The 72,089-nt window shown below is 34.0% G+C and overlaps 1 protein-coding gene and 1 non-coding gene across 2 annotated transcripts; one reads left to right on the forward strand and one right to left on the reverse strand.

The window, feature by feature from the left end:
* Nucleotides 1–22,683: 22,683 nt before the first annotated feature.
* LOC142343061 (ras-like protein family member 10B) lies at nt 22,684–46,740 on the reverse strand. The gene is made up of 4 exons (XM_075394749.1): nt 46,614–46,740; nt 39,260–39,469; nt 27,625–27,795; nt 22,684–23,059 (listed from the first exon to the last, which is right to left on the reverse strand). Exons 1-4 carry the CDS (start codon nt 46,730–46,732, stop codon nt 22,684–22,686), a joined length of 876 nt encoding a protein of 291 aa, XP_075250864.1. The 5' UTR covers nt 46,733–46,740.
* Nucleotides 46,741–57,834: 11,094 nt separating this feature from the next.
* Nucleotides 57,835–57,906, forward strand: Trnam-cau (transfer RNA methionine (anticodon CAU)). The gene has a single exon. It is a non-coding gene; the product is annotated as a tRNA-Met (tRNA).
* Nucleotides 57,907–72,089: the final 14,183 nt, after the last annotated feature.

Consider the following 72,089-nt stretch of genomic DNA (forward strand, 5'->3'; position numbering starts at 1 on the left):
TGTTGTATGTTATCTTCGATTTCTATGTTCCGGCTAATGAATGGTGTATCTATTTGAGTTGGAGGGCTTGGTTTTCCTCAGTTATGGAACCAATAGTCTGCTCGTATGTTCCATAGATCTTCATAATCTGATTCGGTGATATTTATAATATTCGTTAAGTAAGTATTATTTATTTCGTGTTTAGTTCGATCTTGTAGGTTTTTGATGTCTTTTGCACGAAGTTTAATTGGTCCTATACCGTATTCAAGGTATGCTAGTAATAGGAATAGAAATATAAAGGTGAAAAGTATTACGTTATTATTACTAGTTGAACCGACATGTGTACGTTAGTCCTGTGTGTCGGTTATGAAACGATGCAAAACCAAGTGTTTGTTGTGTATATCTATCAAATTTGTATATAAATTCAGTGCAAATAAATGGCGGAGGTGTTGTACGAGTGGTAATTGATGGGGTTGCTGCGTGAAAGGGGTGATTAAAAATGGTGTTATATCTAATTGTTGATTGAAAATGTAATTCTAAACTTGGTGTTGATAGTACGTTAATTGCGTTTGGTCTCTGTCGTGTAGTGAGGTTTAGAGTATGTTCAAGTCTTTCTCTTGCCCCATTAGTAAATGTGTCTCCCAAACTTGTTGGTCCGTATAGAACTGGTGCTGGTGTATATGATGTGTGATCTAATAAAAATCTTTGCGTATGTTCACGAGTTCTGCTTCTCGTTGGTAGCTTTTGGTTATGTATTGCTGGTAGTAATGGTCCTCGTAGTCCTGTATAATTTTCAGGTAGTCTTATTTTCGGTTCAAAGTTAATACTGGATATAATAGGTGAATGTTCTGATACTAACGATGATTCTATTTGGGAGTATGTATTGGATACGTTTTCTTTTAAAGATGTGTTTTGTGTTGAGAGGGTTAGGCTTGATCTTGGTGTTCTTTGTGAGCTCGAAATTGATTCTCGTGATGATGCCGACCAAAATGAGCTTTGGGGTGCGATTGCTTGATGTTGTCTAAGTTGTTGTTGTACAAAGTTAAAATCTTGTACTTGTTGTCTTGTTGGCTGAAAAAAGGGATTCGCTCTAAGTTCTGTTGATGTGGGAGTGGCTATTGATGATTCGCTAGGTAATTCTGGTGAAGCAATACTAAAATTTTGTAATGTTGGTGTACTTTTTCTGCTAGATGGTTCTGAACGTCTGTTGCTTAATGGTCTTATTTCATTATCGTCTATTTCAATATCTGCTGTACGATATGGGGTTAAAAGTGCTTGGTTTGGATACGAAAACGAAGATGTTCTTCTTGCTTTTTACTAGAGTTCTCCTGGGTGGGACGCTTTCGCGTCTAACTGTGTATAGATTCTCTGTTCCTATTTCATATTCTTCTGGTGATGTGGGTATATTAGTTAAATCAGTGACTTCGTTGTCGTGCGGGCGTTCAATAGTATTATGATTATTGTTCGACGCAATTGTGTAAATTAAGCGCCCCTGTCAGGCGTACCTGGCGGTTTATTTTGATGTCTATTATTTGTAGCGAAATAATTATTTATTAATGGATTATTATTTCTTGGTATTATTCTATTCTGTCGAATATTGTGTTGTGTTATTTGTGAATGTGATTGTAGGTTCAATTGTGTTGTATTATGTTTTGATGTGTTGTTATATAATGCAACTGTGTTGTTTCGTGTAAATGCGAGTGTGGAGGGATTGTTTTGGTAATTTGGGTCTTGAGTATATTGTGCGTTTAATGCGGTTGGTGGTGATAGAATAAGTAATGAAGTTATGGTTTGTATAGGTTGGCTTGTCTGTGTACATAGATTAGAAATCCAAACTTCGTGATTTTCGCGTTTGTTTATTTGGTATATTAGAACATTTCCATAATACTGTGTATTTTCTGGAAAAGCGACTTGTAAGTAAAAGTTATGGGCTCTTAAAGTATAGTAAATAGCTTCTTCAACGCTTCTGTCGGGATCAATTTTGATTAGTGTTGTTATGGTCCAAATATAGATTTTAATAAGTTATAGCACATTAATACAAAGAAGTATATTATAAACGCTGTTTTTAGAAATTGGAAGATTTCCAGTTCGATGTCTTTCAGAAATGTTTTGCAAAAATGATTTGTGTCTTCCTCGTTTATGCCTTGTCCTTCTGACATTTAATAGATTGGTATAGTTGCATGTATTACTCTATTTCTTCGAGGGGCGGTACGGATAATTTCAAATGCTAGGTATATCGAAATAGCTACTATACAAGGTGTTGTGAGTATTGTGATTAGACTAATTATATTGTAGAATATTATAACGGTATCAATTTTGGCGGTTTGAGGTGAATATTTCGTTATTGTTTTCAGAGACTATTACAAATGGTGTTTTGAATTTAGAAATGTCAATACACTTTTCGTATTTGTCGTCTGAGATTCTCGTAATCTATCATAGACTGTAACGTGATTGGTTTTGTCAGTAGGTGATAAACGTAGTGTTCTCCCCAGTGAAGATCTACTAAGGTATTATTATTTTTGATTGCTGTGCACGCTATAAGGTATTTTTTGTGGTATGTTCTACAATTAAGCAAATGTGATGTATCGTTATTATAATGAATATGACAATGTGCGTGTACGATTAATTGTTTGTATTTGTCTCTGTTATTAGGACATTCAACTACAATTGCTACTTCAGATTTTTGCTTTTTGTCCATCTATATCGTACATATCTAGTTCTAGTGTGTCCGTTTTTGTCTTTCGTTTGAAATCTCAATGTAATATTGATTATTTTAGTTTTTTTAGCTATTCTGAAATTTGTGTCTATAATTACTTTTCCTGACTTTTGGTCTCGTTACGCGTATTCGCATAAAGGTATTTTGACAATTAATGTGTTAACAGTTTATATTGAAAGTAAGATTTAGTTGGATATTTTTTGCACTTCTACTATTTCGTTAGCAATCTGTAGTGTTTGTTCGTAAATGGGTACTAGTTCTGGGTGTTCTCTGTACAAACTAGATTGTAGATTAATATAGATATAGGTGTATCCGGCGATATTAGTATTTATATTTGTATCAGTTACAAAATGTTTATGATAATAAACATACGGGTTTTGTATGTCTATTGTTGGGTTGATATCTATTTTTGTATTTTTGAAATATGTTTTCTTAATACAAGACAAGGTGGAATTTCTAAATGTTGGAATCGATATGATGTAAGTGTCAAGATAATCTAGAAATCTGAATATTATTCTAAATCAGAAAACTATTACAATTGCGGTGAGTATAAATGTCTAAGTAGTTAGTGTACCATGCAAACTATTACAACTATCACAATTTTGTGTACTCACTTGGCAAAGGTGATTATCAAATGAAGAAGGTGATTTGAAATTTGTGGAAGCGGATACTGAATTGGAGAGGAGTAGAGGAAGTGTGTTTGAGATTACTCCGTTCAACTGGATAAGAACCGGTTGGAATATATTCGTCGATTGGTTGATATTTATTGATTGCAATTGGAATCAGAGTAATATCTGATAAGCGATTGATCAGGTGTTAAATAATTGAAAGGATTACCTGTATCCAAGATTGATTCTGATTTTGTGAAAATATTAAGAGGAATTTGCTTACTGAGCTCTTTTAAGAGTTCTTGTTTGATTGAAGAAATAGAGATTGAATGTTTTGTTTCTGGTTTGATGAGAATGTTGGACTTGGCTTAAATTATTAAGCTTTGTTGATTCGAGATCTAGTTTGAAATTGGATTTATTCCAAGATTGAGATTGAACTGATAGTGAAAGTCAACTGACTAGCAAGAGGCAGAATCGAGGTTGTGATGTCAATTCTATATCGAATTGGGTCTATTTTCTATAATTCCCAATTAGCGTTTTGTTTGAGTTTTAGAATCCTTTAAAGCGTGTCTGCCATTCATCAATAGTGGCCATTAGAAAGGTGTTTTAATGAGCAAGGTGTTTCCATTGGGTTCTGAACAACTCTAATTGAATCTGAACAACAGGAAGTGGTTTCAATTGGCTTCATTGAGTGGCAGTTGCGATCTCTAAACTTGTTCTACTCTGTTGAACACAGTCTTTCCGTCTTTATTCAGTGATTAAGTATTGTTTAACAATGTCGATTTGCCTGCTTTAAGAGTTTTTGAGGCTTTCCAAAGCCGTATAAGTGTGTTACTTTGTCGGACTGAATACTTTAATTGCGTCCGTACAAGTGTTTGAAATTCTTAAGTATTTGAAAGCATTTTCTTTTAATTATTATATTTGGGTCTTCCATCTATTTTCAAGTGTTTTAATTGAATCCTTAAGGGATTTCTGCATGATTTTTCCTTTCTGAGATAGGAAAAATTGAAATTTGTTGGTAATTTTTGAATCTCTCGAGTCCTTAGGTGTAGACTTGGTGTTATTTTTCAAGTGCTAAAATTGGTTATATCGTACTTCAGTGTTCTTATACGAAGATCGTGAATACGTATTAATGTACTGTTTAATGTAGTAGGCGTTTCTGGGAGTCTGAGTTTGTGATCCGTTAAAGGATTGAAGTGTTCGTATAATGGATTTAAATGTTGAAGGGTGTTTGATTGACGTTTGCTAATTTCATATCTGATTTATCTATTTTCGTTCATTCGGACGATCCGTGTCATTTAGCAGAATATTGTGTGATTTAAGGTTATGAATGTCGTGATACAGGTGTTTAGTGTATAGGTCGTAAATGTAGTGTAGAATTAGAAAATGACATAGTGTCGAATATGTTGTACGCGCGGTGTGTGCGGGTAATTGTGTGTATGTATTGTGTAGACTGAATCGTTAAACATAGTGGTTATTAATTTAAACACTTGTTATGAATATCGTAGTGGCACGAGTGAACGGAAGAGTTCACTAAACAGATCGTTGAATAGACAGATTAATAGCTGTCAAATATGAATGTTTCAAATGTGACTAGAGGCGAATATCAATGTGACAAGATGCTGTCAAATATGAATTTCAATGTGGCTAGAAGTGATTAGATATGTGAATTATAACATAATTGTGTAACTAGAGATGACTAGAGGTGATTTGATGTGTGTGTTATCACATAATTGTGTTTATTAAAAAAATTTATTTTGTATTTTTTTCAGGTGATTGAGAATGGACTTTCGTGTATGTTTTTTGAAGTTGCTGGTGAAGTTATTTATCTTGTTCGTTATGTTGGGGTGTATGGTGTGGGAGTATTTTATGGCGGGAGTAGTGGATGGATTGGTAATATCATCAATATTGTCAATATTATGTAGTTGTCGGAATAGATAATATTTCCTTTAATATTGAATTATTCTTTTTGTTATGGTGCTATAATTATTGGTGCTACTTTTAGGTCCGTTACTTTAGTTCAGTTATTAGTTATTAGTTTCAATTTAGTTTCGTTAGTTAGTTTACCTTTCCTTAGTTTACATTCCTTTAGTTACTTCGATTCTTTTAGTTGTTACATTCGTTTAGTTTAGATTACATTCGCTTAGATTATAATCGTTCAGGTATTTAGTCTAGATTAGTTTAGGATTATTTTAGGATATTAGTTTAGTTTAGGATTTTTGTAGATTAGTAGAATTAGGTTACTTCATTTTATTACGATTATTTAGATTTCAGTTAGTTAGTGAGGTAGTAGTTATTTAGTTATAGTGTAGATAGTTAATTTAAGTAGTTAATTCAATTACTCGTGTTGTAGTTCGTGTTATTTAGTTAGTTGTAGTTTTATTGAATATTCGTTTATAGTAGTCGGTTAGTTTACAGTTACAGTTACTTATTGTAGTTTATTTGTTTACTTTATAGTTAGCAATGTAGGTTTAGTTAGTTCTGTGTTTTAAAAGTTTAGCTAGTTTATTTAGTTTAGTTAATTTAGTTAATTAACCGTTAGTTATGTAGATAGTTAGCAGAATTTTATTAGAACACTTTAGTGTAGGTTAGTTGCGTGTGTCTAACTGATGTTCCCGGATGGTTGTGCATCAGACGGTGCCGATGTATGGTGCCGGTGCCGGTGCCGTGTATTATATCCGTGCCGGCCGATGTTTATCTCGGTGCCGTCACTGTAATTAAGTCATTGCAGGTATTTGTGTATGTCTCGCTGAGGTACCCTGCTGATTGTACATTATTAGTACACTATTATGCATTTTATGCACTTCAAATTATTGGTTTGGGTTTGAGATGTCCTTCGTATACGTGACTTTTTAAAGCGACTAACGATTATATTAATTGTTTTTACCAATTGATTAGTTTGATTAGTTTGATTAATAATTTAGAGTAGATTATAATAGGATTTTTTATTTGATTTTTTATTTGTTCGTGTTTAGCTTTTGTTTATTAATTGAGTTTATTAGTTTATTTATTAGTTTAGTTATTGTGTCATTTATACTTGTAGTTATTATTCGTTAGTTACTTATCAATTATTTGTTCGTAGATTAGTTATTCATTTTGTTGTGTTAGATTAATTTTTCATTTTGTTTATTAGTTATTAGTTCTTGATTATTAGTTGTTTGTTTATTGACGTTTATTATTGCGTGCCTGATGATGCGGCTGGTGAGAAGTGACTGACACTGGTGGTGAATGGTGCCATTGGTGTTGAAGTGACTGACACTGGTGGTGAAGTGACTTCTGTGAATGGTGTTTACAATAGACGATGTTTACAGATGATGTTTACAATTGATGGTGGTTGGTGTATGAGCAGATGGTGTATCTGCAGATGGTGTAGAGTATAGTTACATTTTTGGTTCTGATTCACAATTGACGATAAAAGGTGAAACATGTTTTACGAACATTTGAAAACACTTTGTGAACTTCATATTTAAACGTTTTGAGCTTTCTTAATTTATTGATTTATTTCCTTGTTTTAGTGTATTTGTAGTGTGTAGTATTATATTATTTTGAATTAAATTCCTTTAATTCGTTTTTAAATGACTGAGTTATAGAATGGAGTGATGTTAGTAGAAGTGATGAAAGAGCATATTTATGAAGGTTGGGGTGTGTATGTGGTATTAGGAGAAAGCATGAAATGATGGAAGGAGGAATTGAAAGAAAGGGGGTGAAAGGAGAAGTGTTTAAACGAAAGGTGGAGAAAGTGATTTTCATAATCTTGTTGTAGATTATTTATTAGTTGACCATGATTAGTTAGTTGAGTGTTAAACACATAATAAGTAAGGTTCGAATATAGATGATGATTACTTAGAATGATGGTGAGAATGGATTATAAACAAGGTGGTGAAAAAGGTATGTATTACAAATAATAGTGTATTCAAAATTATTTATGACCCTTCAATTCGATCAAACTATCATTCGGCGAAATGACCGTTCGGCTAGAGGACCATTCGGTGGAATGTATCATTTAATACTGACTGAATACAGACATTAATACAGGCTTCAAGTTTTCACTGTGCTTGTTTTATTCTGTTAGGTTTAAATTGTTATCGTCATATAACTAAATGGTCTCGAAACTATTGTCGTCTCGAAACTAAAAGGTTAGTTATTACTTGGGTTTAAAGGAAGAAAGAAATAGTAATTTGTTTCTCACAGGTACAAAATATAAATCAATTTAGAATGAAGATGTGATTTAAGAAGATGTGACATCAGTATAAATTGCACATGATAGAGTAATAATTGTTTACTGAAATAATTATGGTTAAGCTTCAAATGTGATCTCATATGAGTTATGATAATCATATTAGAACGGGTTAACAGGAATTTGGTTTCAAGGTTTTTTTTATTTCAAATAATAATCTGTTTTGAAATATTTTTCTGTTATTTCGAATTTATTTTGACTTTTCTTTTTCGTAAATTTTATGGTGAATTTTCTTCCAGTTTTTCGGTTTCTGGTGTAAAATCCATGCGGTTTTTCTTTAATCTTGTTTTTTCTAGTTGTTTCGATGTTGGTATGTTTTTAAACAAGTAATTGATGAGTTCTTCTTTAATATGTTTTTCTTTTGGATAGTATGGTAGTATATGATTTCTGTGGATTGTAATTTTTTCTTTATCCTTGTCCTCTAGTATGTATGTTGTATCAGTTGGTTTTTCAACTATTAGGTATGGGCCTGTCTTGAGGGGTATTAGTCTTTCGATACTCCTTCTATTTGTGGTTGGTTAGTTAGGAGTACAAATGTACGAATTGGTAAAGGTTTAGCTGTTCGAAATCTCGTATTCATTTCATCGGTTAGTTTTTTGCGATTCTGTAAAATTCGTGTTATCAATTGATAGGTTTCGTTTAATTGTTTTTCTTTATCTAAGAACCTTTTTGCAAAAGTTCCTTTATGCAATTTTGCAAGTTTTGGGTGATTGAATTGTTGTTCTAGGTGAGTGTGTGTAGGTTGTGTTTTACAAATGCTTTTATCTGAAGGATTTTAATTTCCAAGTTCATCAGTTGTCGTTCCTAATTTTACTTGTGTTGGTTTACGTGGTTTCTGATTAAGTACTACTTCATAGGGTGACATTCCTAATTTAGTTTGGTTTTGTGTATTATAGGCGTAGGGGAAGAATTTTGCTTTTCGTGACCAATTATTGAATTTTCCATCTACTAATGTTCTTATGAACTGTCCATTAATACGATTTGTTTCTTCTACTAAACCGTTGGTCCAGGGTGCGTAGGTAGTACTTGGTTTAAATTTAATTTCAAAATGTTCACACAGGTGTGTAAGTTCGGTGTTAATATATTCCGACCCGTTGTCTGATCGTAGTTCTTCTGGTAGTCCGAATTTCATGAACCAATGTTCGAATAATGCTGTATATGCATAGTAAGCGTTATTTTTTGGTGCACGCATAATGATGACCAAGTGTGAAAATGCGTCTACTATTACGAAAATATATTGATGTCCGTCAGAAGGTGGGTTTTTTGGTTCTTTTGTATCTCTCATGATCATTCCGGTGAAATGTGTTGTTTTTGAAGCAAGGTGTTCTGTGTTTGCCTTGTTGTGGTTATTTGCAAAAATTTTGTTTGTTTGACATTTGATACAATCTGCTAATAAGATCTTGATCCAAGTATGGAGGTTAGGGAAATAATATTTTTTCCATCAGGTTCCGTTTTGTCTTTTCTAATCCTGTTTGACCAACTGTATCTATGCAGTGGTTTTCAAAGAATGCACATAGTAGTAGTGTGAGGGGAAGGCAAATTCGTATGAGTGATTTTTTCTTAATTGTGATAAGCATTGTCATTAATGAGGTGTTTTCGTCTATCACTATTGATTTAAATTTCCTGTAATATGCGAATAGTCCTTTATTTCCTCGAATTTCTGGTGTGACTGAATGTGGTTCATTATTATTTGATTTCCACATTCTTACTCTGTGTAGTACTGGGTCTAGAAGTTGTGTTTCTTTTAGTAAAGAATTGATGATTTTTGTATTTTCGTCGTAGAAGATGCAATTATTTTAACATTGTTAAACTGTTGTTTGGATGCTTGTACGTTATTAAATAATCGAAGGTAGTCATCGTCGTGATTTTTAATGTTTTGGTTTTTAGATATTATTAGATCATCTTTTTCAATTATTGGTGAATTCCAATTTTTAATTTTCGGTTTATAATTTGGTATCAGTTTTGTTTTTGTTTCATTTTTAAATTTTTCATATGAAATTGGTTGGTAGTCATTTTTATCGATATTAATTTCAAAGAAATTATTGTGGATATTAGCTAATAGAGGATAGTGTGTTTGATCTATTTTTTCTACGTTGTTGTTATAACAGATGCTATATTGGCATTCAATATTATTTCCAAACGGTGTTTTCGCAAAGTAAAATTTAATATTTTCTGGTATTTCAACTGTGATATCTCTAGTTTTTGTGAATTGATCTCCGTTAATGGTTCTGCTGAGGAGATCTGGCAGAAGGAAAAAACTGGCATAGCTAAGTTTTTTTCCTTCTGTCCATATAATATGGACAGAAGGAAAAAACTGCCAAAGCTAAGTTTTTTCCTTCTGTCCATATAATATGGAGGTTGGAGAATTTCATTAGTATTAATTGGAATCGGTAAACTCTATGATTAGGTTTATTTTTCTGGGTGAATAGATATATAATAGGTTTATGGTCAGAAAATAGTATTATTGGGTGTTTGTTTTGATCCTGTTAAAAGGAATTCATATTCCATTAATGCAAATATTATTGCACTACATTCGCGAATGAGAGTTGATAATCTCATTCCGATAGGTGTAAATAATCGTGAATTTGTTGATATCAGATTCATTTTATTTTCAGTTGGGTGTTGTTGCTGTAATGCTGCTCCGATTCCCGTGTTGGAAGCATCAGTAATGATGTAAAATGGTTTACTAGTGTCTGGCATTCTCATTTTGAGTTGTTTGGTTATCGTTTGTTTCATTTTCTCAAATACTATTTGGTGTTCTTTTGTCCATTTAAATTCTGTTTCTTTATTTAATAGTTTATAAAGTGCTTTTAGTATGGGTTGCAGTCCATAGACATTTTTGGCTAAAAAATTTATAGTTCCAAGGTATCGTTGAAGTGATTTCATGCTATTTGGTGGTTCTATTTTTTCGGAATTCTTCAATAAGTGAAGTCAAAGGTTTTATTTTCTTGTTTTCAATTATGTGTCCAAGAAATTTTACTTTCTTCAACATGAAGTAAGTTTTATCAGGTGTTGCTTTAAGGTTCTCTTTTTGTAATATTTTGTGATATTCTTCCAATGTTTCTTTCATTTGGTCGTGCGTTGTTGTTTGAATGAAGATATCGTCTACGTAGGTGATTACTGTTCCTTTCCTAATTAATGGGTATAAGAAGTGAGTAAGGATTGAGGCGAATGCTGCTGGCCCAATTGATATACCATAGAATAATCGTTCAAAACAATACTGTTCGTTTCCCATCGTGAAATGTATATATCTCATGGATTCGTTATCTAACGGAATTTGGTTATATGCACTGTTCAGATCTGCTGTTGTGAAAATTGTACCGTTTATTCGGGTTAATGCTACATCTACTGGTTCTATTGGCCAATTAGATTTTGATTCGTCTATCATACTGTTCAAGTATCTAGCGTCTGAGACAATTTTTAGTGATTCTCCTTTTCGTTGGATGATCACTGGGTTTGTAAATGTGTTGCCGGGGGACAATTGTTCTTTATTGACAGGTGAAATTATATCGTTCTTTTTCAATACGTCAAGTAGTTTTTGAATTCTGTCTCTTAAGTGAATTGTTACTTTGCTGACTCTCTGCTTTTTGAAGACTGCATCTTTTTTCATAGGTAAGTTAAGTTTTACTTTTGTTTTTCCAACGTCAAATTTTGTTGTAGCATATACATTTCTGTTTTTCAAAATTATGTCTACTATTTTGTCAAATTCTTCTTGTGTTAGGTGAAAATGTTGGAAATCAAACATTTGTATAAATTCTTTGTCCTTGTCATTGTATTTGGTGATATTAAATTTACATTTGAAATTAGGTTTTATTTCGAATGTTGCAACTTGGCTTATGCTTTCGTCGTTGTTTATTTGAAGAATATCATTGATATCGTTTTCATTTTCATAGGTGAGGTGATATAATGCCAAGAAAAAGTCTACCGAGTTTGTTTGATAAATTGTGATATGAAACTTTTTAAATGTTGTGTTTTGATATATAAATCCAATTAGTTCATTTTTGAGTATCATTTTATGATTATTTTTGTTAATTAGGTAATTATCAGCGAAATTCTCGTTTTCATAGGTTAAATCCTTAATATCGGTGAATGATAGGTCATGGTACTTATTAATATGTTCAAAGTAATGTAATGATCCGTGCAGGATTTTTCCGTTTGATTTTTCCATTCTTTTGAAAATGGCAATTGGGAAGGTTAAACATTTATGTTCGTGTGGTTCGAAGTATTGGGTTTCCTTGTTGTATACAGGGTATATTCTAGAATAATATGGAGATTCTTTGGTTGTGTTGTGGATTTCATTGTCAATATCTGTTGGTGTGTAGATTGTTAATTTATTTGTGTTAACTTTTATTGTTTCAATATATTCTTTAAAGAAAGGTGTTCCAAGAATGATATGGTTACATTGTGTTACATAAAAAAAACATTAAAAATTGGGTGAGGATTACTCTTACTATTAGAGATTCTTTCATGTGTCACGTTTAAATTTATAGTTCCCAAAGTTTGGATTTTTGTATTGTTTGCGGCAGTCAGGGTTCTAATTGATTTGGTTAATTAGGTGGTGAGGATTATTGTATTTTAATTCGTTCCATGTGTCTTCGTTTAGGAGATTGAGTCTGGCTCCTGAATCCAATAGGAAATCAATTTCGAGTATTGGTTTTTGTTTAGTAAAATTGGTTTCTAAGCTTGCCCATTGATACATTGGTAGTATTCATGTAGGATTGGATTCGATTGTGTTAATCGAATTGCAAGTGTTTTCTTGTGCGTTATAGAATTTTTCTAATATTTGCTGATCTTCATCTGAAAAATCTGTTGAGTAATTGCACTATTTAATTCCAGGTGGATCTTGTCCATTTTCGTGTGGTTTGTCTTCAATATTATTAATTCTATTTCCGTTTTGTCGATGATATGGTTTATGATTATTTCGGTTTCCGTTATTACTACTTTTTCTGTAGTTTTGATTATTTGATCCTCGATTTCTATCGTTTCTGTGGTATCTACTTCCGTTGTTACTTTTAGAGTTTCTATCTCTATTATATGGTGATCTGGACTGGTACGGTGATCGTGAATGTTGATATGGTGATCGTGAATTGTATCTTTGTTTATTAAGATTTTTTGAAATTGAACGGTTGCAGATTCTGTGGTAGCTGTTACTACGATTCCTGTTTGAATAATTGTGGTTTTTTTTGTTTCTGTTATAACTCTGTGATCTGTTTCGGTTATTGTTGTTACATCTATTTTGTGATCTATTATTACTATAAGATCGATGGTTGCTGTATGATCTATTATTGCTGTATTGTCTACTCGAGTATCTACTGTTACTATTATCATAGGTTCGATTACTTTGGTTACTTGGGTATCTACTATTGCGGTTTGGTGTTCTACTTCTGTCTTTATTGTAAACAGGTGAAGTTGAAGGTAACTGTCTACCGCTGACGTTATTTGAACTTATTTGTCTGTTGGGTAAATTCTGGTTATTCCTCATCTGACCGTAGAATGATCTTTCTCGTGGTTTACTTTGTTGTTCTCTCTGTGTTCTTTTGAAACATCTACCTTTGGTATGACTGTGTGAACTACAGTAACTGCAGAATAATGCCAACTTTGGTCTGCCTTTGAAATTTTTTTTATCATATGTATTGTTGATTCCACTCAATACATTACAGATTGCGTCTTCGAATTGATCAAGATTGCTTTGATTTAGGTTTTCTGTATTGCTATATATATCTGATATTTGGTTAATATCTATTTGCTGGATACTGGTGCTTTAATTTACTTCATACAATCGTTTATGGTTGTTAGTGATAGTCCTGGTTAAGTCCATTTGATCTATTTTATCTATTAAGGCTTTAAATGGTATTTCAGGTTCTCAAGTTGTTGGTTTGTGATTCGCGTGTTTTTTCAACGCTGCTGTTTTTAGTTCATTGTCTAAGCATCGTATAAAAGTTTGGTTCATTACACTATTTTTGTAATCTTCAGTGTATAAGCTGTATGCTGTTTTGACTAATGTTTCAATTTTTAATGCTAGTGATCTTAATGATTCATTTGTATGTTTATGAATTTGTTGGAGCACAATTTTGGCTTGTTGTTTAGATTTTTCGGAATCAAACATATACGAGAATTTTTTGCAGAATAGTTCCCAATCCAGTTTGGTTTCACTTGGTAAGGTAGAATACCATTTTTGATTAGGTCCTTGTAAGGTCCTTGTAGGATCAATGCTGCTCTTTTTACTTTCCACTGATGATGCCCAGGTTTGTTTACTGGTTCTATACCGTTACTGAATATCATTGCTGCGATGATACTGTTGAGGTATTCTTCAACTGTATATCCAGGATCGGTGCCATCAAATGGTTTAATTGTTGTGGGTACTGACCCATTTGAGCTCAAGGATTCTATTTGTGGTTCTTCGTTTATACTCATTGAGGTTAATTGTTTATAAAATGGTAAAGGAGGTCCCGTTACGGAATTATTCTGGATTTCGGTGTTTTCAGGCTGTTGTTGTCTCTGATCGTTTATTTCGGTTATTCGTCTATTTTGTGTATCTATTGCATTTCTTCGATTTTGTTGTGTATTGAATTCAATTATTGTTTGTTGTGTTTGATCATAAGCTTCGTTTAATTGTGCTTCGTGTTTTCTCTGGAGGTTTTCGCTCATTCTGTTAAAATTGCTCTCCATATTTTCGAGAAGTTTCTTAAAATTTGCTTCTGTTATTCTTGTATTTTGGTTTTCATTGAAGCTTGATGTCGCAATGTGATTATTTGTAACATTAGGTACTACTGGGTTATAGGTGTATTCGTTAATATTTCCAAATCCATAATGAATGCGGTTTTGTTGTACTTTATGTTTTTTGTTTCTCTCTGTTATCATTGCAACTTGTGAATATGAATCACTTTCGTCGTCTGAATCATTTAGGCGTTCACGACTGTTATTTTTATGAGTGAATAGGTTTGCACTCAGATTCTTGTCTGGTACAAGTGTTGATTTCCGTTTCTCCAATGGTACTGTAAGGTTTTTGTTTGGTGTCGAAGTAAACGTCATTTTTTTGGTGTTGTCATGGATAGTGATCCAGTTTTTTCTCTATCATAAATATTTACTTTTTTGTGTTGTGCTGTTATATAATTACAACTATTTGAGCTGATTTGCAGTATACTTTCGTGGTAAAGTGATGTGTGTTTTAAATCCCAGAGTTGTTGTAACTCTGTTTTTTCTAGGTAGGGTATTTCCTTTTCAAACGCTTTCCCAATGAAAGATCGTGTGTTATTAATATATTCAATATTGTCTAACCAAAATAGATAGCAAATTTCTGATACTATCTTCAAGATATCCACCGCTGTTTCGTGTTCGATTTCTCTCCTGATTTCAATTATTCTAGCTAAACAACTTCCAAAACTTTTGATGTGGAATCTTAGTGTATCGTTTATTGATGGGTTATTTGTTTCTGGTACTATTTTAAGATATGGTGTGCTATCTTTGAGTATTTTGTAAGTTGTTTGGTCTATAGCTGTGGTTTTATCTCTGACTCGCTTTGATTCATGGTTATGTAAGAAGATTCGTACTATTTCTTCTAAGGTGTATTCGGTGTGGTTATTATATTGTGTTATTGTTTTATTATTTTCGTCTGTTAATTGAAGTATATAATTTTTGTTTAGCTGATAAGTTGTTAGACACATTGCAGTTATATAGTGGGATAAGTGGTGTTTATTTAAGGTATGTTGGGTTACGGATTTGAGGTTTACAAATAGGTTATTTTTTAAATTTTTTATTATTCTTTGTATTGTCTGTTTATTTTCTGGTGTACATTCAGGTGATATACTAAAAGGTGTTAACGATATATCGTTATCCATTATATTGGTTAATACTATACTAATATAGTACTGGTGATTGCACTAAACAGATAAGCAATGAAAGAAATTTAAGAATAAAAAGAAATGGTTATTGGTTGGTTTTCTGGATGCTACCAACACTGGTCGCACCAGATAAGACGTGTTCTGAGCTTACCTTTAATAGGATACTCCTGGAACTGTCTTATGGTCGTCTCAAGAATAATAATAATCTTACGGCTTACCTGACTAATTAAAGTTCTATGACTCTAGTCTGTTACTCTTCGATGGGAGTACTAGTGGATAGAGCGCGGGCCCCAATGCTGCTCTCTAGACTTAGTCTCAAATATATTTCACGAGCGGAGTAGAGAGAGAGGTACATATACTTAATAGTTATATCAGGTCTGACTCTGAAGGAACCAACTAAAGAGTGAAAGGAAAGCTTTTAGCACATTTCAAAAAGGGAAAAAAATAAATATAATTTTATGCAATCAGAAACGAGTATTTCAATAAATACTTTACTCTTTTTTGAATAAATAGTTTTTTCAAGTTTATTTTTGGACGTCAATCAAGATTGACTCCAACTACTTGTCTGCAGGGAAGCAATTGATTTTCATTTATGTTAACATAATTGAATCTCAAAACATAGGTGATACGAACGCACCTCTTATTTGAGTCATTGATTCAAAACAACGACTGAAAAACGGTAGTCCCTGTTAAATAGAGCCAACACACAGAATTGTATTCAGCAACTTGGAAAACAAAAAGTTGTTATCAAAAAATTTCGTTTCAATTGAAATTCAATTGCGGACAGAAACTGGACAATTGGTTCCATTTGCTGAACGGGAAAAGTTATATTGACTTTAAAAATTGAAAACTTCGACTAGATGGAAACCTACTATCAACAGCAATCAGTTTCACCATACTTTTCATGACACTATTGTCAACGAGGCAGCGATTTTGGGGCCTTGGCAGCAGGTATTGGCAGAGCCGCATTGCCAATTGCAAGAAAATTTCTTTGGCCTGTAGCCAAAAAGATGGGACGTGAATTAATTGTTCAAGCAGCTCCTGAGTTAGTAGAGGTATTTACAAAGAAATAATCTCCAAAACAAGCAAAAAAATTGACTGTGCAAAAAACTGTAAGGAAACAAGTGGGCGGATCAAAAACAGGGAGAATGCGTAAAATGAAAACCAGCAGTGAAAAGCAAGGCATTCGTAAGAAGAAGTCTTTGACGAGAAGTCGGTCAAATTCCTTTTCTAAAGTTCAAAATTATTACTAATCTACTGCCCGCAGACGCAACACACACCACACTTGATTTGTTTGAGAAACAGCCTCTGCATATAATTTTTGACAATGCTTTTACTCAAAAAGTTGGGCCATCATATTCCCCGGACGGAACAATGCTTGAGTTTGAAGTTTTGCGTGACAGGAACAATTTCATAGTTTTACAGAAACTTCTCCTCGAAATTAAATGTAAAATATCCCGAAACAATGACGGCGATTTAAGGACAGGCACTGACGCTGCAAATACAGACGCACCATTCTTAAGCAACAACAAACTACATTCTGTATTTACAGAATGCACTTTATGTTCTAATGGTGATAAAATTTCCAACACAAACGGAAACTATGCGCACAAAGCATTCATTGAAACAGAATTTTTGTCAGAAAAAACTGCAAAAAAACACATGGTTAGTTTGTCAGGGATAATATTACGAGGACGAGCCAGCTAAAATTGACGGCACCGACGGTCGCGTGGACGACAGAGCGGCTAGAAAAGCTCTTTTAGCTAACTCCCAGGAAAACTATTTTATTGGAAAGCCGGCGAGTGACATTCTGACTTGTGATAAACACTTACTTAGTGGTGTCACATTGCAAATTTCCTTTAGAAGGTCAACGAATGATTTTGTTGTGATTTCCGAGTCCAACAAACATTACAAAGTTAAAATAGTTGAGGCTAATCTGTACGTTAGAAAAATGACAGTAGCGCATCATGTTTTGACGGCGATTGAAAAAACTCTACTAAAAACACCTGCAATGTATTGCTATACAGAAGTATTGCCACAAACTTTTTAGCTACAACTGGAATAAGAAGTTGGAGCCATGAGGATATTTTTTCGAAAGAACCAGTACGACGTATGGCTATTGCACTGGCAACAAATCAAGCATTTAATTTGAGCCAAATTGTTGTTTATAGAAAAGGTCAACCTATTGTTGGAAATCCAGTCTCATCAAATTTTAACCACCGCATTTACTTCAATACTCTAGAAGCCTCAGATTTTCTTGACAAAGGTGGGCACGGTATAACTATCCCTACCACTTTGTTTTAGCTTTTGACTTAACTTCAACGCAAGAGGCTTCTCATGATTTCATTTATTCGGAATTTACAAATTGCTCAATTTCAGTTCAACTTACATTTGACGGAGCATTGGCAGCCAGCGTAGAGATTCTATTTTTGGGTGAAAGAAGCTCAACATTTTTTGTTAATTCAGAACGAAAGGTGACAAAAAACTCTAATATCACCAACCCCACTGATGGATAGTAATGAAATACGCTAATGGATGGGAAAATGTATTCATTTGAAATATTATTTTTATATTTTTGCAGCGGACAATTTCCCAAAGCTAATAAGAGAAGGATTTATCATCGCCAATGTTTCACCGTCGCAATATGCAGGAAGTCATTAGATGATTCCTTTGTTTCACGAAAACAAAGTTTATTTGGCAGATCCACTTGGAACCCCGATACAAAACCACCAATTATTGTATTGCCGACGGGTAAAATTTTACAATGAATTAACTCAAATACTCACACTTGAGCCAATTCAAAATCAAAACTCAAAACACTCTGGACTTTGTTGCATTTATATTGCGCATGTGATGTTTGGTTTTGAATATCCTTTGATGTTGAATATAAACGATAATGATTTGCTACGTTTTTCTAATCATATGCTCTAACATTTTATTATTTAACTTTTTTTGCTCAATTACTTCTTCAAAGACAACAGAAGAAGACAATTGTTAATTTAAAGATTTCGATTCCATTTTAAAATTTATCATAATCAAAATATTATCAACATGCAAACAAACATAGCCACTATTTAATATATCAAGTATTTTGGAAAACTCACCGTACATACCATCATTATAAATACTAAAAAATCTATTAATTGTACAAGTAGGCAAAAAGTCAGTTTGCGTTTGAACATCCTGTGTCATTATCATGTTGACATTTGGTAATTTTTTCTTAGAATTTGAAATAGGTAGATTGTGCTGGTCATTGTAACTGACTGCCTCTTGAAGTTTTTCCATAACTTCGCCATAATGCACTATATGAGAAGACCCCCGAATGAGCAGTTGAAAACAAGTGAAGAGACATGGTATTGCATATGGTTTAGAAGAAGTATCCTTGAAGGTCTGCGGTAATTGATCAACAGCAGCAATGACATGGCAATGAAATTGTTGTGTTTTGCAATGATCTTCATTTTTGCGCTGACTGTAAGCGAAGTTTTTGTAAGATTAGAATCAAAGTGAGGCTCACTATTGCAAATAAAATATCGAAAAAGTTGTTGGAATTGTTGTTCAAATATTGCTTCAACCATTTTCACTTGCTATTTATTTCTCATAGTCACTCTCTGAGGCTTTTTTGATTTTTTGAATATGCAGCTACGACTTTGACAATTCGTTTCTGAATTGGAACCAGGCTGTAACTTCCTTTTGCCAGAGCTGTTCTGCTCGTTCGCAAACATTGAGAGAGTTATTCTTCTGACAGCATCAATATTTCCCCCACTTGCTCCAATTCCTGCATAGAGAGTGAGTTTAGCTTAAAACGAAATTCGTTGTCCCCGTTTTCTTTTTTGAAATGTTTCAGCGATATATAAGTTTCAGTATTATCATATGTCTTCACACAGGCAACTATATATCGTTTTTCAGAACGCGCTATATCGTGATAAAAATCAAATTAATCTTGAGACGACGACATCTTACTTTCTTTTTAAACGCAAACTCAAACATGAGACCATACCTTGTCTTTGATAAAAAAACAACACTTGTTCTAATAAAACAACAAAACAACATGTGCAAGACGGTAAAAAAAGCTGAAAATCGACTGACCAATCAGAGAAGCTGAGACGACCACACTGAATTGCGTGTGGGAATGGAAGACACATGTTGGCTAAAATTAATCTTCAGTCAGCTCTCAACCAATCAGAGGTCGGCAAAAGAAGTCCAGATTGGATAAAAATACATTATCACTGTAGACATACAGCTATGGTTATTGTTAGTGCTATAAACCTATTAGGAGAACAAAAACAGAACAGGAAAACTGTTCATTAAAGTAAAGAAAAAAATTCTATCATTCTATCCTTTTGCCTAATTTACGCAGTAAGGTTCATTTGGACATCAGTTTTTTTTTATTTTTTTTTTAATTTTCCGCAAGTTTTACACTATATCACGTGATCACATTTGCATTATCCCTCAAACACCTTGTGTTACACAATTTATCGGTCTGCACTTGTTGTCATTCACGATGCAAAACAATTTTTGTATGAGTGGATTGCTTTTTGTGGAAGTATTTTGCTTAAAATTGTCCAAAAACAACAATTTTTACTCTAAAAATACACATTTTTTCTCGGTTTTTTACTCTCCCGTCATTTAAACGTGGTATATGAATTGCTCTACCGCACACTTTCAAACACTTTTTCAGTACTTTTTTGGAAAATTTTATATAGTTTTGAGCATTTATTTTGTCCATTTCATACGTATAATTCTTCCTTATTCTCTGCAAAGATGCATTCTTTTCACCTCTGACGCTGCAAATTTCATACCAGACACAAGAATTCACAATTTGGTGCCCCGGCACTTAAGTTTTATTGGTTTTTTAATCTGTCCACACTCCCTAATCTTGGATAACATATAGTCAATAAAACTATCAAAATTAAACCAGATGTTGGATCAAAACGACCAAAATTTGAATTCATTTCGTTTTATTGTCGATATATTTAGATAAAACTTATCAAGAGATTGAAATAAAGAAAAGGTAAGTCAGTTATGTCTTTTGAAAACCCATGAATAGTCTTTTTGCCTAAAATAGGGTTTAATAATTTTTAAACTTTAAAATCATCTTAATGGACCCCAAAAAATTGCAAAATTTTCATAAGTTTTTTAATAATTCCAGAAAACTGTGAAATTTTAACAAGTTTTTATACCCCGCACAAAATAGCTGGAAATATCGTAAGTTTTTCTCTCCGCACAAAATTGACAAAAATTTTACAAGTTTTGTCCCCAACAAATTTGAGAAAATTTTACAGGTTTTTGTCCCCGGCAGGAATCGAGAAAATTTTTACAAGTTTTTGTCCCTCTGGCAAAATTGAGAGACAAAATTTTTCGACCTCAAAACTGTACCTCACGGATCGTCAAGGGTGGGGACGTCCCCACCCGTTACGAAGCGTGTACACGGATCGTCACAGAGGGGACGTCCCCCGTGACGAAGCGTGTATTTGGGCATACTACTCGTGTTGGTCTTTTTACGACTCAAAGATGGGTTTTGGTATTCTACAGGTTTTTTTTAGCTAGAGGAAGTTTGTTCAAGACTTGAATTTTGATTTCTTTATTTCCGAGCATCCGCATTCTGACTTACCTCATTCACTGTTTCAACTGAATGGATTTAAAATTCTTTCAAGCACTGAAATGCGCTATGTAGTGAATACAGTCAAAAGAACAAAATCAAAAGAAACGGGATAAAAATTTAAATCCCGGTCATTAAGTCTTAGTGAATTAGGTTATCAAAATTCGTTAAACTTTTTGATAGCTGGCATTAGTATTATGCTCAACGGCGTTCAGATTAAAAGCTGAGTTAAGTGTAGTTTTAGAATCTAACCGAATAAGCAGAATGCCGGAAAATAGCTGCCGTCAAGCGGTTCAACGGCAGCTATTTTCCGGCAATTTGCCGGCTATATTTTATGTTAGGTTTGCAATTAACTAATGGAAAAGTGGCATTTACTAAAAGGCGAATCTGTAATTGAATTCATACGAATAATATAATTATGACAACCAAAGAAGGATTGAGACTCTTTCATATGTGATTCCTTTCTAAGGAACGATCAAGTATTCTAAAAATGAGGAACAATTGTCATTTGCTGGAGGAAACCATAGGCAAAAAAACATCGTTTATATCAATTCTAGAAAATAGCGGAGAGTTTCTAAAAATGGGGTTTCAATTGAACGACTAATCTGAAATACCTTGTCAAAATAAGGCTTGACAATGTTCCAGTCCCTATTTTTGTTCTTCGTGATTTGATTGTTAGGAATAGCAATGTTCATAAAACATGCAGTCGAGAGAGGGAAAGAGAATAACGATCTGAAACTTGATTGGCCAGAGTACGTAAATTTTTCCATGCTACCTGAGTTCTTTAAAGGCCACCGCACTTGACCTCGCACTTCAGTTACGGTTGATGTTCAGTTTCAACATGTTGAGGAATGAGAAAAAACTATCTATAGTGCCAAGATGGCGTATACATTGTAATCGATTTATTACAGAACTCATCTAACTTTTCACTGCTAATGAGAAAAATAATTGACGTAACAAACTCAGAAACACTTAGAGGAGAGCATAAGATGATAATATTTGATGATCAGTTAGCTAACATTTGATTAGTCTCAAACATTAATATACAATTTTCAATTTTATGGGTACGGCGATTTCCGCGAGCAATTTTTTTCTGTAGTTAAAAATTTAGCCATTTTTTGAAGTAGAAAAAATTTAGGACGAGAAAATCTGTTTGAATTAAATTTTTGCTTCTTTTGAACTAATCAAGTTTAAGCGCACCCAAAAAATTATCACTTAAACTGAATTTTGCTTCTATTTCGCCATCAGAAGCAAACAACTGCTGCGTTTTTAGTTGATGAAAAGCACTTTGATATTGCACATTTTTCTTCACTTTTTTCAACCAATTTGTAGCTTGCGAACGAAGAGCAGTATAATAATTTTGAAAACATTATTTTGAGTATTTATAGTGACACTTTCATTGTACAAGCGTCATTGCAAAACTATTGATCATATAGAAACACACCATAATTCAAGGTGTGAAAAGGCTTAAATTGTTTTAGGAAAATTATGAAAAATTTAGTCATTAATTCTTTTTCGAAGAATGCAAAATTTGAAAAAATCTTCAACGATGGATTTAATTTTCCGTCAGTCTTTCAGTAGTAACGCTTTTGTATCTCTAAGTGAAAGATATCGACATGCCAGAATTGGCCCTGAAAATGATATTGTTTAAGATATGTATTTCGATTGGTATAAGTTATAAGTTTAAAGATACAGAGTGTAAGTTAGACTTTACTGGATAATTGTCTGGTTGCGTTTCTTGACAAGGAAGTGTACTGGCTTGTGCGGCTCTCCGAACTCAAACTCCAAATAGATCGATAGCTGAACCCTCTGCCAAAAATAGGCTCACTGAATTTCTTCGTCTTAGTTGAGCTTTTACTCCTCTTCGAATCGTCGGATGGTCGCCGAGATTTCGAAGAGGAGTGGAAAAATCCGTTTTGGAAATAATTTTTGACGTCGATGAATGTCAGTGTGGCAAGATTGGGACTCTTCAGCAAGATAGCTTGAGATACAGCCTTCTCGAACAGAAAACTGATTTTCCAGTTGTACCTGGCAGAAGTTATAATATGATCATGTCGTGTAAATCTGTTCCCGTAACACCTGTCCACGGAGTCTGTTTCCTCAAATTTCCCTGTCATTAAGTTTTTTTTTTAATTTGGGTCAAGGTTTTACCGGGAAATAATGTAAGAAATCCAGTGAAAAAATTTAGCTCCCGCAAAATATAGCGATGAACTTTTATATGATCTGCAATGAATATAAAAGTCGATTTTGGTTTTTAAAAATTAACGAAAAAAATTTGGCGGCGAATTTTGTTACTGCATCGCATACAGCAGTGTGGGAATATTCTTAAAACCCTTTTGATTTTGCCTGCCTTTTTCAGTTCAACGTTAGCATGGTGCGTAACGCTGTTTCAAAGAACAATTTTTTCGCTAAGTCAGAAATTTTGTGATGCACTCTAAAACGTTCTCGTGTGAAATCACACGATTTTTCTCCTGTGATGAAAAATCTCAAAATTTTTCGCGTGAAAAATGCGTCTCGTGTGATTTCACACATGAAAACTTTCCTCGCGTGGTAAAAAATTACACGATTTTTCGAGCGAACCTTTTAAATGAAAACTTGTTGCAAGCTATTTTTTTTAGTTTTTGTATTAAAAAGTCAAGAATTGAACGAAAAATTAAAAAATTTTTTGAACACTAAGTCTGATTTAAGTGTTGAAACCGAGAGAAAAATCAACCTTAAGCCAACATTTCGACGCTAAACAATTGATTATTTGTTTTATTCATGATACTTTCAATAAAATATAGATTTATTTTCTCTTTCAGTAAGAATTCAGATACATAAATAGTTAGAGTTTCTCCAATGCAATGATAATGATTTTCGGTTTTCTGGAACCTTTCCTGAATGAGTTTTCAAAACATTTGCAGTACATGACTTCTCGTGTGAAACCACATAAAAAGCATGTATCAGCACATGTGAAACCAAATTTTTTCATGTAAAAAAGTGACACATGAGAAAAGTGAAAATTATGGGATTTTTCGTGTAAAATCACACGAATCTCCTGGGTTGGCGTTCACGAGTTTTCCTATGATTCACATGAGTCCTCTTGTAATTTCTCTTGTAAAATCACACGATTTTTCGCGTTAGGTCACGATAAAATTACACTATTTTTTTGAGTAAAGAATCCCTGACTTATCATGTGGCTCACACGAAAAATTGTGAGCTTTTACATGAGAAATTACATGAAAACCCCTGTGAATCAAACGAATATTCGTAAAGGCCAAACCGAGAGATTCGTGTTATTTTACACAAACAATCACGTAAATTGCACTTTTCTCGTGTGTCAGTTTTTACCTGAAAAATTGTGTAGAAACCTGAGTTTTTGATGAGATGTCACACAAGAACAATTAAAAGTGTGGCCCAAAATTAAATGATGACTCTTATTATTAGCTAGAATTTTGCATTTTGAGAACACTAACTAGATGAGAGTCGACCTTCACCATAAAAGTAACATAAAAGTTCTCTTAGATGGCTCTTTTGTTTACGAATTGTTTTTCGTCGGCAGCAAAACTAATGACAAGGACGTAAGCATCGCAATAGGTTGGTAGTTTTGATATCAAGTTTACAATGGTCTGCAGTCCTAAAATGAGGTCTTACTTACTTCCATATGTCTAGGAATTTGCTTTTTGCTTAATAAAACAACTAAAAACGAATAAAACGTGGTCTATCAAGAATGGTGCAGCTGTTTTGAGGAAATCAGATGACATCATATCAACGCCAAGTGAATTCAATTTGCTTTTAAGGATTTCTTCCAAGACTTTTTTCTGATTTTGAAAAAGTTATATTGTCTAAGCAAATTATTGTACTTGACATTTTGGTATTTCCAGTAGCGATTCGTCCCAACTAAAAACGGATGCGAAATTATATGGTCTGCAGTCCATTGACATGTTTGCCAATACATATCATGGTTCATGGCGGTTCATTTTCGATTGAGATATTTTAGGTACTTTGTAAGCTTCATTTGATTCCAGCTTATTGATCCTTCCACAAAATTTGGTCTATCGTTCTCAAGAGCAATTTTGAATTGATTTGCTAAAATGTTGAAAACATATGCAATTCTTTGGTGCCTGCCAGTTGGAAAATTGTTTTCTAAGTGAAAAGATTGAGAAAACATATAAAGAGGTGACAACGATCTAGGACTACTTTTCAAAGGTATTGCAGAATTACTTGCCGATAAAAAAATTTTTGTAGAGCATTTATGTTACTTCGTAAACTAATAAAACTTCTAAGTAAACTAAGTAAACCTACTACGTAGTAGTACAAAGTAAACTTATTAAGTACTAAGTTTACTACTAAGTAAACTTTTGGAGCAACAGCTTCGTGAGATGACCCCAAATTGTGTTGAAGAAATTAATTTTACCATTTACAGTTAGTGAGTTCCCTTCTCCTGTTTGTCTTACATATTCGCCAATTGTCCCAATGAGAGAGTGAGTTGTTTCACAAAGTTGACGACATTCAAATCTGTCGCTACTATTTTCTTAAGAGTTATAAATTGCAATTCATATGACTACGGCATCTCTGGAAACAAACGCAGAAACAGAATCCGCTGTAGTTTCGATTGTTTTTTTCTTCCTCGAGTAAAAAGTTAGATTTATGGGCTACCAAAACATCACCATGAGTGGCGATTGGACTAACTCTCCAATTTTTAAATTGATACTTGGTATTTAGAAAGATCTTGTAGTCGTTAACAATTGAATAAAGCCAGGTTTTTGTTAAATAAATGACGGCTGGGTCACCATTGCTTGGGAAAATATCTAATTTCATGCCTTTGGATTGTCCTAAGTAAACTACAATTTAGTGCGGAGAATCGCATCACATCACATGGCTCTAGTCAGAGCTGTCTAAGTTTTTGACTCTTCAGTCTTGAGCAGACAGTATCTATCCCTGGCGCCATATCAATGGTTTGCTTTTTATAACGGACGTTTCCCTCTAGAATTTTTTTCCGTATCGACTCATTTTTAGCTCTTTTTTATCGACAATCAGGCTGATGTTTTTTTCAACCAGTCTCCTTTGCATATAATGTTTTGAAAATACATTTTTACTCTGTCAATCTTTTGTTCGACATCAATATTACACGATAGTTCCAGTGGTTTGCAATTTTTTAAACCAGTGGCCGTTGTTATGGATTATCGTTGCTGTAGTTATTTAGAAAGAAAAACGTCTTGTATATCAATACTTTTCCCAAGGATTCTGCAATTTTTTCAACCCTGCCTTTGTCATTTCTGTATCTGTCAACAAAGTCAGTAGATGATCCCTCATTTTTCGGACTGGTTTTCCGATAAACTAAAAACAATTAAATTATTTTCTTCTTGAATTGTTTTTGAGTTGTGAAATTGGCTGCTATCTGAAGATGAGTTAGTTTCCTGTTCCAGCTTCGTTTTAGTTTGCAGATTAAAGTTTATTGTAACTCAACAAATCAATTTGAGATTTTAATTCTTTATTGACGTTCTCCAGTTTTTGGTGAAAATATTTTTGTTTTGCGTAGACATAACACCGCTGCAGCAATTTCACAGGCCCAAACAGAGCCCTTGCATTTCCTTAGGGCCTTAAAATTTTCTGTCAAATCAGTACAACTGACGCTAAATTATCTACTCTGATTAAACCTCTATAATTTGTGCGATCTAAGTTTTTAATTGTTGTTAAGCATTGTTCAAGCTTTTCGTTTTATGCAAAGTGCAGCCTTCAATTATGCTTTTGACAAACGGCCGTCATTTCTCTAAATCAGTGAGGCTCATGAAATTTACGATTTTTATTGAATACATTCAATGTCAAAAGTATGAGTTTGAAATAAATGGGAAAATATGCAGCAAGAGTTAGTGCTTCAATTTATCAAAATTCCATTGAAAACAAATTATTAGCAGCGAAACTTGTTTTACCATCAATTTGTGGTCTTAACAACCTTGCGCGTCTTTGACTTAGTTGTTTGTGTGTCGTTCATTCTGTCTACGAAGTTTTCTTATTCAGCGCGAACTTCTTGGTAACTTCTGAATTTTGTTTCAAAATGGCTTTTGTTTCCTTCAATTGTTTTTGCCTACTGCCGATAATGCAGATTAACAGACAATTGTTTGAGGCAAACTTATGGAAACATCTCGTTTTAATGACTACAAGTTAGCCAAACTCTTTTAATTAAAAGATTTTTTCAATCGGTAGCGTCTTTCTCATTCATTTTTGAAACTAGATGTCTACAAAACGCCAGCATCAACTTTATGACAATTTAGAAGTTAAATTTCAAAAATGAGCCCTTTTGACACCAGGTAGATATTTATTGAACCAAGCGTCTAGGTTGGAAAAGTTGCTGTGCTTCGCAAGTGCCTGTTATTATTTGGATTATAGTTCAGCTAATCAAAATTCGACTTTGGATCATTCTGAAAAGTAATTTATGGTATTTGCTTTTTTTAGCGCGAGAACATTTGCTCACTTTATGTGAGCCTAAACGTTTTGTGAAATGATGTCAATTCATTCTGACATGAATGACCAATTTTAAGTGACACACTGTCAGTCAGCAACTCAAATGCATTACGTACAACCCCCCCCCCCCCCCCTCAGAATAAAAATTCCATACAACAAGCTTGTACCAGATTTCTTGTAGGAGGATGAAAAGTGCGAACAGGAAACAGTTCCTGATTGTTCGCAGCATGCTCTCGTGGCGGGTGTTGAGTTTTGAGAACTGTTTCTCGGTCTGTGCTCTGATATGCGGAGGAAGCAGGTCGGCTTTGTTGCCCACAATGATGAGAGAGATTTCGAAGGAATTGGTTCTAGCTATCTCTAGTAGCGCCGCTCTGAAACAACTCAACAAGTAGTTTATATTAAAAACTATTGAAATGCGTCTCATTAAGTGAAGAGGCAAAATTGTGTTTTTGTTAAATTGAAGAGCTAGCCAGAAGTACAGATAACGGTTTTAGGAGATCAGAAATAGCGTACATTACAGAAGGTATTGATTTGCTGAGGGAATCAACTTGAATATAGATTTGAGTGAAATCGCTGTTAGGATAACTTAGGCGTCCTATTTTAACTCGGTACTGACTTGCTTTAAAAGAACGATATTAGTAAGAATAATCAAATTTGAACAAACATAACCAACTAACATCGGGCGAATTGCTCTGAAACGACCGGCAATCGCTTGGATTCGGTAGTAGCCAGCTGGGGCTTGGGGATGCTGGCATTAAGTAGGCGGTAGCGTTGGGAGGGCTGGACGAGAAGGGGTCCAAAATCGCCAGGTGGAGGAGGGTGAACAGGGGGAGTGTTGGTTTGGGGTGGGGGGACTGAACGGGGGGGGGGATAAACTTCTTCAGAACCGCCTTTCACACCATGAGTTTGAAATTATCTCCTCAAAACAGTCTCGGCGATTCGCATACTTAGAGACTAGTAAGGCGTAAGCCTCTAAGAGAGCATTTCAAAAACTATTCATTTGCGGAGTCAAAATAGAAAAAAAATCGCTGGGAAAACATGTATGAACAGATTAACGTACGAACAGATTAAAGGGGTAATTCAGGTAATTCAGGTAATTTAGTGTTTCTTTTTTTATTAAGTTCAGCAAAGGTTTTCGTTTATTGTTTGATTCAGCTGTTTATTACCATCATAACAGCAAGAAGTTGTTGATAAATACTTTACCTATTGGTTCTAATCATCCTTAGAATCCAATATTTGGATTAGATCAGCATTTCAATCAGTTTCGTTTATTAAAATAACTTTTAGCGTACCATTTTTATAGAGATTTCTTGTTCTGTCTTTTCCGTTTAACAAAAAATTTTTTCTTTGTAGATAAAAGTGTTCAAAAGGAGATTTTTGGACAAATATAAGAATGATTGCATAATTTTTTTTTACTATCAACATCGTTTCGAATTGGTAGATATCGTTTGGATTTTTTTCATTCACTTAACTTGAAGACTAGGATTTATTTGTACATTATAGCCTATAGCCTTCTTTTGCCATTAACTTTCTTAAACATAAGCCGTCTTGTAACCATGAGCCGCTCTTTTTTAAATTGTATTGCTAAATTTTAGTAGACGTTCCTTGTTAACGAAAAGTTTTCTAAAAACTAACTCAGAAATTATTTGTACTTCATTTTTCTCGGCTTCATTTTTCAATTCCTAATTCTTAGAATTCGAATATTTAACTTTTCAATGACAATCGTAATCTTACGAAAAATGGCAGCTGATTCCAATTTTTTTTTCAATTAAAACATGTTAATTTTACGTACAAAACTACAAGTTAAACATAATGTGCGTTCGCACATGATGTTCCGACCCGAGCTCATCTATACGTTTGACTTAATTGTCAACCAAATAAAGAAATAACAAAAATAGATGTTTGAGTTTAAAACAATCGTCACACAACCTATCTACTAATTGAATTACATAATGTCATGCCTTATTACAGCGCCAATGAGATCTGACCTGAAAGAGACTACGAGACAAAAAAAAAACAACCAAAAAATTAGCAAAAACAAAAATTTCACGGCAAAAACTGAATATCTAAAGGTAAAAGCACATAGTAACAACGTCAAAATGCAGTCAGACAAAACCATAACTACTCAAAATTAATTTCTCTTATCTACAGTGGATGGAAAGTTTTCTTAATGAGACTATGTTACAAGTCAACAAAGAGAACGATCATTGAGGCGAAGTTTAAAAAATTAATCAACATTTATTAAACCAAGAAAGTTCAAAAGTCTTTAAAATCATTAGCTTTTAACTGAATAATCCTTGATAAATTAATAAAAAGTTACTAGAAAACAAAAAGGCCTTGTTTTTGGGTAGTTTAAAACTTACAAACGAACTAAAGAAAAACTTAAAAAAATAGAAACGATTTGCGAAAACACAAACTATTGCTACCATTAAAATCATTAGCTATTATCTGAATATTACGCATTCTTAATTCAAATCTCTTTGCTACTAACTCAAGTGCAGGAATTATACTGAGATATTAAATAAGTTTATTTGGGCCACATTTGTAAACCATTGGGTTCTGTTACTACGTGATTGTTCTGAAAGAAGAGAAAAAGGAGCGCAAAAATGACCACTCAAAAGACGCTTATAAAAACGCATATTGTCCAACAAACAAAGCATCGGTAAACAATAATATCAGTAGATATGTTGTTTTCGGAATTCAGGAAACTGGATGTGAACTCTCATTGATGAAAATAAGTTACCATTTGACGAAAAAGAACAAAAAACTGAAAAGGTTTGAAAATCCATATCATAAACTTTATGACTATAAACTGAATAACTGATTCGGGTAACATCTTTAATTCAATCCTCAATTACAAGCTTAAGAGACTTGTCAGCAATTTACGGCTATCTTAAGAACAAAAACAGGCAAAAACACCAATTTAAAAAAAAAATGAGCGAGAAAAGTGTCGAAGGCATTAAAGAAGGAATTTTCACTAAAAACTCTTCAATGTTCAATTAGTTAGTTTTTTATCAGCGATGGAATGCCTCTTTTTTATCAATAGTGTCTCAAAAAATCAAATATGAACAAATTTATTAGAACCACCAAAATTTTGAGAAAAATTGTAGTATCAACGACATTAATTTCATTAGCTTTCAACGGAATCCACTAAATACGCTAAATTATGCCTTCATGGGACAAAAAGTTTGTCTATGATTCATTTTTCATCAATAAGACCTTACAACAAGTTATTGACGATGGAAACAACAACAAAGACAGGCAACAACCAAAAATTCAAAAGAAAAGTGCTAGAAGAAAGTGTTGAAGCAATTTAAATCATCAACTCTTCTCCGAAAAATTTATATATGATCCGTTGAACGTCTTCTCTTAACCAATGGGAACCATCAGTGTTAAGAAGATGTGATAAGATTTCATAAGTATCCAAAAATAAGAAAAAGTACCCAAAAATTAAAAAAAAATATTTGAAGTTTAGTGGCATTGAAGTTTTAAAACTAATAGGTAGAAGATAAAACCGCTAACCAAATTAAATTTAGCTGCATTAGAAATAGAAAAAATCCCAAAAATACTAAGACTGACTGACAGTTCACGAAAAGTTTTAGAATTGGTTAATGTTCAAAAAAAATTTCGAAAGACTTTTTTTTAAAGTCTTAACAGCCATTAACCTCAAAAGCTTTTAACGCAGTTCAATAACTACGCTTAGAAATAACACGATGGCTGGAAAAACATGATTGTCATGCATAGATAATCAATTAGAGATCACAATAAGTCTTAAGACTATGAAATTAACAACAAAAACAGGCAAAAACCAAAATTTCAGTAAAATAGGGCCAGAGGAAAGCGTCGATGCCATTTAAATCATCAGCTCTTCTCTGAAAACTTTATCTATGATACGTTCAACGTCTTCCCTTAACCAATGGGAACCATCAGTAATAAGATAATATGATAAGATTTCAAAAGGAACCAAAAATAAGAAAAAGTAACCGAAATTTTTTATAAAAAAATATGAAAACTCGCGGCATTGAAGTTTTAAAACTAATAGCTAGAAGATGAAAACGATAACCATATCAAATTTGGCTGCACTAGAAATAAAAATCAGATCTTGTATGTACTAAGACTGAATAACAGTCCACGAAAACAATAAAATTAGGATCGGTTAATGTTCAAAAAAATTTTTGAAAAATTATTTTTAAACTCTTAACAGCCATTAAACTCAATAAATTTCAACAGAAGTCAATGAGTACGCTCAGATATGCTTCAATAGTAGTATGGTGGGATGTTTGTCATGCAAAGGTGATCAATAAGACATCATAACAAGACTTATGACTATGAAAACAACAACAAAATCAAGCAAAAACCAAAAATTCAGTAAAGAAGTGCAGGAGGAAATTGTCGAAGCCATTTGAAACCATAAGCTTTTCTCTAAAAAATTATCTGTGATCCCATGAAAGTCTTCTTTAGGCCAATAGGAGCGGTAAATTTTAGGACAATGTGATAAGATTTCAAAAGTAACCAATAACACGGAAATATCCAAAAAAGAATTAAAACTTTTTGAAATCTTGTTTCATTGAAGTCATATTATTAAAAATTAGAAGATCAAACCGCCACCTGGATCAAATTTGGTTACAGTAGGACGGAAGAGATGGCTGTCATCATAGAAACTGACTTAAAGTTCACGATAATAGGATTAAGATTCCTTAATGTTCGAAACAATTTTCGAATAATTGTTTTTAAATTCTTAACAGCCATTAGCTGTCCACTCAAAGCACTAGATATACCCACTTAAATCTCATTACGGATTATATTGCACTGTTTTTCAATGAGTCAATGCCATAAAACTTCAAAAAAATTAGTAAAACCTCCAAAAGAAATAAAGAAATTCAAAATTTCATTTAAAGTTACGAAAACTCAAGAGTCGAATTTAAAAGAAAACCTGAACAATTCTTTGAAATTTAAAATTTTTTGTGTTCATTGGGCTTCATTTGGCCGTAAAAGAGATTTTTCATTAACGGAACCTCGATATGAAAAGTGACTTGTCTCTAGGTGACTTAAAAAAGCAAAAAAATTAGAAAAGTTTTATAAAAATTAGAGTTCTCAGATAGATTTCGATTCTTTTTTTGATATTGAAGCTCCCTATGAGACCAGAACTAGTCTTTTTCATCGCCTTTAGCCTATTAGGAACACCAAATTGGTTCATTTTTTGGCAAGAAATTGAAGTTTGAAATACTATTTTTATAGAAAATATCTTAATTTGAAGAAAAATCACACTAAAAGTGAACAAATATCCCGTGTTCACACAAAACTTCAATCCTCGATAACTCCTCGAAAAAAAGGAAAATCAGAAAAATCTTTTTAATTTTGATTTCTACGCTGGACCAGCTTTTTATTAATACCACTCACATTTCTCTGCGATGAATATATCGATCGGCCAAAATTGACTGAACAAAAAAAAAACCCATTTGAGTATATAGTTCCCCCCCACAAGTGGGGTCGGAACAATTAATATGTATTACAGAAGCCAGTTATAATTAATGGTAAAAATATAGGGAAATTTGATGCTTCTTGTTTGGTTTCGTCAACTAAGACATAAAAGTAGAACTAAGACATAACTAAGACAAAATTTCCCATTCAACTTCATGCTGCGTTCTAAAACATATCTGTTTATTTTTGTTTATATCTTATTTTTGATGTCATTGACCCTATTTCACATGGTACTTTGTCAAGGACGCCTTTCAACAATTTCCACCAGTGGTTATGTTTTTTGTTTGTTTTGATCTCTGCGAGATGAGCTGTTTCCTTCTTCTGTTACAGTCAATTTACAAGTGAACAGCACTTTTTTCGAAAGGGACTCATGTTCCCCAGTTCACCAAGTCTATAATTAAACTTTAATTTTTACTTATTAATTCAGCTATCAAAACATCAGCAAAAGACCTCGGCAGTTTCAAAACTTCTGAGCTTATAACAAACTTTCACATCCCAGTTTTGTGTCAATTTTTACACTGTAAAATGTTTTAAGCTGACAAAGTTTGTATGAAAATTCCACTGAGTGAAATATGGGTAATATCGGTTGATTTGAGTACGCTCAACCGGGTTTCTAGTTGGAGGTAAGATCCTACAAAGTATATGGATCGAATAGCAATGGCTACCAACAGGACAATAATCAATCGAGCTTCAAAGAGGATAATTTGGAATCAATGTAAAATTAAAATTGGTACATATCGGCAGTTGCGAACGGAACTTAAAAAGTACAAGCTATCCGTCATTTATTCTTTTTACTTTTAATTATTTGTCTTCGTCTGATAATAATTTAGTGTCTGTCTTCGGCAAAATTTTTGAACTCGTTCTGAATATTCTCTTTGAGACATAAGTAAGATAAAATACACGAACCTTCCTAAAATTGGAGCACATCATAGTCATCTTTCACTCTTTTTTGATAACTAATAACGAATAAAAGTAAAATTAAAGGTTCCAAATGATGTCCTGAAGAATAACAATGTAGACAACTATACGTCTTATGACAAGTCTTACTAACAAGTCTTATGACTATGAAAACAACAACAAAATCAAGCAAAAACCAAAAATTCAGTAAAGAAGTGCAGGAGGAAATTGTCGAAGCCATTTGAAACCATAAGCTTTTCTCTAAAAAATTATCTGTAATCCCATGAAAGTCTTCTTTAGGCCAATAGGAGCGGTAAATTTTAGGACAATGTGATAACACTTCAAAAGCAACCAATAATACGGAAATATCCAAAAAAAAATTTAAAACTTTTTGAAATCTTGTTTCATTGAAGTCATATTATTAAAAGTTAGAAGATCAAACCGCCACCTGGATCAAATTTGGTTACAGTAGGACGGAAGAAATGGCTGTCATCATAGAAACTGACTTAAAGTTCACGATAATAGGTTTAAGATTCCTTAATGTTCGAAACAATTTTCGAATAATTGTTTTTAAATTCTTAACAGCCATTAGCTGTCCACTCAAAGCACTAGATATACCCACTTAAATCTCATTACGGATTATATTGCACTGTTTTTCAATGAGTCAATGCCATAAAACTTCAAAAAATTAGTAAAACCTCCAAAAGAAATTCAAAATTTCATTTAAAGTTACGAAAACTCAAGAGTCGAATTTAAAAAAAAACCTGAACAATTCTTTTTAATTTTCAATTTTTTGTGTTCATTGGGCTTCATTTGGCCGTAAAAGGGATTTTTCATTAACGGAACCTCGATATGAAAAGTGACTTGTCTCTAGGTGACTTAAAAAAGCAAAAAAATTAGAAAAGTTTTATAAAAATTAGAGTTCTCAGATAGATTTCGATTCTTTTTTTGATATTGAAGCTCCCTATGAGACCAGAACTAGTCTTTTTTATCGCCTTTAGCCTATTAGGAACACCAGATTGGTTCATTTTTTGGCAAGAAATTGAAGTTTGAAATACTATTTTTATAGAAAATATCTTAATTTGAAGAAAAATCACATTAAAAGTGAACAAATATCCCGTGTTCACACAAAACTTCAATCCTCGATAACTCCTCGAAAAAAAGGAAAATCAGAAAAATCTTTTTAATTTTGATTTCTACGCTGGACCAGCTTTTTATTGATACCACTCACATTTCTCTGCGATGAATATATCGACCGGCCAAAATTGACTGAACAAAAAAAACCCATTTGAGTATATAGTTCCTCCCCCCCCCCACAAGTGGGGTCGGAACATTTAATATGTATTACAGAAGCCAGTTATAATTAATGGTAAAAATATAAGGAAATTTGATGCTTCTTGTTTGGTTTCGTCAACTAAGACATAAAAGTAGAACTAAGACATAACTAAGACAAAATTTCCCATTCAACTTCATGCTGCGTTCTAAAAAAATATCTGTTTATTTATGTTTATATCTTATTTTTGATGTCATTGACCCTATTTCACATGGTACTTTGTCAAGGACGCCTTTCAACAATTTCCACCAGTGGTTATGTTTTTTGTTTGTTTTGATCTCTGCGAGATGAGCTGTTTCCTTCTTCTGTTACAGTCAATTTACAAGTGGACAGCACTTTTTTCGAAAGGGACTCATGTTCCCCAGTTCACCAAGTCTATAATTAAACTATAATTTTTACTTATTAATTCAGCTATCAAAACATCAGCAAAAGACCTCGGCAGTTTCAAAACTTCTGAGCTTATAACAAACTTTCACATCCCAGTTTTGTGTCAATTTTTACACTGTAAAAGGTTTTAAGCTGACAAAGTTTGTAAGAAAAATCCACTGAGTGAAATATGGGTAATATCGGTTGATTTGAGTACGCTCAACCGGGTTTCTAGTTGGAGGTAAGATCCTACAAAGTATATGGATCGAATAGCAATGGCTATCAACAGGACAATAATCAATCGAGCTTCAAAGAGGACAATTTGGAATCAATGTAAAATTAAAATTGGTACATATCGGCAGTTGCGAACGGAACTTAAAAAGTACAAGTTATCCGTCATTTATTCTTTTTACTTGTAATTATTTGTCTTCGTCTGATAATAATTTAGTGTCTGTCTTCGCCAAAATTTTTGAACTCGTTCTGAATATTGTCTTTGAGACATAACTAAGATAAAATACACGAACCTTCCTCAAATTGGAGCACATCATAGTCATCTTTCACTCTTTTTGGGAAACTAATAACGAATAAAAGTAAAACTAAAGGTTCCAAATGATGTCCTGAGGAATAACAATGTAGACAACTATACGTATCAATTAAAAATTTAATACCAGATTTAACAAATTGCGGGTGTTTTTCTCATTGAAAAATGCTACAATAACTCAGATAAGTTGGATTCAGAATTCCTGATTGCTAGGTATCTTTCCACAAGGTTTAAAAAGTCTCAAAAATCTTTTAAAAAAAACTGCCAGACGGAACACAAAAGCGTAACTACGTGTGTACTCGAAAAACATTTGAGAAACATTAGAAAGTTTTATTGAACAGTTTTATGGGAATTGCTCAAGACCACTTCATCGAATAAAAATAACCGACTAACGTCGAGCGAATTGATCTCACAGACGGGCGGTTGGCTTTCTTATTAACCACCCCCGGTTCAGTGATGCTGGCCGGAGTGAGGGGGTCAAGTGATGGAGGAGGGGGTGTAGGGTTGGGGGGGGGGTGTAGTGTTTGGGGTAGTCACCTTCACACCATAATTTTATCTCCTCAAAAAAGCTTTTGTGAACGGTATATTTAGTATGGAGACTAGTAAGGCGTACGGTTCTAAGAGAACTGCTCAGCTAGTTAATGTGCTCTGGGCGTCATCTGTTTATCCCGTTTTCGAGGATGAAAAAATTAAAAGGGCCCGATGAAAAGTCGATCTAGCGAAAAATTGCATAAAAGGATACCACATGCTTAATAAATTTGCCTCAAGTTTGTTCGAGAGCGATTAAAAACTTGGACAAAAGATAAAAATGAATGTTGCATACAAAAATCAAATTGAACATTTTTTTCTCCACATCAATCAGATTTTAATTCCAGTTTAAAAGTGTGGTATCATTGTGTGCAGACGCACATTACCAAACCTTAGCGACTATGTCTCAGTTTGTCCTTCAACGTGTCTTGTTTGATTGCTTGAAACTTCGGGATCAAAAGGCGTTCTGAGTATTCTGGTTTTTAGTATTTTTAAATCAAAGCAGACACCCGTTGTCATATCAGAAAAGACACTAGCAAAAAACTCAAACCATTATAAGAACTCAAACAATGAACAAAAATAGTGCCAAAAATCAAAAAGTAACTAATTTTGTATGTTAACAAGTAGTGTCAAGGTCATAAAAGCATTTGCTGCGCGTTAATGAATTCAAGCAATTGAAGATAGGTGCAATTAGATCAAAATTGTATTATAACAAAAGCATTCAATAGAAGAAAACTCCAAGACAGAAGTCAAATCGACTCACTTGAAAAAAATGCCTTCAAAAACCGAGAATCTGTGCAAATAACCAGTTTTCAATCTATTTTTAAGGTAGTTGAAAAAATCACGCTTAAAAACTACTTGTTTCTCCGCAACCTTACTTCTCCCTTGTGATTATAATCTCCACTCTAATTTGACTTCTCACTGACCTGATAAAGACGAAAACAGTGTGAGGAGATATTTTAAAAAAGAGGGATCGCACCAATAGCTTTCCAGCTATAAACAATAACTCAGATAAGTTGGATTCAGAATTCCTGATTGCTAGGTAGCTTTCCACAATGTTTAAAAGGTCTCAAAGTTCTTTAAAAAAAACTTCCAGACGGAACACAAAATCGTAATTACGTGTGTACTCGAAAAAAATTTGAGAAACATTAGAAAGTTTTATTGAACAGTTTTATGGGAATTGTTCAAGACCACTTCATCGAATAAAAATAACCGACTAACGTCGAGCGAATTGATCACACAGACGGGCGGTTGGCTTTCTTATTAACCACCCCCGGTTCATTGATGCTGGCCGGAGTGAGGGGGTCAAGTGGTGGAGGAGGGGGTGTAGGGTTGGGGGGGTGTAGTGTTTGGGGTAGTCACCTTCACACCATAATTTTATCTCCTCAAAACACCTTTAGTGAATGGTATATTTAGTATGAAGATTAGTAAGGCATATGACTCTAAGAGAACTGCTCAGCTACTTAATGTGCTCTGGGCGTCACCTGTTTATCCCGTTTTCGAGGATGAAAAAATTAAAAGGGCCCGATGAAAAGTCGATCTAGCGAAAAATTGCATAAAAGGATACCACATGCTTAATAAATTTGCCTCAAGTTTGTTCGAGAGCGATTAAAAACTTGGACAAAAGATAAAAATGAATGTTGCATACAAAAATCAAATTGAATATTTTTTGCTCCATATCAATCAGATTTTAATTCCAGTTTAAAAGTGTGGTATCATTGTGTGCAGACGCACATTACCAAACCTTAGCGACTATGTCTCAGTTTGTCCTTCAACGTGTCTTGTTTGATTGCTTGAAACTTCGGGATCAAAAGGCGTTCTGAGTATTCTGGTTTTTAGTATTTTTAAATCAAAGCAGACACCCGTTGTCATATCAGAAAAGACACTAGCAAAAAACTCAAACCATTATAAGAACTCAAACAATGAACAAAAATAGTGCCAAAAATCAAAAAGTAACTAATTTTGTATGTTAATAAGTAGTGTCAAGGTCATAAAAGCATTTGCTGCGCGTTAATGAATTCAAGCAATTGAAGATAGGTGCAATTAGATCAAAATTGTATTATAACAATAGCATTCAATAGCAAAATACTCCAAAACAGAAGTCAAATCGATTCACTTGCAAAAAATTCCTTCAAAAACCGAGAGTCTGTGCAAATAACCAGTTCACAATCTAATTTAATGGTAGTTGAAAAAATCACGCTGAAAAACTACATGGTTTTTCGCTACCTTACTTCTCCCTTGTGATTATAATCACCACTCTAATTTGACTTCTCACTGACGTGATAAAGACGAAAACAGTGTGAGGAGATATTTTAAAAAAGAGGGAGCGCACCAATAGCTTTCCAGCTATAAACAATAACTAAAAATTCTAACCCATTTTTATTCAAAACCTAAAAAGTTTCGGGGCAAATTAAACAAAATCCTTAGAACAAATTACATTAATTTACCCCTTGGCAGCCGCAATATCATCTTACCTCTCTGGCAATTTAACCCCTCACTGATGCATCAGATTCTCCCCCTTTGCAGCCTCGCTCTTACACCCCCCCCCCCCCCCCCCCCACACACACACACACACACACACACACTTGCAACAAAATTGAAGAGTTTAGAGAGGGCTTTCCTCCCGGGTGTGGCCGTGCTTATTGTGACTATTTCTGCCACGTACTATAATCTTATAATCTGTGCTCACCGGAAGAACTTGATGTATAGAAAAGTGATAGGATTGGAGACGTCGTAGACTAGTATGAAGACTCTGGAATGTACGTGAGTTCTTGATATGACTCGAGTGGCCCACGAGAGCATGTCTGCAGCCAATATCTCCTCAATGGAAGTACTCGGCTCAAAGATACGCAACTCGTATAGGTTCAATTTGTAGATCACATTCGCCACATACCACCTCCTAAAATCATACACAACACTTAATTAGTACAACTGTTCAGATACGCGCGTCTTCAGAGACTTAGAGTGGCCTGGGTTCATAGGGTGGGCAGGCTTTTTATATTTTTAGTGTCCCAACAACACTTTTTGAGGTGGAACTGTATAATCACAAGATATGTTTGTCCGCTCGGTTTTCGTACATCTTTTTTGACACAGAAAGTTATTATTGTTATTTGAAGTATTATTATTTGAAAGCCCGTTTAGGGTCGAGGCGTAAAGCGCTAACTAAGAGTTTTTGTTTTCGCGAGATGAGCGCTGAATATAGCTGATAAGAGCTGATAAAAAATGGTTGTTTTGTATGAAATTGATTGCTAATACGTTTTCCCCCTAACTTTTAAGCACTAATTTAGCGCTTTTGGCAGCATATTTTTCAGTGCATTTCAGTTGTTTTTTAATCGCGTATAACCAGTTTGATGTACGTGGCTCATGATCATTTTATGTCGCGGATAGCGGATCCGGTGTGGCCTGAGACCCTATGATCTTTAGTCGCGCACCTCAAACTGGGTAAGATCACTTTGTTTTCATAATTTTGAAGAGCGGCGTAACTTTTTATTAAAACTAAAAGAAGCGTTCAACATTGTATGTGAAGATTGAAAACCTCCCGGGATGACCACCATACACCGATCTTAGATACCATATCAAAGTCATATATAGAGTGTATATGTCTTAGATACCATATCCAGGACCATAATGATTTCTTAGATACCATATCCAAGATCATACAACGTACCATTTGCGGAAATGTAATGAAAGGCATTCATTTGGTTGTAGTTTTAAAATATTTTGCCGAATCTTAGAAACTTTATCCAAGATCATATATGGTGTCTTAAGTTCCATATCGAAGACCATTATGGCTTCCTGGATACCATATCCAAGACCATAAAATGTTCCATCGGTGGGAAAACCATCGAAAACGTGTTGCTCTACCTAAATTACCAATTTCATGTAAAATCTTGAAAATGATACCAAAGATCATATATGGCTTCTTAGAAACCATAGCAAGATCATGCAAGAAAATTTGCTTAGATTTGGATGGAACCATATATAGTCTTTGATATGGTATCTAAGAAGGGTCATCCCGGGCATATGCGGAAAAAGCTCTGAAATCGCCGAACTATTGCAGAATTTTTTTTCAAGGCTAATTCGGAACCACCAATTATTAATTTTACGAGCACTAACTGATCGTTTTTCCTGACAAAACTGCTAACATATTTGACTATATAATATGCACTATATAACAAACAACAAGAGATATGAAAAAATTTTAACAATTCACGCAAATCACGCTTCGGTTTTTGAAATTATTGTATTGAATTTGGGGAAAATGGAAATTTATAACCCGTTAGACTACATACACAAAATCTCAAGACGTATCCTGTAATCTCTCAAGCATTTCTGGTGTCGTTTTCATCAAAATCCTTCAAAAGTTGCCAAAAGTGATAAAATACAATTTAATTTATGGATCTTTTAATCTGTTAGTTTCAAAAAAAGTGTTATAGCTTTCAAGACAACTTGGGCAAAAATGTATCCCGCTTTTTAAATTGTTTTCAACGCAAAATTAATGATTATTAACTGACGGCTAACAATTTAACATTTAACAAACTATTCTATTCACGCAAGAAATAGAGAAACTGTTTCGATTTTTCTTCTGCGTGGCCTGCTTCATCAAGACACTTTTCTCCAAAAATTAAATTTTGAAGACGTTTCATTTGATAATATTGTATATTGCAGAAGCAAAAAATTAGTAAACACTTTTGAAAAATTTGCACTTTTTGTCTTAACAATTTGGTCTTCTTAACGGCCTTGCCGAATCATCTTAGTTTTTATTTTTTCACCACTGACAATGTTTTTGATGTTTCCTAAATAATCTGAACAATCTAACATCAAAAGAAATTGACATCGGTGGCAATGGCCCCCATTTTGTAACGCTGTCCAGTTTTTACCCCCTTTTGTCTCTCCCGGGCCCCGGGGATATATATAAACCGACTAATGTCGGTCGAATTGCTCTCGAACGACAAACGGGTAGAAATAAAGTTGACCCCGCCGGGCTTCGAACAATTGAGCTCCCGCTTCATAACCACATGCATTGATCACTTGGCTAACAGGCCCTTAAACTAGCCCTGCTGCAACAAATTTTATATTAGAAACAAGCTTTAGTTAGGAGCGAGAGCAAAGAGATTGCTCAAAAATGAATAACGAAAGCGTGAAAAAATCACTTGAGAAGTCAAAGAATATTCTAGAAGAAAAGCGCAAAAAGTTCCAGCGAAAAATTGGCATAAAAAAGACCAACACGTTTACAAAAATTGCTATGAACTTCGTTCAAGAGCAATTAACGAGAAGCATTAAAAAGTTTCAAGAAGCTACCTGTTCACCTGAAATTAGGTCTAACAACTTCATCATAAGTAGAACTCAAAAGACAACTAAACCAAGCTGAACACTCCAATGAAAAAATTATGTACAAAAATTGTTCAAACTAAGTACACAAATTGAATGTATGTCTACTAATTATTTCCATTGGAACTCATTCTTAGATACTATTAACGATCATAGAAAACTGCTCAGCGACTTAACTTCTTTAATTTTGTTGGGTTTTTACCATCTCCATGTCTGAAGAAAGGTCTCCGAATTTTTTCGAAAAACGGCCAAAATGATGTTGCCAAAAATCGCCTAAAAGAACATCATGATCAATATAATTGCTACAAACTTCGTTCGAGAGCATTAAAAAAAACAAGCCCGGCAGATTTCCCGAAAATAGCCGCAATTCTTCTCCATAATTCCGATTCCTTAATCTCCAAGAGCAATTAAAAACAGCTGTCACTTCCTTGATTTTGATCTTTCTGTGAAATTGAGCGAATATCTGTTGTTTTCTAGGTTGAGCCTGCTAGAACAAAATATTCATACAACAGAACGGTCATTCGTGTATCATCAAATTTGCTGAAGACTTTTTTCGTGTCTTTTTGCGAAACCAATGTTCTCATTGTTCGGTTGCGAATCAACTGAAAATCAAGAAGTACAAAATCAAAAACAATTTTAAAAGCCACGTGTTAAAATTTTGCTTCATAGAATTGACAGCAGTGAGCATTTTTTTAAAGGGTCAAAGCGGCAGAAACCAAACAAAAGTTTCTCAATTTTAGGAGTTTTCCTGTCTTTATATCATCAGTTGAAAAATACTAACTCCAAAACGGCAAAATTATTTATCAGGAAAGCATAATATTTCCTTAGAGAATAGCAATGACAATAATTATAAATTAGCAATGAAAATTGTTCCGCGCCCTTCTTGAAGGGGTGGGATGGGAAGAACTTTATACTCAAATGGGATTTTTTGTTCAGTCAAATTTGACCGATCAATATATTCACTGTAGAGAATTGTGAGTGGTATCATTAAAAAGGCTGTTCAGCGTAGATCGAATTAAACATAATGGTTTGATTTTCGTTTTCTAGAGGGAGTTATCGAAGTTTGAATCTTTGTGAATATTGAGACTGATTTGCGTTATTTTTTTCCCATTTTCTGGAAGTTTTGCCTACAATTTATTGAATTTTGCTAAAATTTGTTAAAATTGTTAACAATAGTGTTGTTGACGTAATTTTCAAAGACGAAAAAGTATTGTTGTCTATTTTGATTTGATTTTCCTTGCTAAAATTTTGGCTAAATATTTCAAAATTAAGAAAAAAAAGTTTGAACATTTTAATTTTAATTAAAACAGTACAATTCAAAGCAAAGCTCACTGGTGATAGGTTCAATTGACCTCATAAGCAGTTCGAAAATATTGTATCTAATTTTCAACTGAAAAACTTGTGGTCGTTTTGACTTTAAAAAACAAGTGATTTTTAAATGAACAATGGTTGTTTGAACTTTGCCGCAAATTTTCTCTTAATTTGGTCAACTTGTAGCTTAGAGTCACAAACAAAGAAAATTTCTTCTTTCTACTGAATTAAAATTTAATCTTTATTGCGGTTTTGGTCGTTATGATCTGAATTTCTGGCTTTGATAATACCAGATTTCACAATTTTTTTAGACATTAGCCCATTCTTCACGCCTTTTTGTAAGTTTTTTCATTTTATCACGTTATTGACAGTTCACAGAGCACATTAATGGCGTTCAAAAAACGCACAATTGAACATATCAAAACCCTAAAAGGTACAGATTATGTTTTTAACGGCTTCAACACCACTTTCTCGAACAGCTGGATTGACTTTTTTAATTTTTGTCTTTACTGTCGTTTTCTTTTTGTCTTTTAGTTGTATGAAATTTCCTGGGGAATGAAAGGTCTCAAGAGCTCTGATGAAGGATTACATAAGCCTGTATTATGATTCGAGTGGATAGCTGATGGCTTTCATGGCTTTGAAAACAATTGTTTAAAAAAATCGTTTTAAGTTGGCGTTTTTGTTCTTTTGCTTGTGTGTGTTTGCTACCTACTCTCGTTTATTACAAGTCACATATGACATTGATGACGTCAAGAGAAGGTGCCAGTGTACAAAAGGTAAGGTTTTTAAGTAATTAGTTGTTACTGGCTTCGACACGGGTTTTTGCCAAAGAAGTATTATTTTGAGTTTTGTTCATATTTGACTTTATTTGTACCGTTGGACATATTCTGAATAAAAACAGGTCTCAAGGGCTTCCTCTGGACAAATAAACGATTCGATTTAATTGTTTTATGTTGTTTTCGAAAACGACAAAGTATTTCTTGATGTTGACCTCTTTATATCTTTTTTGTCGACTTTTTACCCAGTCTCATTAATGAGAGGCCACATAGCACATTATTGGCCTTCACAGAAGGCGCAACTGGACATAACTTGAGGTGCAAAGTATGGCTGTACGGCTTTGACAGTATTTACTCGCAAGTTTCAAACGAATTTTTGTTTTCTTTTTTTTTTGTACTTTTTGTAACTGCATATGAAAAATTGAATAAAAACAAGTCTTAGTGCCCTCGTACATAGGCATTTCTGATTTTAAAATCTTTGGGTGTGTTCAGTTGATATCTAAAAGTATTTATTATTTTGCAATTAATTGTTTTTAAAACCATATACGAATTTATTTCACTTGCTTTTTTTTCTTTTTTGTCTAATTACAACCAAGCTATTTTATGGACTGATCCAATATCTTTTGAGTAAATTGAAAGTTAATTTGTTCAGTTTCAGTTTTATCTGACGCTATACTGACTTTAATATTAAGTTTTTTTAAAAAAAGAAATGGGCATAAATTTTGGATGTATTTAATGTATGTTGTTGTTGTGTGATTTTGTTGTTCGTATTGCCTCGCTTTCTTAATAATGCAGATCTCATCAATGCAATGCGGCATTTTTTCTACTCCACTGAAGTATTTGCGTTGGAGGCGATATTGTCGTTCATACACAAATTTTTTGAAAAAACACTTGAATTTTTGGGTTTTTCTATCTGTTTCTCATTTGGTAGAAAATCATGTCAAAAATGTAGATGAGCGGGGTCGGAACTTTATGTTCGAACGCACATATTACCGAGTCTCTTTGTTAACATTAAAAACTAAATTTTGAAAAATGCACAAAGAAGAACTCACTTTTTGACTTTTTGGAAAATTTTCAACACCCTTACCAATTAATATCTGAACATTATTTCAGGCCTTCTTGACAGTTTGCCATTCGACTATATCAACAAGTAATTAAGAGTTCTGAAGCAGGGAAAAACGCCCAAGTTTGTATTTTTGATCTGCATTTGATTTTTGTACTATTTTTGGTTTACACGTAATGTTTTTCTCAAACAATTTCATAAAAAACTGATCTTTTTCAAGCGCAGCAGTTTCATTAGACGCTGTATATGATTGTCAGAAAATTTTGAGCATATTTTGGAGTGCTATTACATTCCACAAGTTTTTGAGGATTAGAACCTATTTCAACCTTAAATTTTAGGGATAAGAGTTGACTCAAATCTCGACCATAAAAATTTGGGGATAAGAGTACACGAGACAACATTGCGGAATTCGATTTAAAGTTCATTTTTATTTCAAATTTCTTCAACTCTTATTAGAAATTTAATAGCGGATAAGAGTCGTAACATTGCCTCCGAAGTGTAAATACTGAAAGAAATGAGTGAGTTATATATGTTGACAACTGTGGAATTTGTTCGGTCGCCCAATTGGTGGGAAGCAATTTAATAAACTTTGTCGCCCAAGGAGAGGCGAAATATGTTATCAACCTTCCTCTGTTCGCTTTGCCTCACGGCAGCGGGAGATTAAAATAACGAAAACATCCAATATCCACAAACTAATGACGATTGCCCGAGAAGTGAATTTTTCCCAAGGAAGGTGAAAGGGCTAGGAGAAATGAATGAGATCATTACATGGAGCATGCGTCAAGAGGGTTTACTGCTTAATTTAACCTTGGATTTCTGTAAAAGACCAATTTGATAAACAGGACCTGTTTACAGGACCACTGTTAGTCAACTAGGCGGGGTTCTTCATTCAATTATTCCACCCTTAGTTGAATGGTCCAACTTTTTACTGTTAACAAATCGAATACGACCTAGTTAGTGGAATCATGTGAGCATAGGTTTTCATAGATCAGAGTTCAATTCTCCGTGAAGGCAAACGTTTTTACGGTCTACTTCATTCCACCCAAAATATCATCTTTTAACTCCACCCTATTGTAGAAGACGAAATACTGAGTCAAACAATCAGAGATTGAGAAGACGCTATTCTCTTTTATATAGCTCTTACACGTCTGACTTTATTCAGTCTAATAGATAGTTGCAATATGTGTTTACCATTGACTCAAGTGCTGGTATTACCACCATAAAAATTAAGTTTATCTTCAGTGTTTTATAGAGTCGGTTAGTCTGAGAGAACTAGGTAGGTCTACTTGGCGCGCACAAATAATTAGCCATAACTCCTTATACTTTAGGGCTGTAAAAGGAGCCCAAATAGGAACAGCCTTTTTTATTAATTTCATCTCTTAACTTCTTTTTTTGCAAATTAATACATCTTTATTGCACTGCTTCCGCCCTTAGAAATTGGTGAAAGGTCGATAGACAAACTGTTTCCTCTTTTTTCACGCTTAAACCAATTTTTATCAGTGGACGACTCGACTCAGGTTTTCTTGTAAGTGAAATTGATGTGACGGAGGTGGGCTACTGACCTTAGCTGACTAGATTCGACGGGATGTGAGAAGCTGGGCTCATTAAACGCCCTCACTATTGCAGACTTGCCTGACTGCGGGGCACCAACAATCGCCAAATCCAGCACGGGCGGCACCATGCTGAATGAATTGTAGGCTAAACCTTTCCTCAACTAGAGAGCCACTTTCCAAGTCAATTAGCGAGTGTTGAAAGGCTTCGAGTATTTAATCTGATTCGCGTAATACCATTGAATCTGTTTCACTATTTGGAGAATAAATGATGAAATAAAAGTGTTCTGAAATGTCTGACTCAATTTTTAACAAAGCCACGCTAACTGTTAAAACTACAGTACCACAATGACGCAAAATACAACCAATTAGCAATAAAATGTATACAAATTGTTTGTGCTTTTTCAAGGTGGTCGTGTCTTTGACATTTTTACCAAGTCAGAAAGGGTCTTTAAAAGCAAGCAACTTTTATGGCCCCGAGGGTGAAAGTAACATTTAAGGTTTCACAATTTTTTAATCACACAACTATCGCCCATTGTAATTTACAGCCCAACATTTCTTGATTAATGTCAAATTGTAAAATAGAGTTAATCGGAAAGCGTTATTTTAAAAATAGTACGAAAACATGTAACAATTAGGGTGTAATGTTACCCTCTAAATCTTGGATATTAGTTTACAGTTTTTTGCTTAATGATGTAATCTAAAACGGGCCTTAAAGTTTCTCTGAAAATGGCAAAATGGAAATTAAAATTTTATGAAGCAAAGATTACAAGAGTGAACGCAACGTGCCCAATTTCCGATTGAAGCTGAGAAAATTGGAACAGACTCTACAGATTTTTAAATGAACAATTAGTTGTTCGAACTTTGCCACAAATTTTCTCTTGATTTGGTCAACTTATAGCTTAGAGTCACAAACAAAGAAAATTTCTTTTTTCTACTGAATTAAAATTTAATCTTTATTGCGGTTTTGGTCGTTATGATCTGAATTTCTGGCTTTGATAATACCAGATTTCACAATTTTTTTAGACATTAGCCCATTCTTCACGCCTTTTTGTAAGTTTTTTCATTTTATCACGTTATTGACAGTTCACAGAGCACATTAATGGCGTTCAAAAAACGCACAATTGAACATATCAGAACCCTAAAATGTACAGATTATGTTTTTAACGGCTTCAACACCACTTTCTCGAACAGCTGGATTGACTTTTTTAATTTTTGTCTTTACTGTCGTTTTCTTTTTGTCTTTTAGTTGTATGAAATTTCCTGGGGAATGAAAGGTCTCAAGAGCTCTGATGAAGGATTACATAAGCCTGTATTCTGATTCGAGTGGATAGCTGATGGCTTTCATGACTTTGAAAACAATTGTTTAAAAAAATCGTTTTAAGATGGCGTTTTTGTTCTTTTGCTTGTGTGTGTTTGCTACCTAGTCTCGTTTATTACAAGTCACATATGACATTAATGACGTCAAGAGAAGGTGCCAGTGTACAAAATGTAAGGTTTTTAAGTAATTAGTTGCTACTGGCTTCGACACGGGTTTTTGCCAAAAAAGTATTATTTTGAGTTTTGTTCATATTTGACTTTATTTGTACCGTTGGACATATTCTGAATAAAAACAGGTCTCAAGGGCTTCCTCTGGACGAATAAACGATTCGATTTAATTGTTTTATGTTGTTTTCGAAAACGACAAAGTATTTCTTGATGTTACCCTCTTTATATCTTTTTTGTCGACTTTTTACCCAGGCTCATTAATGAGAGGCCACATAGCACATTATTGGCCTTCGCAGAAGGCGCAACTGGACATAATTTGAGGTGCAAAGTGTGGCTGTACGGCTTTGACAGCATTTACTCGCAAGTTTCAAATGAATTTTTGTTTTCTCTATTTGTTGTACTTTTTGTAACTGCATATAAAAAATTGAATAAAGACAAGTCTTAGTGCCCTCGTACATAGGCATTTCTGATATTAAAATCTTTGGGTGTGTTCAGTTGATATCTAAATGTATTCATTATTTTGCAATTAATTGTTTTTAAAACCATATACGAATTTATTTATTTTGCTTTTTTTTCTTTTTTGTCTAATTAGAACCAAGCCTTTTTATGGACTGATCCAATATCTTTCGAGTAAATTGCAAGTTATTTTGTTCACTCTCAGTTTTATCTGACGCTATACTGACTTTAATATTAAGTTTTTTTAAAAAAAGAAATGGGCATAAATTTTGGATGTATTTAATGTTTGTTGTTGTTGTGTGATTTTGTTGTTCGTATTACCTCGCTTTCTTAATAATGCAGATCTCATCAATGCAATGCGGCATTTTTTTACTCCACTGAAGTATTTGCGTTGGAGGCGATATTGTCGTTCATGCACAAATTTTTTGAAAAAAACTTGAATTTTTGGGTTTTTCTATCTGTTTCTCATTTGGTAGAAAATCATGTCAAAAATGTAGATGAGCGGGGTCGGAACTTTATGTTCGAACGCACATATTACCGAGTCTCTTTGTTAACATTAAAAACTAAATTTTGAAAAATGCACAAAGAAGAGTTCACTTTTTGACTTTTTGGAAATTTTTCAACACCCTTACCAATTAATATCTGAACATTATTTCAGGCCTTCTTGACAGTTTGCCATTCGACTATATCAACAAGTAATTAAGAGTTCTGAAGCAGGGAAAAACGCCCAAGTCTGTATTTTTGATCTGCATTTGATTTTTGTACTATTTTTGGTTTGCACGTAATGTTTTTCTCAAACGCTTGCATAAAAAACTGATCTTTTTCAAGAGCAGCAGTTTCATTAGACGCTGTATATGATTGTCAGAAAATTTTGAGCATATTTTGGAGTGCTATTACATTCCACAAGTTTTTGAGGATTAGAACCTATTTCAACCTTAAATATTAGGGATAAGAGTGGACTCAAATCTCGACCATAAAAATTTGGGGATAAGAGTACACGAGACAACATTGCGGAATTCGATTTAAAGTTCATTTTTATTTCAAATTTCTTCAACTCTTATTAGAAATTTAATAGCGGATAAGAGTCGTAACATTGCCTCCGAAGTGTAAATACTGAAAGAAATGAGTGAGTTATATATGTTGACAACTGTGGAATTTGTTCGGTCGCCCAATTGGTGGGAAGCAATTTAATAAACTTTGTCGCCCAAGGAGAGGCGAAATATGTTATCAACCTTCCTCTGTTCGCTTTGCCTCACGGCAGCGGGAGATTAAAATAACGAAAACATCCAATATCCACAAACTAATGACGATTGCCCGAGAAGTGAATTTTTCCCAAGGAAGGTGAAAGGGCTAGGAGAAATGAATGAGATCATTACATGGAGCATGCGTCAAGAGGGTTTACTGCTTAATTTAACCTTGGATTTCTGTAAAAGACCAATTTGATAAACAGGACCTGTTTACAGGACCACTGTTAGTCAACTAGGCGGGGTTCTTCATTCAATTATTCCACCCTTAGTTGAATGGTCCAACTTTTTACTGTTAACAAATCGAATACGACCTAGTTAGTGGAATCATGTGAGCATAGGTTTTCATAGATCAGAGTTCAATTCTCCGTGAAGGCAAACGTTTTTACGGTCTACTTCATTCCACCCAAAATATCATCTTTTAACTCCACCCTATTGTAGAAGACGAAATACTGAGTCAAACAATCAGAGATTGAGAAGACGCTATTCTCTTTTATATAGCTCTTACACGTCTGACTTTATTCAGTCTAATAGATAGTTGCAATATGTGTTTACCATTGACTCAAGTGCTGGTATTACCACCATAAAAATTAAGTTTATCTTCAGTGTTTTATAGAGTCGGTTAGTCTGAGAGAACTAGGTAGGTCTACTTGGCGCGCACAAATAATTAGCCATAACTCTTTAAACTTTAGGGCTGTAAAAGGAGCCCAAATAGGGTCAGCCTTTTTATATTAATTTCATCTCTTAACTTCTTTTTTTTTGCAAATTAATACATCTTTATTGCACTGCTTCCGCCCTTAGAAATTGGTGAAAGGTCGATAGACAAACTGTTTCCTCTTTTTTCACGCTTAAACCAATTTTTATCAGTGGACGACTCCACTCAGGTTTTCTTGTAAGTGAAATTGATGTGACGGAGGTGGGCTACTGACCTTAGCTGACTAGATTCGACGGGATGTGAGAAGCTGGGCTCATTAAACGCCCTCACTATTGCAGACTTGCCTGACTGCGGGGCACCAACAATCGCCAAATCCAGCACGGGCGGCACCATGCTGATTGAATTGTGGGCTAAACCTTTCCTCAACTAGAGAGCCACTTTCCAAGTCAATTAGCGAGTGTTGAAAGGCTTCGAGTATTTAATCTGATTCACGTAATACCATTGAATCTGTTTCACTATTTGGAGAATAAATGATGAAATAAAAGTGTGCTGAAATGTCTGACTCAATTTTTAACAAAGCCACGCTAACTGTTAAAGCTACAGTACCACAATGACGCAAAATACAACCAATTAGCAATAAAATGTATACAAATTGTTTGTGCTTTTTCAAGGTGGTTGTGTCTTTGACATTTTTACCAAGTCAGAAAGGGTCTTTAAAAGCAAGCAACTTTTATGGCCCCGAGGGTGAAAGTAACATTTAAGGTTTCACAATTTTTTAATCACACAACTATCGCCCATTGTAATTTACAGCCCAACATTTCTTGATTAATGTCAAATCGTAAAATAGAGTTAATCGGAAAGCGTTATTTTAAAAATAGTACGTAAACATGTAACAATTAGGGTGTAATGTTACCCACTAAATCTTGGATATTAGTTTACAGTTTTTTGCTTAATGATGTAATCTAAAACGAGCCTTAAAGTTCCTCTGAAAAAGGGCAAAATGGAATTTAAAATTTTATGAAGCAAAGATTACAAGAGTGAACGCAACGTGCCCAATTTCCGATTGAAGCTGAGAAAATTGGAACAGACTCTACAAATTACATCCTATTACGGCCTGCTATTACTAAACGGGATAGACAGCAGTTAAAATGCTTATTCCATTTGCACAAACAGTACACGAACTGTACAGCAATAAATGAACCCTGAACTACTCTTAACCCCCCCCCCCCCCCCTACCCTCAGCAACCCTCTATTTTTAATCAGGGCTTTTCTCAATCAACACGTTTCACTTTGGGCTTTCCGTCTAAAGCTTCAACTCAGCATTCGTTTTCTCAGAGACAAAAGAAAATACGACACTTGAAAAACGGCAGACTTAAACTGCATGTATGTACGTATTTCAAGGCTGCATTTCATGAACATTCTGAAAGTACGATAAGGTCAGTCTGGTCGGATTTATAATTTTCACCGTAAAAGAAGTAATGGTTAAGTGACTCTGCTTGAAGTCACTGAGAACTTCTGGCGTTTATCGAGAACCGCGAAGAGGTTCGAGATATTAAGTCAGAATTTCGAAGTGACTTCTGCAGAGTGACTTAGCCATGCTTGAAACGCGAACGTTTTAAAATGACGAAAGTCAACGAAATTCTACTTCTGGCTAAGTAGCAACTTCTGCATTTTAACTTCTGGCACTGCAGACTTTCGGCATTTTAAAATGTGCACATGAGTGTTTTAACTAGAGTTGACCATCTAAGTCACTTCTTTTTTCGGACATAATAATCGATTTAAATGAGTATATTTGGTAAATAAACGCCAGTTGGTTTGTATGCTTAAAATGTTCGTCAATGAATATTCGTCCAGATATGAATCTTCAGCACCATAAACACATTATCAGACAAATATTCCATCTAAAACTAACTGACCCGCTTTGAGAAAAAAATTTCAATATTTTTGATTTTCGAAGGTTCAGAAACTATCACAAAATCAAAAGTCAGCTGCCTTAAACTAACGCAGCCGATTGAAGGTTGAATGATTAACCTCTCTTCATTGTTAACGGATATGATCAAAAGGTTGATTGGCACTTTGTTGGATCCCATCTACGTCGTCTACCTATAAAGACCTAGTCAGTCATCTTTGACGTCAATTATTCTTTCACTGAAATCAACCGAAATCGTTTTATTAGAGAATCAATGGTTTAAGAACTCAGGCACTAAAGCCGCGAGGCAGGTCAATTTAGTTAATTAGGTATATGTGGGAACAAAATCTTGGCCGACTGAGGTAATTAGTGCCCTGACACGAGGGCGCTTGCGCCCGATTGTTGGACCCGAGGCACGCGTGGGACTAAAGTTTTGTTCTAACTAATTTAGAGAACCAAAACATACGAAAGTGTTGAATTTCATTCGAAATTGAAGATAAGAGCACAAATTTTGCAAATTACTGAAAGAAAGGTTTCCTTCTTAAACATATACAGGAGTTGAAATAAACCAAAAGTCTCCGTCTCCGATAGCAAAGCAGCTGATTATTCATAGCGGTTTGATCCAAGTGTCAAAAATCAGATTTCTTAGTTTGAAACATTGAACTTACACTTAGAGAAGTGAAAGTCTAAGTTCAGTTTTTCAAACTAAGCTCTCTGCCTTGAAGTTTTAGTCACCGATGAAATCGTACCCTGGTTTCCCTAATTGTTCCGACCCAATTTAGTGGGGGAGGAACTATATACTCAAATGGTTTTTTTGTGTAGACAATTTTGGCCGATCGATATAATCATCGTAGGGAGTTATGAGTGGAATTATTGAAAAGCCCGTCCAGCGTAAAATATGGAATTGAAAATATTTTTTCAATTTTCGCTTTTTATAGGGGGTTATCGAGGTTTAAATTTTTATGGATAATAGACGTATTTCAGTTGTTTTTATTCACATTTTTGGTATTTTTGACCTATTTTTTGTCAATTTTGCTAAAATTTTAAACTTTTTCAATTTGTTAAATGTAGTGTTATTGATTTTATCTGTAAAGATAGAGGACGGTTGCTGAATTGTTCGATCCAAGTTTTTCGGCTAGAATTTACCAAATTTGCTTTTTTAGCTCTTTTTAGGCGGACAAGCGAGCTTGTTGTACACCCACTGGCTTTGGGATTCTTCTGCAAATATAATTTTGGCAATTTTTTTTGGCAAACTTAATCTCGATAATGATACAAAATGCATTTTTTTCCATTTTTTTTGACAAAATGAAAAAAATTTTGATAAAAAATTGATCTATTTTGCAACCATTTGAACAAATGAGTATTTTGTTAGACGCGCAGCAAGATTTGGGCTGATCGTGATGTTGCCATGGATAAAACTTTTTAAAAACTTTTTAGATTTTAGTGGGGCGCGACTTTTAAAAAATTTTTCCGCTATGTAAATGTTTTTTACGTAAACTTTTCTACGTAAAAAAATTCAAATCAGAGCTCTATTAATGACAGACACTAATTTTAAAAAACGAGACCCAACGAGATGATATCACGACTTCAGAGTTAATTGTTTTTGTTGCTCTGACCAATTGTTTTCGTAATGATTTTCTATGTAATTGTTGAATTTTGCTGTCGTTTGTTATCTTTTTTGTAACCAAATGACTTATTGTCCCCAGTCCAAGATCCAGTTATTGTTTAGGAGGTAAAAAATGAACCTAGACACTTCTTTCAATTGTTATTAATTGTCTGTTATGACTTAGAATATATTTGTTTTAAAGAAATATCGGTTAATTTTTTAACTTTGCCAATATTTTATCTTTTCTCTCGATTTCGGGAGCACTCTCAGTAAAAAAATAAACCAGTTTCTTGTGGGTTATAATTTAATGTACATAACGGTTTCTTGTTCAACTAATGGTCTCTTTGTTTTGATAGTACGCCTTTTTTCAATTTTTGAGCTTAATTGCATAATTTGTAAGTTCATTTTGTTTCCTTGTCGAATTATCGCATAATTGACTAATCATATTGAAAGAAAGCATAGTAGAAAAAATGCACCGCGTTGGAAAAAAGTTTTGTTCTAACTAATTTAGAGAACCAAAACATACGAAAGTGTTGAATTTCATTCGAAATTGAAGATAAGAGCACAAATTTTGCAAATTACTGAAAGAAATGTTTCCTTCTTAAACATATACAGGAGTTGAAATAAACCAAAAGTCTCCGTCTCCGATAGCAAAGCAGCTGATTATTCATAGCGGTTTGATCCAAGTGTCAAAAATCAGATTTCTTAGTTTGAAACATTGAACTTACACTTAGAGAAGTGAAAGTCTAAGTTCAGTTTTTCAAACTAAGCTCTCTGCCTTGAAGTTTTAGTCACCGATGAAATCGTACCCTGGTTTCCCTAATTGTTCCGACCCAATTTAGTGGGGGAGGAACTATATACTCAAATGGTTTTTTTGTGTAGACAATTTTGGCCGATCGATATAATCATCGTAGGGAGTTATGAGTGGAATTATTGAAAAGCCCGTCCAGCGTAAAATATGGAATTGAAAATATTTTTTCAATTTTCGCTTTTTATAGGGGGTTATCGAGGTTTAAATTTTTATGGATAATAGACGTATTTCAGTTGTTTTTATTCACATTTTTGGTATTTTTGACCTATTTTTTGTCAATTTTGCTAAAATTTTAAACTTTTTCAATTTGTTAAATGTAGTGTTATTGATTTTATCTGTAAAGATAGAGGACGGTTGCTGAATTGTTCGATCCAAGTTTTTCGGCTAGAATTTACCAAATTTGCTTTTTTAGCTCTTTTTAGGCGGACAAGCGAGCTCGTTGTACACCCACTGGCTTTGGGATTCTTCTGCAAATATAATTTTGGCAATTTTTTTTGGCAAACTTAATCTCGATAATGATACAAAATGCATTTTTTTCCATTTTTTTTGACAAAATGAAAAAAATTTTGATAAAAAATTGATCTATTTTGCAACCATTTGAACAAATGAGTATTTTGTTAGACGCGCAGCAAGATTTGGGCTGATCGTGATGTTGCCATGGATAAAACTTTTTAAAAACTTTTTAGATTTTAGTGGGGCGCGACTTTTAAAAAATTTTTCCGCTATGTAAATGTTTTTTACGTAAACTTTTCTACGTAAAAAAATTCAAATCAGAGCTCTATTAATGACAGACACTAATTTTAAAAAACGAGACCCAACGAGATGATATCACGACTTCAGAGTTAATTGTTTTTGTTGCTCTGACCAATTGTTTTCGTAATGATTTTCTATGTAATTGTTGAATTTTGCTGTCGTTTGTTATCTTTTTTGTAACCAAATGACTTATTGTCCCCAGTCCAAGATCCAGTTATTGTTTAGGAGGTAAAAAATGAACCTAGACACTTCTTTCAATTGTTATTAATTGTCTGTTATGACTTAGAATATATTTGTTTTAAAGAAATATCGGTTAATTTTTTAACTTTGCCAATATTTTATCTTTTCTCTCGATTTCGGGAGCACTCTCAGTAAAAAAATAAACCAGTTTCTTGTGGGTTATAATTTAATGTACATAACGGTTTCTTGTTCAACTAATGGTCTCTTTGTTTTGATAGTACGCCTTTTTTCAATTTTTGAGCTTAATTGCATAATTTGTAAGTTCATTTTGTTTCCTTGTCGAATTATCGCATAATTGACTAATCATATTGAAAGAAAGCATAGTAGAAAAAATGCACCGCGTTGGAAAAAAGCGCATCTGAATATGTTAATTGATTTTGTTATATAATTTATGCTTTTTGGGCTTCGACATAGTTATCTCGCAAAATTTTATGATTTTTTTTGCCTATGTTTGTCTTTCGTTTTGTTGTTATACGCCATATACCTAATGACGATAGATCTCAATTGCTTCCCCAGGACGTATAACTCAACCTAGTTAAAGATTTCAGTTTTCAGCTGTTTGTTTTAAGGTCTTTAAAATTAAAATTAAAAAAAAAATTCATTATTATATTGTTTGCTTTCATTTTTGTAACCCTGTCACTCAATCTCACTAAATAGAAGTCTTATTTACTTTTGTTGATTCAAACATTTTGTTTGCGCTTGATTGTACGTTGTGGCTGACTGCTTCGATAATTTCGTAAAAAAGTTTTTCTTCGTAAATTAATTTCGTAAAAATTAATTTCGTAAAAAGTTAATTTAGTAAAAAGTTAGTAGTAATAGGGTGAGCAAGTCTCCCCGGGGTGTAGACCCCAAGTATTAAGATGAGGTATAGGAGTTATTTTTGAGAGAGGGTCTACACTAATGTATTAAGATAAGGTATAGGCGGCGTACATGTATTAAGATAGGTTGTAGCGGGCGCCAAGTATTAAGATTAGTTATAGCGGGCGCCACGTATTAAGAATAGTTACAGCGGCCGCCACGAATTAAGATTAGGAATATCCTCCGCAATGTATTAAGATTAGGAATAGCCGCCGCAACGTATTAAGATTAGGAATAGCCGCCGCAACGTATTAAGATTAGGAATAGCCGCCGCAACGTATTAAGATTAGGAATAGCCGCCGCAACGTATTAATATTAATTATAGGGACAGGGTATTAGTAGTAAGGTAGGAGCAGACCAAGGTAATTTTCCGGAGCCACTTGTCACGTGATTTTAGAGGTCATTTAGGGATTAATGCAGCGCGCAGAGGAATTGTACAGGCGGGTAATTGTACAGTCAGCGCGTAGGGAATTGTACAGTCAGCGCGCAGGGAATTGTACAGGCAGCGCGCAATAACGGATAATTCCTCTCGCAGTAAATTTCACAATTTTTTTTGGGATTAACCACCGCAATGTATTAAAACTAGGTATAGCAGCCGCAATGTATTAAGATTAGGTATAGCCGCCGCAATGTATTAAGATAAGGTATAGCCGCCGCAATGTATTAAGATTAGGTATAGCCGCCGCAATGTATTAAGATTAGGTATAGCCGCCGCAATGTATTAAGATTAAGTATAGCCGCCGCAATGTATTAAGATTAGGTATACCCGCCTCAATGTATTAAGATTAGGTATAGCAGCCGCAATATATTAAGATTAGGTATAGCCGCCGCAATGTATTAAGATTAGGTATAGCCGCCGCAATGTACTAAGATTAGGTATAGCCGCCGCAATGTATTAAGATTAGGTATAGCCGCCACAATGTATTAAGATTAGGTATAGCCACCGCAATGTATTAAGATTAGGTATAGCCGCCGCAATGTATTAAGATTAAGTATAACCGCCGCAATGTAATAAGATTAGGTATAGCCGCCGCAATGTATTAAGATTAGGTATAGCCGCCGCAATGTACTAAGATTAGGTATAGCCGCCGCAATGTATTAAGATTAGGTATAGCCGCCACAATGTATTAAGATTAGGTATAGCCGCCGCAATGTATTAAGATTAGGTATAGCCGCCGCAATGTATTAAGATTAGGTATAGCTGACCCTAAATAGCAAGATGGCGCAGTGGTAGCGTGCTGGGCTCATAACTCAGAGGTCGGTAGATCGAAACTACCTCTTGCTAATCTGGCACTATCACACTACTAGTGGGATTTTACGCGCTCATAACTTGAGAAAATGTTAAATAAAAGAAAAAATTGAATTAAAAAGTACAAAATAACAGACACAGTAAAAATTAAGTACATGCAAATACAAAATTAATCAAACATTTACATGATGACAGTACAAAAGAAAAGAGTATTAAAGTACATTTAGCCGAGTAGTTAATAAAGTCGACAACAAAAATTTGAGTAACTAACGAAGAATTAAGGAATTTAGAAAAAAATTACTGTCGACTTTATTTCACTTCAACTTATTTTACATTAAATTTATCTAATTCACATATAATTTCTTTTAAAGTTTAAAACATGAACATCATGAACATTGTTCAGTTTTGTTTGAAAAATATAAAAAGTTGAAATGCTGCAAATATTGTGTAAAAGCCACACAAATTATCAGTTTTCTGAACTGGCTGTTGCACCATTTTCTGATACTTTTTATTCAAAAGTTTGTATTTTGTGATTGGACGGGCCAAAGAATCAGCATAGTAATAAGTTCGATTGAGTCGAGCAATCATTATCCAATGCTCTCCAGCTTCACTGCTCGGAGAAGTGTTGATGATAGCAAAGCTGAATGTGGTTAGTCTTGGAACACAATCTGCTGGAAAGGATCCAATATAGCGGTATTTGAGTTCTGGGATTCGTTCAATAATCTGTCTCAGTGAAGTGTTATCCATGACAAACAATTTTTCTCTGCTTTATTTCGCAAGTACAATTAAAACACGGATTTCTAACTGTACAGTCAAGCTGAAAAGACTCATTCTCTTCAAAAAAGCAACAATCATTGGACTTTTTACCTTGCTCTAAGAAAACTTTGCTTGATTTTTTACGAAATTATAGAATAACTTTAGTAGTAATAGGGTGAGCATGTCTCCCGGGGGGTGTAGACCCCATGTATTAAGATAGGGTGTAGGGTTTATTTTTGAGAGTGGGTCTACACTAATGTATTAAGATAAGGTATAGGCGGCGTACATGTATTAAGATAGGTTGTAGCGGGCGCCAAGTATTAAGATTAGTTATAGCGGGCGCCACGTATTAAGAATAGTTATAGCGGCCGCCACAAATTAAGATTAGGAATATCCTCCGCAATGTATTAAGATTAGGAATAGCCGCCGCAACGTATTAAGATTAACTACAGGGACAAGGTATTAGTAGTAGGGTAGGAGCAGACCAGGGTGATTTTCCGGAGCCACTTGTCACGTGATTTTAGAGGTCATTTAGGGATTAATGCAGCGCGCAGGGGAATTGTACAGGCGGGTAATTGTACAGTCAGTGCGTAGGGAATTGTACAGTCAGCGCGCAGGGAATTGTACAGGCAGCGCGCAATAACGGATAATTCCCCTCGCAGTAAATTTCAACATTTTTTTGGTTTAACCACCGCAATGTATTAAGATTAGGTATAGCAGCCGCAATGTATTAAGATTAGGTATAGCCGCCGCAATGTATTAAGATTAGGTATAGCCGCCGCAATGTATTAAGATTAGGTATAGCCGCCGCAATGTATTAAGATTAGGTATAGCCGCCGCAATGTATTAGGATTAGGTATAGCCGCCGCAATGTATTAAGATTAGGTATACCCGCCTCAATGTATTAAGATTAGGTATAGCCGCCGCAATGTATTAAGATTAGGTATAGCCGCCGCAATGTATTAAGATTAGGTATATCCGCCGCAATGTACTAAGATTAGGTATAGCCGCCGCAATGTATTAAGATTAGGTATAGCCGCCACAATGTATTAAGATTAGGTATAGCCGCCGCAATGTATTAAGATTAGGTATAGCCGCCGCAATGTATAAGGATTAGGTATAGCTGACCCTAAATAGCAAGATGGCGCAGTTGTAGCGTGCTGGGCTCATAACTCAGAGGTCGGTAGATCGAAACTACCTCTTGCTAATCTGGCACTATCACACTACTAGTGGGATTTTACGCGCTCATAACTTGAGAAAATGTTAAATAAAAGAAAAAATTGAATTAAAAAGTACAAAATAACAGACACAGTAAAAATTAAGTACATGCAAATACAAAATTAATCAAACATTTACATGATGACAGTAAAAAAGAAAAGAGTATTAAAGTACATTTAGCCGAGTAGTTAATAAAGTCGACAACAAAAATTTGAGTAACTAACGAAGAATTAAGGAATTTAGAAAAAAATTACTGTCGACTTTATTTCACTTCAACTTATTTTACATTAAATTTATCTAATTCACATATAATTTCTTTTAAAGTTTAAAACATGAACATCATGAACATTGTTCAGTTTTGTTTGAAAAATATAAAAAGTTGAAATGCTGCAAATATTGTGTAAAAGCCACACAAATTATCAGTTTTCTGAACTGGCTGTTGCACCATTTTCTGATACTTTTTATTCAAAAGTTTGTATTTTGTGATTGGACGGGCCAAAGAATCAGCATAGTAATAAGTTCGATTGAGTCGAGCAATCATTATCCAATGCTCTCCAGCTTCACTGCTCGGAGAAGTGTTGATGATAGCAAAGCTGAATGTGGTTAGTCTTGGAACACAATCTGCTGGAAAGGATCCAATATAGCGGTATTTGAGTTCTGGGATTCGTTCAATAATCTGTCTCAGTGAAGTGTTATCCATGACAAACAATTTTTCTCTGCTTTATTTCGCAAGTACAATTAAAACACGGATTTCTAACTGTACAGTCAAGCTGAAAAGACTCATTCTCTTCAAAAAAGCAACAATCATTGGACTTTTTACCTTGCTCTAAGAAAACTTTGCTTGATTTTTTAATTTTGTCAACAGAATTGTTATGGGAGTTGGGGTAGAAAACAATAATTATAAAAAAAAGTACCAGAAAAATTAGGAGAGGAACGTAAAGAAAAAAGTTTGAATTAGTTCGCCCCCAGTTAACGTCCAATTTAAAAATTTATTTGGTGAAGAGAATGGCAATTGGGTGATGATAATACATAACCCACAAATCTTCCAATGCAGAAAGCGATGATGTAAAACCCATAAAAAACTGAAAAAAATATGAAAAAATTTTCGGTAACGCAAAAATCTTCCCACATTTTTAGCAACCGTTCCGAACTAATCAATTTTAACAGTGGGCATCCTTTCTCCTAGAACAATTAATTCTGTCACGTTTGTTAGCGGGCGGTCGAAACACATTTCTAATCGGATACTTTCACCGCTGAGCTCAGGATAATGAATATTTTCTCCAACATCTTGAAGTGAAGTGAGATCAAATACAAGCACGTAATGGTTCTGAAATAGATTATTTGGTAACGCAGGAACCTCTTCGTTAAAATTCATTGCTTTCATTGTTGTTACATATGCTCTACAGTCATTGGTTGTATCAACTGATACTATAGTTCTACCTCCTCGAACAATTCTTAGTTCTCGTAAACCAAATTTCTGATAATGGAAAGGATTTTTTTGAAAATGTCCTGTGAATGCTGAATTTGTGTTCATCGCAATAGCTATTCTTCTGATTGGAGCATTGTTAAAAACATTTTCCTGAATAAACTGGTTCTGTCCCGAAGGAATAATAAATGCTCGTGCAATTGTTTCCATAAAGTTGTAACAAGCAGGTTGATGAGTTAATTGATATTTGATAGTCTGGTGATACACTTCGTTAACAACAACACGTCTTGTAAACAGGGAACAAACAAGAACTTTAAGGGAGACGTGAGGAGTGTAGGAGATCATGTAAAAATTGGGTCTTGCACGAATCAATTTCAGTCTAACTTTTGTGTTTGGAAGCAGTAACTTTTCACATTGGAACAAATCAATTGGTAATTGACCGTAATAAGTAGTTCCATTTTCAGCAAAAGTTCTTCCTCTCGATCTATAAAAGGGCTTTTATCAAAATTGCTAGGTTCTTTTTCAAATTCATATCCATGAAAAGCCAAAATCCCTTCATTATTTCTTGTGGAAGCGTTAAATTCATTTGAAATTAAAGCTTTGTGTCCATAGAGACCATTTGAGTTGTGAACCTGTTGATTGGTCAGATAATGTAAATCATCACCTGTGAAAGACATTCCCACATCTGATTTTTCATGCTCGTCTTTTTTAATAAAGTCATCAAACAATCTTCCCTTTTGTAAACCAACTTTTATTTGAAGGTGGAAATCTCTCATATCAAGATATATGCTTCTATCTGTTTCAAATTCGAATTCAATGCTGCTTTCATCCAATGAAGTACTGGGATAAACTTCGTGAACGTGAGAAGATTCAATTGGTTCCAAAACTGGAATTTTGTCAAAAATCTCCAAGCAAGAGTTCGTAAAGTGACCATAACGAAAGTTGCTATCGTTTGTTGATCTAGTATTCATTTTAGCTTAGAAAAAATATCTCTTCTAGTTCGACAACGTTGACTGTTTTTTGGGGGAATTCTTCGAATAATGCGACGTTTCCTAATTTTTCCAACACCTAGCTGTTTACGTAATGTTTTGTTTCCAACATCTGCAGCCACAGATTTGAATTTTTTCTGTTTGTGCTAACGCTCCGAATCCTCTTCCCCTCTGTCTTGAATAACCACGAAAATACGGTAAATCACTATCAGCAACCATTTTCTACAACTTTAAATCTAAAAATGATTGCCAGAAGTTTTTCTAAACATTAGTACCGCTCTTGTTACACCAACAGAGTTGAAAGGAACTTTTTCACCATAAGAGTCCCGGAGCTCGAGTTTTTTGCTGTGGAATGAGTTTTTTAGAATTTTTTTAAATTGTAAGTTTGGAAAATTTTGATAATTCATGTATTGTCCCGTTGAGATGATATCTCCATTCTTAACTTTTGATATAAACGGAATGCATCGTAAAAGGGCAGCTTTTGTATCACCCACAATTTTGTATTCAACAATATCAGTATATATCATTAAGGTGTGTATTCGTACAATGTCATAAGGGAACTTGGGAAAATGTGGACCAGCACCACTCATGAAAACACCCATACCATAAACAGCTTCTTCGCATCCAAAGACATGACAAAGATCGGCACTAAAAATGACAAGTAAAGAGTTGTGATTCGGAAGACTCAAAGAAATTCGCTGTGTAATTTTGTTAACGTGTAACTTGATTGGCGTTTTTTTCATACTTTTCACGTTCCTGAATTTTTCTGTTCATTTCATTGACAATATCAGAGATCGAGGGGTATAGACCTGGATCAAGTGTGTAATAATCCGATGGTTTTGTATCTGGTGTTGCTTCATCTAGATAGAAGAATTTACCCTCTGTTATGTTTTGGTACAAGGAAGGATACGACAGTTCTGTTATTGCTACCTCCCATTCTCCATCAAGATTAATTTGTTCAGGTAGAAAATTCGTGAAAGAACTTAGTGTATTGTTTGGGTAACAATCAAACGACGCATTGGAAACCTACCCCACAGTGAAAGAGCTCATCTTTAAATGATACACTTTGAAAGCTCTTGTTCATAAAATTTACCTAGAATTTCATCACCTTGTTCTCCACAAAGGTTATAGGTTGGTGGTTTAAAAGTAGCAGTTTTAACAATTTTGAAGATTTCATTTGTGAACTGAGATTTATAACCTTTTCTGAATGGAATATCTTTTTTTGATATTCCAACATTTTCACCAACTTTAAAGCGTGGTCGCTTATATTGGTTAATTGGGTTTTTGTAAAAAATTGACAAAAAGTCTTTATTTGTTACATTTTTTGGAGCTTTACCTGTTGAGCGATTAACTCTTGTGTTCATAGTTTTGAGAAAGTAGTCCATTTTTCTCATGTATTTGTCACCATTTTCTTCCATATAGCGATAAATCATGTTTTTCAGAGATTTTATAGCTCGTTCTGCTACAGCAGCTTTCGTTTCACTTCTAGTAGAGTAAATTTTGATTTTCTAGTCCGTACAAAAAAATTTCGAAACTCACCACTAAACTCTGTTCCCTGATCAACCCATACTTTCGCTGGCATACTCTTTTTGCGCAAAATTTTTTTGAAAGCAACAATTGCATCAGTAGAGTACTTTGACTTCATTGGTTGCACACGAACAAAGCGAGAAAAGACGTCAACACATACTAATAAATACTTCACTCCATTATTAGTATCCGATAATTTATCCATAAAAGCTAGATCGAGACACCAGATCTCATTGATTCGCTTAGCAAATGCTGGTAATCTTTTGAAATGTCGTGTTGCATGACGATATTTTGTGTAGGAATCTTTACTGTGTAGAAAGTAGGCAACTTTCTTTTTGGATAACCCACTTGCCTTTTGTAGATTTTTAATTGATCCATATGCGGCTTTTCCCTCTCTATACAGCCTTTGTAGCTTGGCTTTTTCAGATTTTGAAAGGAATCCAGCTCCCTCTGTCTTTGCTTTTGGCATCTTTGTTTATTACTTTTTGCGTATTTATTCCGGTAGCATCAAATTTTGTTTAATATATGTCGGGAAAATCAACGTTCTTTCTTTTTATTGCAAAAATAAAATCTGCGAAAGCTACTTCTGTATCTCTTCCATCAAATAAAATTCTGTCGTTGAGAGATAGCTTGACTCGCGGTGATTTCAAAATTTGATCTACAATTGATTCGTTCTTTAAAGATCTGGTTTCGTTGCTGATTTCCTTGTAATTAGGGTTCAAATGTGTTGGGACAGAAACTGGTTTCTGCTCAAAAGTGTCCAACTTTTTAACATCTAATTTGAATTTTTGTTCGTAAAGGTGTTGAGGAATCAAAACAAACTGTTCCATTTCAAGACAATCGATTAATGATAGATGGTGTCAAAATTGATATGAGCTCTATTCCTTTTCGTGAACTTAAAATTGCTCTTCTCTTATTTATTCCGGTTCTTTTTAGCACAAGTTGATGAATTTCGTCTCTGTACTTTATTACGTCTTGTTTTTGTATTTCCTGTAGTTGTCCCCCGAGAAGGTTTACTATGCATTCGTTTAGAAACTGAATGAAATCTTTTGGACAATTTCTTAGGAATAATTTCTTGAAGTTCTGGGAATACGTTTGGAACGTTATCAGCGTAGAGAGATGTTGTGTGTTCATCGTTCAAAAAAGTAATCTCTTGTTTCGTTTTAGGGAGAAAAAAATAGTGGGAATAGAACCACTGTTTCTGCAAAATCTAAGAGAGTCGACTGTTTTCCGAGTTAAATCAATGAGTAAGTGACCATACGGGATTGAAGTAGCTTTTGTATACCAATCTTTTAATTGGGATCCTAACGCAAGCTGTTGACTAAGAGTGTTAATCTGGAGAACATCTCTGGGAGACTTGAATAAAACTATATGAGTATTTTGTAACTCAATATCTCTTCCCAACCTACTCTGATGAAAAAGATTATGTTTTATATATATTGTACTAAGTCCTTTGTGTCTTCCAGCTGTCGCGATTTTGACAAATTCTTTCGAGCTTGAGATTTCCTCACAAGAATCATCCAAAATCAGCAAATACTTTGTTCCATTTTTGGGTAGACTCTGAATGAACTCAAAGTCAACTCCTTGAACAAAATGAATGTTCTTAATGTTTTTGGACATTAGACCGTAAAGTGATTGATAATGTTGATAAAAATAGTAAATTTTATCAAAATCGGGTTGAAAAGTTCCAAAAATTAGCCAATCATGGATAAGATGAGATTTTCCAGACCCGCTTGGTCCCATCAATGAAATAAAAATGCGTTCCTTAGTAGAAATTATATTGTTCATAGTTTAGGAGAAGGTAAAATATAACCGACTGTACTAGATAAGATAGCAATCCAAACTGTTGTTTCTTCACAGGTTTCGGCAAGAGTTATTCTTACTATACAGCACGCTAATATTAACAAAATAACAAAAAATTGGGACAAAAAAACCACCAGAGATCTATTACAAGTCTGTCCAAAACATTTCCACGATTGTCGTTCCTGGTTATTATCATCAAAGACAAAATTACCTAAATTGAAACCGTTATCAGTATGCTCGGTCATTCATACCTTATTTTTTAGGGGAATGCGACTTCCCTCTGATTTCAAAAGTAGTAAAATAAAAATAATAAAATACAAAACGATCACAAATACAAATAGAAATTACAAATAGAAATTACAAATATTATACGTTATCAAAAACATCTAGAGTCCAAGTTCCGTAAGCATAAGCTTTTTTCTCTGCACAGTGAAATGTCTTTTTGTGTCGATACGGATAATTGCTACAATCCCAGTCAGTATCCGAGTTATTGAGAAGTTTGGAGACTTTTGGACAACCAAGGTCATCTAGATTCTCCACATCTTTACACAAGTAATTTGAGAGATGATTACACTTCTCTAAACCTTTTGCAGAGTATTCTGTTGTAGGTGAACAATGTTGGTGAATGATTGATGACAACTCAGTGTATTCCAGTTTTCCATTGTTCCAGTTAATCCTATGTAAATTTTTAGTGTTCCACTTTGCTTGAAAAGTAGGTTTATAGTCTTTGGGTGGGAAAAAACTGTATCCAAATACAATTCCATCCTTGACAACACCCAACTCCTTGACAATTTTGCCCTCCAAGCATTCAATATCAAATACAACGAGAGACATTCTTTTTTCTAGGTTGGATTATTACAAAAATGATTAGCAGTCTAGCATTTTGAAAATTTGAGGATGATAAAATTTAATAAAAACACAAAAGATTAACCCAGTTAAATGTCCCAAGAAAGATGAGCTTGGAAAATTTGGTAACAAGTAACAGTATCCTGGTCCCTTGTTTGTAGTTGCTTTAACCGCTCCAGCAGAATCGTGTAGTATAGCATGTAGTCGAAAAACTTTCAATCTAGCAAAGAAAAAATCTAAAAAGGAATTTCCATAACCAATAAGTCCTCCATGAGGAAATTTTTGGTTAATTTCCTCCAAATTTATATTCTCGTCCCAAGTTTTACAGGCCGCTAAAAAACAGTTTTTGAGTTTTTCATTTTCGGGAAACATTGAAAGGATGCTTCCGTAACAATTGAATATGTTGACAAGAATGACAATGTCCATCAACTTTGAGTTCCTTCGTCCATGTCAATGCAAGTTTTCATAAACTTTTCAATATAAGATAAAAGTGTAGGGAGATGTTCTAGTAAGTTCTCGTTTTCTTCTTTTTTTAATTCAATATTTGTCAGAAAACTCCACTGTTATCCGTTCCAACGATGTTGTGAAATGGTAACTTGTTGTTTATCTGAACGATATATAAGACTTGTTCTGCGTAATCCGTTGTGAATAACCCCCTTAAATTCTGAAATTTGGGACTCTATGTCCAAATTTTCTAATTTGGGAAAATTTTGAGCTTCAAGAACAGTATAGGAATATCTTTTAAGTTCGTAATGAAGTCTAACGTGAAAAACCTTTGACTTATCTCTGAGACTCAAAAAAAATGTTTCTTGAGCAACCAATATCCCAACTCCACAACATTTTTTACTGAAATGTACATTGTTCAATGTTAGAAAAGTCATTCAAATTTTGAATCAGTTCCTTGAACTCGTCCAAAGTGTAGCTGACATAGTCACTTGCTTAAATTCATTGTTTTCTTTACGACAAAAGAGCCGAACCTGCACATAAACGGAGGCTGGATTCTCCTGAACGTATTGAATGAAAGTCACATATATTCATCGATTTCGTCCTATGCTGACCTTTTTGACTTTGTGACATCGTTGCAGCACATCCTCCATACATGGGTTCTTATCAAATTGAGTCGGGAGCTCACTCAGTTCCAACTCCCCATCCAGGATACTGTTCTTGAGGAAACAGAATTTCTTGAATTCGTAATCTCCAATTCGAAGCTGTTGGTACTTCTCAAATGTTACAGAGTTATCTTTTTTGAAGACTTGGAAAGTTGGTTCGGAATAATTTTGTCCATTTTTAAAAATCTGGGACACAGTAAATCTCCCAAATTTATTTGGGTGAGAATCAAAGTCTATATAAAACGGAACCGAATCAGTTCCAGTTTTAGGTTGAGAATCGGTAAACATACACGGAGCACTCGAATAAAACGGAGAAACTTTAGAGAGAGACATTTTATCAACTTAATCTGAAAGAGAGAAATTAATTGAATGATTTGACTTGTAATTTTATTTTCTCTTTTGTTTCCGATCACCTTTATTTGGCAATGATGTCATTATCCTTTTTTAAATTCCAAATATGGAAAATTCAATTGTGTCATTTTGCAAAAATTCCTTATAAGGAAACTTAGTCAGAAATTTTAAGTTGAGCAAACATTTGAACCAGAGCAGTGTATTTATTTTGATGTTTAGCACGTCTGTGTTGCATTAGCGAGTAATAGTGTTTGAAATATTTAGAACAAGTAAAACAACGGATTTTTCTGAGCTGCTGTCTCTTGAACTGTGTCATTTTTCAAATGAAATTTTCGTTGCAATTGAACTGAATTGCGTTACTTCCTTATACGACAGTTTAAAAGAATCCCTCCAAAATCACTTTGGTTACAGAATGGCAGCAGTTATGTGTCAAGTTTTACCTGACTTTTATAAAAAAATTGGTGAGAAAGCTTTGTTCATTTGCGTATCGGCTAAGGATTATAAACCTTACTTGCTTACTAACGAATACTCTGTTGCGTCTCACAATTACACTTTTTGTCCTCTGAAAAATTGTTCTTATCACATAATTCTCATTTCATCTTCCATTAATGAAATACTCCAAAAAATGGACGATTTATCATTTCAATATCAGAGAGTGGACTGCTCGTACACCTTATACAAACATCAGTTTTTTGGTTACGCAATTGACGAAGCAGGACTTGTTTTTACTCAATTGAAGAGAGCGGTACAACATAATTTGGAAAACAAATTTGTTGAAAAAATACCCAGCGTGTCTAAGAAGAGATTGAGTAGAAAGAAGTTCAAGAGACATCTACTGAGAACTGAGCAAAGAAAGCAAGCACGCAAACATTGAGATCATCCTTCTTCGACCGAATTCAGTCACTTAAGAACTCAAAGTATGAGAGTTAATTAATAAAAATTGTTGATTGTTTACTAGATGGTCATGGAATAATTGATAACTCCATTTTGTACTTTGAAGTTGGAAAGTAATAAAGTGTTTGTACTAAAATGTTTCAAATCTAGTGTATAATCTAAAAGTCGAAATTTGAACTCAGTTTATTTGTTAAATGTCGATTTTTCAAACAACATTCTTTTGTTAAAAGTCAAAAATAGAACCACAGATTTTTCGTTAAAAATCAAAATTTTTACCAAATTGTGTGTACAAAAGGTGCAATATTTTCTCATTTTTCTTTGTTTTACGGTATGATTTTAAGCAAAACACAAAAATTTTAATCATTTTTAAAATGACAAGTTTTGAATCTGTTCTTGCAGCTTAAAAATCGGATTTGTTACAATAATTTTTTCTTAAAAATCGAATTTTTTCTCGACATTTTTTGTTAAATATCGAAAATAAATTCGACAGTTTTCTTAAATATCAAAATTGAATTCGTCATAAACAAAGTTTCTAATAATAACCAAGTACGTAAATTATCAACTAACCTTTCGTGTTAATCTTTATTCTGAAAAACTTGAAAAAAAGTAATTAAAAAATTTTATTATTGAAAATGTTTATTTAATACGAACCACCTAAAAAGTATTCAAGAACTGTATTATTTTTATGAACAAATATAAAATAGTTTACAAAATTGAACATGAAAATCATTCAAAAACAGTTTCAATAACATATTCTGGCAAGTTCTGAATTTCATTACCGAAGCCTCTTTGTCGCTCAATTCTACCAGGTAGTTGGGTTGGTTGAACAGTGACTGGGGTATTAGGTACATCACTCAAAAATATAGGGTTATGAGCTGTTCCTTCCTCAATCGAAGGAGTTGTCATCGAGGGTGTAGTTGACATGTCAGTGGATCCATAGTACTGCGCTGGATCAAAGTTCCAGATCGTTAAATGACGTGGTGGTACTAGTGTCGATACTCAACTCGCTATGGCCTCTACTATGAGCTCTTGAAACTATTTGGAGAAGATTATTTTCCACCTCCGGGCTTGATACCTGACATACATCCGGTGTAGTGAACCAGCTGTTTGGAATTTGCCCTTCCTCCCACGGAAATGTGTACTCAATGTTTCCAGCTACTTAGTTTGCGGGAAAATCAGATCCATTAACGTGAGGATAGTGGTGTCCACTAACAACAGCAACTTCGTGTCCCATCGCGTGAGTTCCGAGCTGATTCTCTGTGATTGGAACCTGTCCCTGATGATATGTAAAAAACTGTTGTCGCTGGTGCTCAATAATGTGCCACAAAGTAATGGGTAAAGTGATCACAGATTCATACAGTCCGTTTGATAAATCTCCCACTCATATCCGAGCAATATCTTCAGTGAAAGAAACTGAGTACAGAAAGTTATTATTTTGAACAGTGAACTCCATTTTGGAGTAAATGATAGAAGAGATATTTGTTAGAGAGTGTTTAGAATGGAACAAAAGATTCTTGTTGAGAACGTGATAAAAGAAATCAGCGGAGAGAAAGTTAGAAAGCAACAAATTTCCTTTTTAGGAAGGAAACAGAAAATCTAAATTGGATTTAAAAAAGTTAGAACTAAATTAAGTTTTTTTTTAATAAGAAGAATTTGAATGTTGATGCTCGATAGCAGGATAAAATGTTGAGGAGTAGTTAGTATAATGTGAGAAACAGTAGCAATGATGTTTTCAGAGAAGTTGGATCAAATGATAAAGTCAAAATCAACAACCTCTATATATAGTGGATAGATTTTACGAGAAAAAGTGACGTTTAGCTGAAAATTTCTGGACGAACTGAAATTCAAATCCAAATTTGGGTAAAAATTCCCAACAGGGTAGGAAGTGAAGGATACGTACAAGTTTCCGACTATGCTTTTACCTAAAATGGTCTATTTTAGTTGAAATGAAGTGACATAATTTACCAAAAAAGTCAAGCTTTGATTAAATTTTTTCCAGTTCGTCAAATTTCAGATCAATCTCGGAAAATGTTCCATTTTTGGAATCAAGATTCTGTATATATGCGTTAGGTAAACGAATTCCGAACCTGATCCGTACTCCCACTGCATTGTAGTCGTTGTAATAATGGAAGTACAAAGCACTCTGTAGTGAAGAAGTTATTGTTATTGGTTCTGGTAGAGGAACAAAGTTTGTTTGTGAAATATTTCTGTACTGTTCCAATATATCGGGGACGGAGTTCAAAACGAACAACAATTCGTATTTGCTTACATGCAATTCTGAGGATAAATCGAAGACTGTTTCGCAATAAACTCCTCATATTCAAATTTTTTAATGGAGAACGTTGCATACTCAAGTCCTTTACTAAATCGGATTATTCTGTTGGATTTTGTGAAAATGTCCAAAAAATTGCAAAAAAAGTATGAATCTACATCAATTTCGTCAATTTTGTATGCATCAGGTATACCTTCTTTTCTCTTGTAAATCTTCTCCAAAATTTGTAAGTGGTTTTTGATCAACATGTTTCGCAAATCAGTAAAACTTCACGTATTAATCTATTAAAATAAAAAAATGTTAAAAGAGAGAACGAGATAAACAAAACGATAGCATTAAATTTTACAACAAGTTTCCTAATACTAAAATTTGATTGGTTTCCAGTTTGTAATATAATCACGTTAACGTCAATTGTATATAAGTTATCTTCAATTAAAGTAGGAGCTTTCTTCTCTAATGTTTTAATATTATTATAAAAACACATTTAGTGTTCTATCGATAAAATTACAAAATTAGTTTGTTTACAATAATATTTGTATTCTCTAAGTGAGCAAACATCTGACAGATAGATTTTGTTAAAAAGTCTGTATTGGGATGAAAATTATTGTTTTGTAAAAAGAGTAACACAAATCAGCAATATGACAAATATATATAACTTAAGATTTCCAATTTTCCTCCAAGGAATAAGGTTACACATATTGGATGTTTTCTGGATTCAAATACAATGTAGAAGGCAACACTGTGACTGCTTCGTAGGAAGTTCTTGAAATTTCTCATTGCGTAATGTTACTAAAAATAGAAATTACGTCATTTCTTTTATGGAAGTAATGAGTCATAAAAGTTATTCTAACTAACAAAACAAAAATTGTATTCATTCTCACTTCTTTATCAGATACAGTTGCTCGGCACTTTACCTGAATTTTTTTGTTCAATTTATTTTGGATCACAACATTACAATGCCTTCTCTTGATAGAAATCTACCTGTCAAATGCACAAAGTGCGATAAAATGGTTGTCAAGCAGTAAATG

The sequence above is a fragment of the Convolutriloba macropyga genome, chromosome 7, assembly GCF_964194025.1.
Source record: "Convolutriloba macropyga chromosome 7, txConMacr16.3, whole genome shotgun sequence".
NCBI classification, from domain to species: domain Eukaryota; kingdom Metazoa; phylum Xenacoelomorpha; order Acoela; family Convolutidae; genus Convolutriloba; species Convolutriloba macropyga.

Coding starts and splice junctions, on each gene's coding strand:
- LOC142343061 (XM_075394749.1), bottom strand. CDS start 46,732: ATGGTGCCGCCCGTGCTGGATTTGGCGATTGTTGGTGCCCCGCAGTCA. Junction 39,470..46,613: donor GTCGAATCTAGTCAGCTAAG/GTCAGTAGCCCA, acceptor GTATGATTTTAG/GAGGTGGTATGTGGCGAATG. Junction 23,060..27,624: donor ACAATCAGGAACTGTTTCCT/GTTCGCACTTTT, acceptor CTCCGTGGACAG/GTGTTACGGGAACAGATTTA.